The sequence below is a fragment of the Ornithorhynchus anatinus genome, chromosome 9, assembly GCF_004115215.2.
Source record: "Ornithorhynchus anatinus isolate Pmale09 chromosome 9, mOrnAna1.pri.v4, whole genome shotgun sequence".
Taxonomy (NCBI): domain Eukaryota; kingdom Metazoa; phylum Chordata; class Mammalia; order Monotremata; family Ornithorhynchidae; genus Ornithorhynchus; species Ornithorhynchus anatinus.
This window is the reverse complement of record NC_041736.1, coordinates 24,414,317-24,486,405: the sequence shown is the minus strand read 5'-3', so window position 1 is coordinate 24,486,405 and position 72,089 is coordinate 24,414,317. Positions and strand designations below refer to the sequence as shown.

Genomic DNA, 72,089 nt, shown 5'->3' with positions numbered 1-72,089 from the left:
ATTAGTTAGGATGGAAAAATGCCCCGGGAAACTCTCTATCAATTGGAATAGCTCAGGTGGGAAACAATGTTGAAAATAGAGGCCCTGGGTGAATGGAAGGCAGATATGTATTTTTGAAGGTGAAGGGAAAGTTAACACTAGACTCTGCAGGGCTGAAAGATGGAAACTCGAGAAAGTATAATTAAAATTCAGAGTTAGAGGATTTCAGAGCTCCCTGCTGACATGAAAGTCAAGATATGAAGGGAGGTCTGCCATTTTCCCCAGTGAGATTCTGGGAGGAAAATTTGATCTCTGTCTATTGACTGAGAAAAGGCACTTAGATCCCATTTTCTCAGCTCATGTTTGAACAAGGTCAGGAGACTAGAAATATGATCTACCTTATAAGACTGCCTTAAAAAAGCTTTCAACCCTAACTGTATCTCTTTTTCTTAATCCACATCCCATCAGAACATTGAGGGTGTCCGAGTCGGAATTTGTATTAGCAAAATTACATCAATTTTTTTCTATTGTCAGAATTTAGGCAAAAATACAGCTCATTTTCTGTACACCTGGTACCCCATGATTATCATCCTTACTTCCCTCCTGCCATCGAAGAATGTTCAAGTGTTTAAACATGAGAGCTTTTTTACGTGAAAATCTTAGCAACAAATACTTGAACATACCTGTAGTTTCTTTAAATGCATGTATATACAAATTAATATTTTCTGTCTAGAATCTTTAGAAAGCTTTGGCTTGTGCTTCTTTAAATCATAATCAAGTGGTTTCTTGATGGGTAAGGAGAATTATATCGAGAGTTAGTATCATTACTTAAATATGGTGTTTTCTCTATACAACAGGGCATAAAATTGGCAAGCTTACATGTCTTCAGATGTTAGAAATATCATCACACTGAGCTTTTCAGAAAGTTTGAATAATTCATATATGTTCAAAAGAGAATCAGGCTCCACAGGCTTCAGGTAATCAGCCCTCAGAAGAGGGAAATATGTACTTTTTTCCAACTTTGTCATTCCCACTCTGCCCTTTCTCTGCCCTTTCATGAGTTTCAGCCCTGTTAGGGAAAAAAAAGGCCAATTCCAGGAGGTACCGTGGGCACTTTTTGGACCATTGGACTTAACTGGGCTTGATAGTATGATGCTTCTTTTTGGAAGGATCTGAGGGCCCCAGAGGAAAAGCCCATGGCATAAGAGTAAAGCACGTTCCTGGGAGTCAGAATGTCATGGGTTCTAATCCCAGCTCTGCCACTTGTCTGTTGTGTGGCCTGGAGAACAGTGTAGGTATGGCAAAGGAGAGAAGAAAGATGAGAGAGGCAACAAAATGGTTGAAGTTGTTTTTTCGTTGTTTCTTTAAAGCATCTCTTCTGTCCATCCTGTTCATGATTTCCCCATTCCAGCTTGGTGGAGCAGCTTTTTGACAATATATTGCTCTCGTTCATTCTCCTCACACGTCCCACCCTATGACAGAGTACTGAGACTAGCATTCCTTTGACGCTGGTGCTCTTACTGTGTTCCAGGACCATATTGTCACTGAACCTCTGTCACCTTGCAATTAAAGGTGTTGCTGAACTAGAAATTCAAGTGTGCACTTAAATTCATTGTCACAGTCCTTTGACAAAATCCTCCCTGTATGCTCTGTGCCTTGTTTGTTTTGAAAAAGATGGTGGGCTCCTACATTCCAGTAGCTCTTCCAATTTCCTCAGATGAAGCATGTTTCTCCCAACTGGGAGGCTTCAATCAATCAAACTTATTTATTGAGCACTCACTGTGGACAGAGCACTGTAGTAAGTACAGTGAGAGTATGATATGGGGGAGTATGATAGTAGCCCGGTGGGAATGGCATCGGAGCCAGAGCTCTTTGAAACCAGAAGTTGACTACCTGAGTCACTTCTAATCCCGAAAGACTATCTATCACACTGGCTACAGGGTCAGAAAGAGTATGTCTCCACTGAACAAGCCTGTGCTCTCACTGGGCTATTCCCCATCCCAGACTCCAGAAGCCCAGTGCATAACAGCTAGACTTCCAGGAACCAACCACTGGGCTGGTTCACACCCAGCACCAATCACAGCACTAACCTGGCAGGCTCACAGTGCTGATTCTGTTTCCATGGTGACAGCATTCAGCAGTGAGAAAAGGAAGCTTAAACACAGCAGGGTACTATCCAAATGGATAGCGGAGGCTTCAACAAATCCCCAAAGAAGATGAAGATTTTATGTACAAATACTTTGTATTTGCAGGCTACTTTTTTCTCACAAATCAAATGCTTATTCGTCATCTCCTTTCATCATGACAACAGCCTAGGCGGTAGGGAAATCCATCATCAGTACCCCCATTTACAGGAGAGGAAAGTGAGGAACAGAGATGAAGTGATGAGCCCAGAGAGGCAGAGCTGGGACTAGACTCTAAGCCTTCTCCCCCATGGTCTTTCCCCTCTGCCAAACTGACAGTCCATTCATGGGAAATTGATCTTTAGACATCAAGAGTGGATATTGTCAATTGGTTTTAGCTCATCCACAAGTTCATTCATAAGCCACATCCCTAGCCTACATTGTTCTGCAAATTCTCCTTTAACTCTCTTAAATGTAGTTCCTCCTGCCAGTTCTCTCATCTTCACAGCCATCTCCTGCTTCCTTCCCTTCAGCATGTTCATTTTTCTTCTCCTTTCCCCAATACTGCTGGGCACTGAGGCCTTCATCCATAACAGCCTTCTCCACCCAACCACCCACAGTGGACCCCAAGCTCTTAGCTTCCCCCCACCCCTGCCTGCTGCTTTGTTGAGCACTTACTCTGTGGCAGGCACTTACTCTGTGACAGGCACTGTACTAAGCACTGGGGTGGATACAAGCAAATTGGGTTGGGCAAAGTCCCTGTACCACGTGAGGCTCACAGTCTCAATCCCCACTTTACAGATGAGGTAACTGAGGCATCGACAAGTGAAGTGACTTGTCCAAGGTCACGCAGCAGACAAGGGGCAGAGAGTCAGGATTAGAAATCATAAACCTCTGACTCCCAGGCCTGTGCTTTATCCACTACACCATGCTGGCTCTGGAGCCAATCAATCATTCATTCATTCATTCAATCATATTTATTGAGTGCTTACTGTGTGCAGAGCACTGTACTAAGCGCTTGAGAGACTACAATACAACATCGAGAGACACATTCTGTTCCCAAGAGGAGCCTACAGCCTAGAGTGGGGGAAGACTGGCATTAATATTAATAAATAAATTACAAATGCATACAAAAGTGCTGTGGGACTGGAAGTGGGGAAGAACTCCCACATGATGGCTAACATCCCCATGACTGCTACCAAGGTTATTAGGAGAGGATCAGTATTAAGTCTTCCTAACTTATATCAACTAGATTGGCATTATCAGAACTAGTAGAATGTCACATTATGAGAAGTATGTTTGTGAGGATCAGTCAATTAATTATTCAATCAATAACATTCATATGGATGCTTACTCCGTAGCAGGTATAGTGAAAAGCACTTGAATAATCCACCATAACTATTGATTGCTTACTGTGTGCAGAACTAAGCACCTTCCCTCACTGAACTTTCAATCTAGCAGGGGAGGTGGCCATGGGGAAAGCAGCGTGGGTCAGTGGAAAGAGCCTGGGCTTCGGAGTCAGAGGTCATGGGTTCAGCTCCTGGCTCTGCCACTTGTCAGCTGTGTGACTGTGGACAAGTCACTTAACTTCTCTGTGCCTCAGTTACCTCATCTGTAAAATGGGGATTAACTGTGAGCCTCACGTGGGACAATCTGATTACCCTGTATCTACTACGTGCTCTGCACATAGTAAGCGCTTAACAAATACCAACATTATCATTACTATTATTATTATTAAAATTTCCTATGAAATTCAGTGTCCTAAAACAAGCCAGTCATAATTTACAATTTGGCAGATGTTCACTAGTGAAAGGTAGTTTGGTAGTAACACATAGCTGGGGGTATTTAGAAACCCCACTTACAGGAAATCCATCAATCAATGAATCATAGTTATTGAGTGCTTACTGTGTGCACAGCACTTGGGAGACTACAATACAACACAGTTAGTAGATACTTTCCCTGCCCAAAATGAGATCACAGTCTAGAGGGGGAGAGAATCTAAATAAATAAATTACGGATATGTACATAAATGCTGAAGGAGGGGTGAATAAAGGGAGCAAATCAAGGTGACGCAGTAGGGAGTAGGAGAAGAGGAAATGAGGGCTTAGTCAGGGAAGGTCTCTTGAAGGAGATGTGCCATCAATAAGGATTTGAAGGAGGGGAGAGCAACTGTCAGTTATGAAGAAACTCCAGGAATATAAAGTTTTATTTCCACTTACAGCCCTCCAAGTGCTGTTATTTGCATAACTGTGTGCAGTTATGAAGAAGTTCCAGGCCAGAAACAGGATTTGGGCAAGAGTTCAGAGGTGAGATAGAGGTACAGTCAATAGGTTGACATTGGAAGAGTGAAGTGTGTGAAGTGTAAAACAAAGATCAGTATATTTTTATGAATTGTAAGTCATGTCTTTGCAAAGTTCTCTTAAGCTGTTCTATACCCAAGCCTGGAGTTGTTTCCAATTAATACTAATAATCTACTGTTCTTCTAACACTGCATAGCATTTTGTTTATCTCATGATCTTGATTGTAATGCCTTTGGAATTTTAAAAATGTTAAGAGTTTTGGTTTTGCTAAGGGAGGAAGTAGGGGGAATCAAGGGATAATTAAAAATGCTTCTTTCATTCACTGGAAAAGAACTAAAGGGGAAAAGGTGGAGTATCATTTAGAACTTTTAAAATAATGAAGGAGACTCCTTTCTACCTTCCCAAATATTTTGGAAACAGTGCCCTTGACTGATGAAAAGGGTTGGGTCTCAACACTCTTAGAAATAATAAACCAGACTATTTCCTACCCTCCCAAAATATAGGAAACTGTCAATAACTCGTGACTCTGTACAATGGAAAGTGATTACTGAATTCTGCCCTATTTTTGGCAAATACTTAAAAGAACCAAATTTTTTTCTCCATGCAAATATACTGAAGATTTAAAGTGGAAAAGGTCATGCTTAAAATGAATCTCTTGGGATAACATAAATGAAATCATTATCTGCTTTTGACTGGGGTTTGAAATGTGTCTCCGTAGACTTTTTCTATATTAAAGTTCATTAATTGGTAAAGAGTTATTAAGTATTTGGAATCTTCGTTTGCAAAGGTGAGAAGCAACTTGGCCTAGTGGAAAGAGCACAGGTCTCTAGTCAGAGGCCCTGGGTTCTAATCCTTATTCGGACACTTGCCTTTGGTGTGACCTTGGGCAAGCCACTTAACTTCTCTGTGCCTCAGTTACCTCATCTGTAAAATGGGGATTAAGGCCATCAGCCCCATATGGAACATGCACTGTGTTCAACTTGATTATTGTGTATCTACTCCAGTTCTCAGTACACTGCCTGGCACATAGCAAATGCTTGACAATTACCATTTGAAAAAAAGGTATTTTCCAAGACTCTTTAGATGACATTAGGTCTTTAGATGAATTTGGAACAGACTAGTAGAAACCTGGCCATTGTTTAATTCAAGATTGCTATTTGGTGCTCTAACAAAATGGAATACATTCCTAGGAACTGAACTGAGAGGAATGTGACTTTGACGTATAGACTTTAGGACACATTTAGAGCTACATGTAGATTTCAATTTATTTCTAGGAAAAGATTCGTAAATATAAAGCAGAGAACTTGTAAAAAATGCCCTTTAAATATCACGAAGTTCTCATATAAAGAATATATATGACTAGATTGTCTGGGAAATCAGGTAATGGAGGTTCTTCTTTGTAAACAGCATTTACATTTTTGAGACAGAAAAATAACCCATGTTAAAATGCAAGGCTTGAGAAGGTGAAAAATTGTGAATATATTTTCTTGTTTATGAATAATTCAAAATCATTTTCGAAGTCAAAGGACAGATTATGCCACTGGGTAGCGTTAAGATTTTGCTTGATCAATTCACAGGGTATACAAGTGCTTACTGTGTGCAGAGCACTCTGCCGGGCGCTTGAAAGGAAGCAATATGATAGAGTTGGCACTTAATGATTGCTACTCAGTCCAATACCATTCGGTGTAAAGTTGCCCGGCACGGTCACTATATGACTGTAGGAAACTCCAGGAATATAAAGTTATATTTCCACTTACAGCCCTCCGAGTGCTGTTATTTGCAGAGAGGCTGCCGAACAATACATTTTGAGTACTATAGTGACATAATGATGTCATTTACGATGAAAGAGTAACTTATTTGTCAGAAAGGTTGTTTAACTTTGATTATGTTCGTATATCTGCCGCAAGATCCAGATCTAGGCAGTGGGAGGGCAGCAAGCAAAGTAATCCATTTATCTTAATTTTAGCTTTATTTCTTTGACCAGCAAGAAACTCCCTTCGCTGGCTTGTTACAAGAAAGGGGTCCTCGAAGAAACATCCTCTAAATCACCCTACAAACTTCCCTCTTTTCTTTTTCATGCCAACATAATTTTTCCCTGGCACCACCACACCCAAAGCTTCGGGGCCTCCAATATTCTATTCAACAGAATTTATTTTCATATCAAATTTGCTTAGAGATAGCTCAAGCAAACAACTGGGGATTAGATCCCCTGCTTTCTTATCTGAAGGAACGCATCGGGGTCTTTTTCATTTTTTTTCACTTTGATTACAAAGTTTACTTCCTCAACATTTAGGGCTAAGATCACACCTTGACACTTTATCCCAAGTTTTCGACTCCTCTTTGGTGTTGGAAAGCGTATTTGAGAATGAACTACAGGGTTCTTGCCATCTTTGTAAGGTTCCCTCATTATCTGTGACAGGTGATGACAACTGAACTCTTCAACAGTGTCATAGTGATGGGTAGTATCCATTGAGATTCTGAAGGTTAAGTAAAAGTCTTTACCTCAGTGGCAATCAGCATATCTTTTGCCCTTATTATTATCATTTTTATGGTATTTGTTGAGCACTTAATATGTGCTGAGCACTATACTAAGCTCTGAGGTAGATAGAAAGTCACCATCTTGTCCGACGTAGGGCTCCCAGTTTTAATCCCCATTTTCCAGATGAGGTCACTGAGGCACAGAGAAGTGAAGTGACTAACCCAAGGTCATAAGCAGACAAGTGGCAGAGGGAGGATTAGAACCCACGACCTCTGACTCCCAAGCCCAGGCTCTTGCCACTAAGCCATGCTGCTTCTTCAGTTCCAGTTCCCTCTTCAGCTTAAGGATCCTCCAAATGGTGTCCTGTGTTTTTTTTTCTAGATCTGAATGTCCTGTTGCAACATTTTGTAAGCTCCTGGTTTATATTTTATTTATTTTTTTTACAGTCAGGAAAAGTTGGGAAGTTTGTGGGGTTGAATTTCCTACTTCGCGGCAAGTAGGTTTTAAAACTCTGTCTTTTTGTCAAATCGCAGTCTTGATGACAGCATCTCCGAGAAATGCTGGGTATTTTTCTTGGTCATTCATTCATTGTCGTATTTATTGAGCACCTACTGTGTGCAGAACACTGTACTAAGTGCTTGGAAAGTACAATCCAGCAACAAATAGAGATGATCCCTGCCCAACAGTGGGCTCATAGTCTAGAAGACGGGAGACAGACAAGGAGACAAGGAATAGCTAGGGCTCCTTGCTTCTGCACTGTCTCTAAGATACTATCAAACAATAGTTTGAAGATAGATGTTTTTATTATCAAGGAGCTTTACTCTAGACTGAAAACTCCTTGTGGGAAGGGAAAATGTTTACCACCTCTGTTGTATTATAATCTCCAAAGGGCTTAGTGGAGTGCTCTGCACACAGTAAGCACTCAAATACAACTGATGGATTGATGATATACAGCACTCTTATTAATGATATGGATGCCACTCTTCATAATAATAGTAATAGTATTTGTTATACACTTACTATGTGCCAGGTACTGTACTAATCGCTGGGGTGGAGAAACAGTGGGGTGTAATGGATAGAGCACAGACCTGAGAATCAGAAGGTCATGGATTCTAATTCCAGCTATGCCACTTGTCTGTTGGGTGACCTAGAGCAAGTCACTTCACTTCTCTGTGCCTCAGTTACCTCATTTGTCTAAAGGGGATTGAGACTATGAGCCCCACAAGGGACAGGGACTGGGTCCAAATGGATTTTTTGTATGCACTCCAGCACTTAGTACAGGGCCTGGCATATAGTAAGCGCTTAACAAATACCACAATTATTTATTATTATTTACAAGCAAACTGAGCTGGACACAGTCCCTGTCTCTTGTAGTATTCAAAGCCACAATCCCCGTTTTCCTAAGGAGGTAACTGAGGCACAGAGAAGTGAAGTGACTTGCCCCAGGTCAGACAGCAGACGAGTGGTGAAGCCGGAATTCTGACTCCCAGGCCTACGCTCTTTCCACTAGGTCACACTGCTTCTCTACCCTGGTTGTGCCTACTGGAACAGGGATATCTTTTATCTACTGAAATGCTTAGAACACTGCTTGCCACAAAATACTTAAATGCAGTCATTAACCATTATTAGTGAAACTTGAGACTGAAATCGGTCTCTTTACATAGATGCTATTCTCATCACAGTACACGTACACGGGGTGGGACGTGGGAGGAGAATAGATAACAGCAATATACCCAAGAATCTGCCGTCTGGGGAACTGGAATTGGGAATCGAAAGGAGGCCTGAGGAAATGATTTAAGGGTACAGTGAAGCAAAACCTCAGTCAAAGCAGCAACCCAGCTAAAAGCTCAGTCAGTTGCTACAGGAAGATCCACAGCACACACTGTGATCAGGAAAGGATCAGCTCTGATGGAGCAGAAGCTCTGGGAGGATCGAGAAATGAGGAGGCAGTGGTTTAAACAGCAACAGAAGCTTTAAGAGAAGCAGCGTGGCTCAGTGGAAAGAGCCCGGGCTTTGGAGTCAGAGGTCATGGGTTCGAATCCCGACTCTGCCACCTGTCAGCTGTGTGACTGTGGGCATGTCACTTCACTTCTCTGTGCCTCAGTTCCCTCATCTGTAAAATGGGGATGAAGACTGTGAGCCCCACGTCGGACAACCTGATTCCCCTGCGTCTACCCCAGCGCTTAGAACAGTGCTCTGCACATAGTGAGCGCTTAACAAATACCAACATCTTTATTATAGAGAAGCAGCGTGGCTCAGTGGAAAGAGCATGGGCTTTGGAGTCAGAGGTCATGAGTTCGAATCCCAGCTCCGCCACTTGTCAGCTGTGTGACTGTGGGCAAGTCACTTAACTTCTCTGTGCCTCAGTTACCTCATCTGAAAATGGGGATTAAGACTGTGAGCCCCACGTGGGACAACCTGATTCCCTTGTGTCTACCCCAGCGCTTAGAACGGTGCTCGGCACATAGTAAGCGCTTAACAAATACCAACATTATTAGCTTTAAGGAACAAATGTAATGACACAACATTGATCAGCTTTAGTTTGGGTTGACTGAAGCTGGGATTGTGGGCTCTGCGGTGACCTTCTCTGTCCCACATCTTTGGAGATGTCTTCTAATGTGTAGGACGGAGGGCACACGCTCGCTTTTAGCAGGGAAAGTGTCTGGTATACTGTAACACTCTACTCTCCCAAGCGCTTAGTGTAGAACAATGTTCAGCACAAAGTAAGCACTCAAAAAATAACATAATAATAATAATTATTATTGTTATAGTGCTTTGCATACAGTAAGGGCTTAATAAATATGATCGACACACATAAACGCAGTACACACACACATGCTCACACATATACCCATAAAAGTCTAGCAAAAATATGACCAAAACCAGATAATAATTTTCTAGTCAAGCAATTAATCACTCCATAAATCTTTTAATTTAAAAATAAACTCAAATTTGGATATACTCCCATGAGTTGTGATTTTCTGAAACCTAAATATAAGACTGTTCAATTTTGTTTGGTTTTCTTGCAATTTTCATTCACTCTAGGCTGCATTTTACCTTCTTCCATGTGGTTCTTCTTCCATATGTATTTAGCATAGAATAGAAAGATACAAAACAATATATTTTTCTCCACTTTTCCCGAGAATTGTTAGAGCACTTTGAATAACTTTCCAATACCTCCTTATCTTGTATCTTTTTCTCACTAAAAATAGACTTAAGGGATTCATAAATAGGACTGCAGAGAATGGTTTGCAGGAAACTAATCTTCAAGTCAGCAGCAAATGGCCAAATAGCATTCTCTGTGGTAGAATATTTGCCCACTGCACTAGTAAACTCTTCAATGCTTCGGATGAACCTGGCATTCAAAGATAAACTGTCATTTGAACGAGAGAAAATGCACCATATATGAAAAAAAACACTTCCAGACCAAGCTGCAGTGAGTAGATAAATCCACAGTACAAAGGAATAAAATCATTTTAGAGAAACTTTGGTGTGTTCTGTAGATCATTATTTTTACCCTATTTTATGTCATCAATTTTGTTTCATTTCATTCATTCAATCATATTTATTGAGTGCTTACTGTGTGTAGACCACTGTACTAAGGGCTTGGAAAGTGCAATTTGGGAACAGATAGGGACAATCCCTACCCAATAATGGGCTCACAATCTAGAAGAGGGGAGGCAGACAACAAAATAAGTAGACAGACATCAAAAAGTCTTTCTACAAAGGAAAGAAATGCTAGTCCATCTGAGCAAACAATGTGATTTGCTTGCATTGTTGAGGTGGTTGTGTCTCTTTGATGGGAAGATTGTCACTATATTTGAAAGCCTGGCACACTATCTACCTGCTGCATCATCAGTTTCATGATTAGTGCTGTGCTGGGAAGAGGATCTTAATATAAGGTAATAGAAAGAGGTTCCTAGTGAGCTGAAACTTTACCACTGAAATTTACTTGGCTTCCCCATGCTAGGCAGCAGGCCTTGGCTGATATGATGCTGGCAGAATACTTACCGTTGCCACTGAAACTCTGTCTTCAAAGATGACCTAGCAAATCTGGAGTTGAATGAAAACTGAGGTGTTTTTTAGATGCTTACCATCTGTCAATCTCTATTTCAGGGGCTGGAGTAGAACCAAGATAAACAACCTAAGCCCAGTTGCTGCCCTAAATGAGGTCCATAGTTTAATAGGTGGAAGAGCAGAATTGAATCCTCACTTTACAGATGAAGAAAAGGAGGTTCAGAGAAGCTAAATAATAATGACTTTGATATCTGAAGGCACTTATTTTGTGCTGAGCACCGGGGTAGATACAAAGTAATAAGATTTCCGATGGAGCTCACAATCTCAGCAGGAGGGAGAATGGGTATTGAATCCCCCTTTGCAGATGAGGGAACTGAGGCTCAGAGAAGTTAAAGGAAATGCCCAAGGTCACACAGTAGACAAGAGGCAGAGCCGGGATTAGAAGCCGGGTCCTCTGATTCCCAGGACTGTTCTCTTTCCACCGGGCCAAGTTTTAGATTTGAATCAAATAGGTATGGAATGAAGGTCATTATACTAAATAATTGGATCAACCAATTGATAGCTTTGTTTGAACCTTTTAAGCACACAGCCCTTTGACCATTCAGTTCTTTTCAGTTTCTTCATATTTAGGGAAGTTATAGACTCTTTGGAAATGGTAGTAGTTAGTCATGAATGAAAGAGTGAGATTTCCAGATTACAGAGGAATGTATCTATATTTGTTATTGTAAATTAACGCACACTAACATAACTTCTCTATATCCAAAAGAAAATCCTTACCTTTTGTTTTAAGGCTTTCAGTAAGCGCTCACCCTCCTACCTGACCTCACTCAATTCCCACTGAAACCCAGCTTGCACACTTTGCTCCTTTATTAGAGAAGCAGCCTGGCTCAGTGGAAAGAACACGGGCTTGGGAGTCAGAGGTCATGGGTTCGAATGCCGACTCTGCCACTTGTCAGCTGTGTGACTGTGAGCAAGTCACTTCACTTCTCTGTGCCTCAGTTACCTCACATGTAAAATGGGAATTAAGACTGTGAGTCTCACATGGGACAACCTGATTACCCTGTATCTACCCCAGTGCTTAGAACAGTGTTCTGCACATAGTAAGCGCTTAGCAAATACCAACATTATTATTATTATTGCCAACATACAGACTACACCTCAATCTCATCTCTCTTACTATCAGCACCTTGTTCACTCTCTCCCTCCTGCATGGAACTCCCTTTTCCTTCATATCATTATTATTGTTGTTATTATTATCATATATGTTGAACCCTATTGGCCAAAGAACTTCGCTAAGGACTGGGTTAGATAAAAAGTATTCAGGTCATTCACCTACATGGTGCACACAGCCTAAGGAGGAGGGAGAACAGCCACTGAATCTCCATTTTACAGATGAGGAAACTGAGGCAGGGTAAAAGAATATGTATATGTTGTGGGGTGTGGGATGGGATGAGTAACAAAGTTTTAAGGCATACAGGTCTGGGTGCATACATGATGCAGAAAGGAGAGTGAATAGGGAGTAAAAATTAGGATTTAGTCAGGGAAGGCCTCTTGGAGGAGTTATGATCTTAGTAGAGCTTTTGAGGATAAGGAAAATGGTGATTTGGAGCTGCGTGGTCCAGTGGAAAGAGCAAGGACCTAGGTGTCGAAAGACCTGAGTTCTAATCCAGACTCTGCCCGTTGTCTGCTGTGTGACCTTGGGGACGTCATTTAACTCTCTGCACCTCAGTCCCCTCATCTGTAAAATGGGGATTATGACTGTGAGTCCTTCATGGGATGTGAATTATGTCCATCCTAATTAGGTTGTAACCATCCCAAATCCTCATTTTTCTCCCATCTTTCCCAGCAATATCTCAAGAGGAGATTCCTGGCCTTCTCTCAAAATCCATCTCCTCCACTTGCACCTTCTACCTCACTCCTTCGCACCTTATCAAAGCACTTGTCCACTCCTTTCTTCCTTCCCTGATGGCCATTTCCAATTATTTGCTCTCCACTGGTTTTCTCCCCACTGCTGTCAAACCTTCTCATGTCTCCTCTATCCTAAAAAAACCCTCCCTTGACCCCACAACTTCCTCCAGTTAACACGCCATCTCCCTCCTACAATTCCTCTCCAAACTCCTTGAACTACACCTGTCTCCATTTCCTGTCCTCCATATTCTTTCCTTGACTTCCTTCAATCTCACTTCCACCCCTTTCACTCCTCAGAAACTGCCCTCTCAGACGTCACAAATGATCTCCTTCTTATTAAATCCAATGACCTTTACTCCATCCTGATCCTCCTCAATCTCTCAGCTGCCTTCAACACTGGTGACCTCTCCCTTCTGGAAACACTACCCAACCTTGACTTCACTGACTCTGTTCTTTCCTGGCTGTTCATTCAATCACTTTCGTGGGCTTGTCCTTTGCCTACAACCCCCAAACAGTGGGAGTCTCTCAAGGTTCAGTTCTGCGTCCCCCTTTTTCTCCATCTACACCCACTCCCTTGATGATCTCATTTTCTCTCATGGCTTCGACTACCATTTTTTAGCACACAATCCCCAAATCAACTCTTTCCTTCCCTGTACTTTCGCATTTCCTCCTGCCTTCAGAACATCTCTACTCTGTTATCCCGCCAGCACCCCAGAATAAGTATGTCTACCTGTCTACCTTCCCCTGTGTCTACCCCAGCGCTTAGAACAGTGCTCTGCACATAGTAAGCGCTTAACAAATACCAACATTTTTTTTTTATGTCCAAAACAGAACTCCTTAGCTTCCTATCCAAATTCTGTCCTTCCCCTGACTATTCCATCACTGCAGAGAGCACTGCCATCCTTTCTATCTCACAAGCCTGTAGCTGTGGTGTTATCCTCAATTCATCTTTCTCATTCAACCCACATATTCAACCTGTCACTAAATCCTGTCAGTTCAACCTTCATAACATTGCTAAAATCCATGCTTTCCTCTTGATCCAAAATGTGGCCACCTTAATCCAAGTACTTATTTTGTCCTGCCTTGATTACTCTATCTGCCTCCTTGTCTACCTCCCTGCCTCCTGTCTCTCCCCACTCCAACCCAATCTTCACTCTGCTGCTTGGATCTCTTTTTCTACAAAACTGTTCAGGCCATGTTTCCCCAATCCTCAAGAACCTCCAGTGGTTGCCCATCCACTTCTGCATCAAATAGGAAATCCTTTCTGCATCAAACAGGAAATCCTTACTATAGGCTTTAAAGCACTAGATCTCTTTGCCCCCTCCTAACTTACCTCCCTGATTTCCGAATACAGCCCAACCTACACACTTTGCTCCTTTAGTGTCAACCTGCTACATGTGCCTCGATATTATCTGTCTCACCACAGCCCTTTTACCCATATTCTGCCTCCGGTTTGGAATGCCTTCCCTCTTCATATCTGACAGAAGATCACTCTCCTCACCTTCAAAGCCTTATCAAAGGCACATCTCCTCCATGAAGCCTTCCCTGCCCAAGCTCTCATGTCCTCTTCTCCCTCTCCCTCTACATCACCTTGCACTTGGATCTGTTACCTTTTTCTTGCCTCCCTCAGCTCCATAGCACTTACGTACATGTCCATAATATACTAATTTTAATTAATCCCCCTCTAGACTGTAAGCTTGTTGCGGACAGGGAAAGTGCCTACCAACCCTGTTAAATTATACTCCCTCCAGTGCTTAATACAGAGCTATGTACCCAGTAATAGCTTGATAAATGTGAATGATTGATCTGTGCAAATACAGCCTCTTCCCCCCGCAGTCAATCCATCAACCAATCACTGGTATTTTTTGGGCAATAACTGGGGATCATTTTTCTGAAACATGATCTGCACATGACCACCCATACCGCAACTATCAATTAATCAGTGGTATTTATTGAACATTTAGTATTTGTAGATCACTGCACTGTTTGGGGAGTACCAATATTCTCCAGCAATTTCCCATATCCCCGTTGCATCAGTCGGAAACTTCTGACCATTGGTTTTAGCTCCTTCGACCATCTCTCCTCACTTCTCATCCTCACTCTTCTCTCCCTGCCTCTGAGCCCATAAGCCGCCCTCATTTAGAGTCGACCTGGTTCACTCTGCCTTCTTCTCATCTCTCTGTCACTTTGGAGTTCTTGCTCATGCTCTCCCTCCTGCCTGGAACTTCCTTGTTTTTCAGATTCAGCAGAACACTTCTCTCCTCAACTTCAAAGCCCTTTTAAAATTATATGGTCTCCAAGAGATCTTCCCTGATCAATCATTCATCTCTCCATCCTATTTCTCCCCCTAGTGTCACTTCAACACTTCTGTCACCTATTAGGTGAGTGACTTCTCACCCCCTACACACTTGGCAGTTAGCACTTATGCTGATTCCCTCTTCTTGAAATTTATTTTAGTTTCTGTTTCCACTGTTACACTGTAAGCTCCTTGAGGGCAGGGACTTGTCTGATCTGATTATCTGATAACCACCCCAGGGCTTTTAGTACAGCGCTTGGCACACATGAACCGCTTAACCAATATCACAGTTGTTAGGGATAATATCTGCTATCTCTCTTGCAGCTCTCAAATCCATAGTAGAGTGCTCTGGACAGAGTAAGCATTCAATAAATACCCTTAATTGATGGAACGTACAGTAATGGACCTCTGGAACTGCAAAGAAACAGACATATTTTACCATAATAATAATAATGGTATTTGTTAAGCTATTCCTATGTGCAAAGCATTGTTCAAAGTCCAGGGGTTGATACAAGGTAATCAGGTTGTCCCACATGGGGCTTAATTCCCATTTTACACAGATGAGGTAACTGAGGCACAGAGAAGTTAAGTGACTTGTCCAAAATCACACAGCTGGTAAGTGGCGGAGCCAGGATTAGAACCCGTGACCTCCGACTCCCAACCCATGCTTTTTCCACTAAACCACGCTGCTGCTCTTAGAGCCACTCCCCTCTTCTCTGCTTAAACTTCACTACACCTAGTTTAACTGAAAAATGACTTCCTGGTTTAAGTGAAAATTGCAATCCCAATCCCATGAACTATCTATAAGCCTCAGTTAGTATAGACCTATGAACATGCACACTATAAGTCATGCATAAACTTCACTTACTAGCAGCAAAGAGTTTCCTAAGGGGAAAAGAGCAGAATATAAGATATGTATCAGGTCATATTAAAAATAGGTTTGGAGACCTAAAATCTCCAGCAAGTGAAAATCATCTCATTTTCTTCATCTGTCCTTAATTCTGACAGTGGTCTCTTTGGCTTTGAGTGCAAGGAAGCTCAATTTTGTCCTTGCTAAATAAATGATTCCATTAACTCCATCCGATCGCCGCTTCTCAGGAGGAATGTTAAAGCATATGGCATCTCTATGAGGGCATTACTGTGAAGAGAATTTTCCATCAGAGAAGTGAATCCTACCTTCTCAGTCCTCAGAGAACAGAAGAGAAAGATTGAAAAACTTTTCAGATGTGACACAGCTGGAATCATCTTTAGGGACATGAATGATAATGAAAGAAGTGATTTTACTAACTCTATTGCCAGTAAATCTTGCAAGGCAAAGCTGCATTTTTTTTTTCCAGGAGCTGCTTGGCTGTAGAACATTATAGTCATCACACTCCAGTGATTCTTAAAACAGTCACCAACAGAGGGATTGACTTTAACAAGAAAAACTTGTTTTCTATTCCCAGAACAACAATGGAGAGCTAAGGTTTTCTCCTATAGCTTGCTGGAATTTTTGTAACTGTATTCTTCACTATGGGAAACATTAACCACTCAATCAATTAAGCTTTTAGTTAAGCTTTTACTATGTGCCAGGCACTGTACTAAGTGCTGTTCTAGATAATAGGTCAGACACAGTCCCTGCCCCACACAGGGCTCACAGTATAAATTCCCATTTTTCAGATGAGGTATATGAGGCACAGAGAGGCTAGATAACTTGCTCAAGATCACACAGCAGGACCATGGTGGAGCTGTTTTAGAATCCAGGTCCTGTCTCCCAGACCTGTGCTCTTTCCGCTAGGTTACATGTTTATTTTAATATTGCTAATTTTGAGGTGCTGCTTTTTAAAATACGTTCTTAGTGATTGCAATATATTTCAATGTTCTATGCAGCTGTCCCTCACGCACTTAGCCTGTGAGTCCCTCATGGGTGAGGCAGCATATTTGAATTGTTTATCCTGTATTTACCTTAGCATTTAGTACAGTGCTCACTATCACCTAATCAGTTAATCAAATATAATGATAATTTAAAATAGGATTATCTTTTAAAAATTTGGGAGAAAAATGGCATTAACTACAAAAATATTCTTCAAAAGTTACACACACCAGTAAATTACAACTTTAGTTATTTCAAAGATAATATGTTCAGGAAATGGTTTTGTCCCAGTGTTATTATTAAATAATTGGTGCTATTTCCTGACTTCTTTTGAAAGTGAAAAAATATGAAATTTATTAATAAAAATGAGAGTATTTGTTCAGCACTTACTATGTGTCAAGAACTGTTCTAAGCACTGGGGTAGATACAAGCTAATGTTAGACAAAGTCCATATCCCACGTCAGTTAATAATTCCAATGTGTTTTGAGAAAATTGAAAGGATCTTCAACTAGGGGGTGGTGCCCCTTCTTTAAAGCAACTTGACTTTGTGACAGAGAAATGAGAAAGATTTATGAGGTTTCCCTTTGAAAATGCTGTGGATGAAGCTTGGGAGGAAGCTCACTCATTCAAGGTTGGAGAATTTTCAGAGTCGTTGAGTCAGTAACTCTCAATTCTTAAGAGAACAACAGCTATCATTCTGAAGATTTGCCTTTTGAGAAACCGATGAATATAATCAATCCTGGTGGACAGAAAGTTGCCAGAAACCTGCAGATGGACAATATCTTTTCTTTAGTGGGTCTCCGTGGTGAGAAAAATATGCTGCTGAACTAAATAAATGCAGCATTTTGCTACAAGGTCAGACATGGCCCAGAGATGGGACCACGGCAGATCTTGCTTGGAATGTGGTGACATACAGTCTGATCTCTTGATGGCAATTGAAAATTGGCAGGGTAACTGTCATTTTTGCAAGGCAGGAATGAAATTCACAGGGAGTTAGACAAATGAGATAAGTCGCCCGAAAAGACAGAATGGAATTCAGTTGGGACAAGGGTGTAGGATACCTAGGGTGCAGGGATCTTACATCAGAGGTAGGAACCCTGTGCTGTTCTGTTCAGATTCTTGAAATATTATCTAACCTTGTCTTCACTGACACTGTCATCTCCTGGCAACTTCTCAGTCTCTTTAACGGGCTCTTCCTCTGCCTCCATCCCTTAACTGTGGGAGTCCCTCAAGGCCCAGTTCTAGATCTCCTTCTATTCTCCATCTACACCCAGTCCCTTGGAAAACTCATTCACTCCCACGGCTTCAGCTACCATCTCCGTGCAGGTGATTCCAGAATCTACATCTCCAACCCTCAACTCCTTCTTTCTCTGAATTTTTGCATTTCCTCCAGCCTTCAGCATATCTTTACTTGGGTGCCTGACAGACACCTTAAACTCCACCACAAAATTCCTCATCTTCCCACCCAAACCCTCTATTCCCCTGACTTTCCCATCACCGTGAACAACACAACAATTCTCCCTCTCTCATAAGCACTACTCCAACATTTAGGACAGTGTTTGATACATAGATAGCACTTCACTAATACCATTTTTTTTAAAAAAAGTTTTCTCCTTATTCTTAAATGAGCAATTAGTTCCCCAAGACTCTTAGATTGGGACCTCAGCTTGGGATAGGCATATGTGATTAGATGGCAGGAGTAAGCACCCCACTAAACTGTAAGATCTTTATTAATAATAATAATAATGGTACTTGTTAAGGGCTTACTACGTGCCAAGCACTGGGGTAGATACAGGTTTATTACTTTGTACAGAGTCCCTGTCCCACATTGGGCACACAGTCTAAATCCCCATTTTATAGATGAGGTAACTGAGGCACAGAGAAGTTTAATGACATGCCTAAGGTCATACAGAGGACAAATGGCAGAGCTGGAATTAGAACTCAGCTTCGTCTGCCTCTCAGGCCCCTGCTTTACCGACTAAGGGCTGCTGCTTCTCCAAGGGCAGGAATCATATCTACCAATTCTGTTGTATTATACTCTCCAAAGCATTTAGTATAGTGCTCTGCACTCAGTAAGAAGTCAGTGAATACCATCATTCATAGTGAATTTTTAATTCATTCATGGCTTTCTCACTCGGTAAAGGCAACCAGCATCTTCCAATATTGAAGCACATTTGATTGCCAAATGGCTTTCTCTAGACATGCGAGTCTCACTCAACCATAGTATACAAACGGGATCCAAACCATAGGAGGGCAGTAAGCCATTCCTCTATTTACGTGTCCTTTCACTGGTGGTTCCCAAAATGGGGGACTTCAGGAAATGTTAATAGCCTTGTTTTTGGTGTCTTGGTTGGTACAGTGCGTGGTGTGGGTTTTTCCAAATGTTTTCCGATGTTTAGAAAGTGAAGGAGCAGGATTGAAAAGTGTGGCTTCTATATTGTATCCTTTTTGAATGAACCATAGCCTGACAATGGGAATGCATTACCCAGAATGCTTCACATTGCTTGTAGCCCACGGATTGACAAGGGTTGGAACGGATACAGCAACACTGGGTGAAACCATGTAGTAAGGCATTTCCTTTTTAGCCTGGGAATGCACAGATCAGACAGAGGTCTCACTAAGTTCATGGGGATGATTTGTTGGTTCACCCTATCTGGGGGAGGTCTTCCCTAGATGTCATAGCTGATGGGTCACTGGCTTCACCATCAGACAGTTTTTGAGACAGGCTTTTCTACTGTGCCCAAAGTTAAGAAATGGCTAGTGATTTTTGTCAAGCTACCCTGTTCAAACTGATAACCTTGTCTGCATATGCACAGCACAGTAACTCCTTGCTATTTTCAGGATCAGGTCCATCCAGTTGTATGTAGAACACAACCACTTATCTATTGGTTACTGTTGTCCATTTGTTTTGGCTTCTGTTCTTTGCTTTTTGGACAAAGGACCAAAAAAGGTATGCTTTCATGACCCAAGTGTGCCAGTTATGCAAGAAGTGATCTCTCAAAGCATTCATGCTCATGGATGCAGTCTCTCTGTTGGCAACATTATTTTTGGACAGAAGGACAACTGCGTTAGAATTGTCCTCTGCCCCTAGCAGACATTCTACACTGTCCAATTGGGAAATGGTTCCTTGAAGCCAATAAAAGAGACTTTCCTAGGGAGAGATCACACCCCTTCCTCAATACAAGAGATCTTGTGAGATCTCCGTATTCCAGAAGGTAAAAAAGACACATTTATTTCTGCCAGAATGTGCTGGCTTTGGGCTAGAAAGTGACAGCAGAATTCAGGAATGTTCTTCCAATCCTGTGATCCTCTCTGGCTTCAGCTAGGCATGATGTCAGGGAGATGATCTCTGGTCCTGTGCTTGTGGACAGGGAAACACGTGCTGGACACAATGAGAGTTACAGTGGGATTTTTGCAAAGGTGAGGTTTGGCAAGAAAACAGCCCCCTTTTTTTTTCAAGTGGTATTTGTTAAGCACTTACTATGTGCCAGGCACTGTACTAACTGCTAAAGTAAATACAAAGCAAGTTGGACACAGTCCATGTCCCACATGGGGCTCCCAGTTTTCATCCCCATTTTACAGATGAGGTACAAAGAAGTGAACTGACTTGTCCAAGGTCACACAGAAGACAACTGGCAGAGACGGGATAAGAAACCAGTTCCTTCTGACTCCCAGTCCCAAGCTCTATCCACCAGTCCATGCTGCTTGTTGAGGTTTTGCTCCATTTCATTTAATAAGAAAAGGAGAGAAAAGCAAAGAGATATGTGGAAACCCACAATTTTTTTTTCATCTCAAAGCTTTGAACAGTGTTTGGCACATACTAAGTACTTAAAACAGTACCCCAGTGATCATGTGCTTTTATGCTAATTACTGCATCCACAGATTTGGAAAGAGATAGCATTGTAAGGAAAATATCCCTAAGGATAAATTAACCCATATAAAGTGTTTTGGACTCAATACTGTCCTGGTAGGTAGAAATAATGCCTGTAAAATACAGGAAAATTCACAGACATACAACTTAAGATGAACAAATACACAGGCATATTTAAAGTGAATCTTTGATAAAGAAATGGAAATTCACCCTGCTCCGAATAAAGGATTCACCATGGAAAACTAAAGCAGGCAAATGACATTCTTTTTGTTTCATTGCAAGTAAATGTTACTGATGGTCTGAATGGCATTCTAATAAAATTATTGAATAATGCAACAATTGTTGGCATTTTCTGTCCAAACCTTACAAAGCATGCCTCCAAACTAAAATGTATAACACATTCTTCTGGTGCTAAGCCCAAGGGCAAGAGAAGAAAGTCTGTTTTGAGCATATCAAGACAGAACACAGCAGGATCACCACAGGAAATGCTACAAAGCACATTTCATTGGAAGCAATGAACTTTAATAGGAATTTCATTTTCCACATGAACGTACTCAGTGTGATCATCTTTAGTCTGTTTGTTCATCATATGGAACTCCAAATATAGAATATGAAGGCGATCTGAGCATTAAAATCGATGTTCTTTTAGTTTAAGAAAAATCTATTTTGAACCTCGTAGGTTTTAGTTTTTAAGAATAGGGAATCACTTCTTACTAAGTTCATTTTATTTCATGAGGCATTTGAAAAAACTGATGAAATATTTAATCAAAAAAATACACTGAATAATAGTCATTTCGACTGAAATAGTGGAACCACGACCCAGTATTAGAGATGATTCTTAAAATGGCACAGGGAGTCCACAGTCAAAAGTGGCTCCAGACAAGGCTTCGTGGAGGGTGATGCAGACTGTGAGCTCTTTGAGGGCAGGGATTGTCACTCTTTATTGTTGTATTGTACTTTGCCAAGTGCTTACTACAGTGATCTGCACACAGAAAGCACTTAATAAATCTGATTGAGTGAATGAATGAATGAACGCATCGCCAGATATCCTTGGGCCAGCCAAATCAAGGTAAGTAGACTCAACCCTAGCCTGTACACTGCCCGCATTTCCTCCGTTTTCTTGCCCAGACTGAGAAAGCAGTTCCTGCCCACAATCATGGCTACTGAAAGCTGGATGATTCTGCACAGACTTTAGAGGGGGCATCTTAATGTTTAGTCTTTCTTCACGTCATTGCCTCCATGTCTTCCCCCTTCATTCTGAAGTTGTAAACCCCATGAGAGCCAGGGACTTGTCTTGTTTCCACTTGTGTTTCCTTTCCCAGCATTTTATACTGTGCTTTGCACACAGTAAGTGCTTAATAAATGTTATTACTTCTCCTCCTCCTCCTCCTGCTCTTCATCCCTCTCCTCCTCCTCCTTCTCCTGGAAGTAAGAATCCTTCCTCTGCTCCTTATTCCCCATTATCCTCAACTGATTTTTGAATTCACTCAATCAATCATATTTATTGAGTGTTTTCTGTGTACAGGGCACTGTATTTAGCACTTGGGGGAGTAAAATATAACAGAGTTAATAGGTTTCCTGCCCACAGTGAGCTGTCTGGGAAAGATAGACATTAATATAGATAAATCAATTATGGAGATACATATATATATATGCTGTGGGGGTGAGGGAAGGAGAATAAAGGACATAAATAAAAGTGCAGAAGGGAGTATGCAGAATCTGATTGATTTTAGTAGTCAGGGAAAACCTCTTTGCAGAGATATGCTTTTAAAGGTCGTGAAGGTGGGGAGAGTGATCTTTCCCCCCTTTCCCTCTGCTCCTCCCCCTCTCCCTTCCCCTCCCTCAGCACTGTACTCGTCCACTCAACTGTATATATTTTCATTACCCTATTTATTTTGTTAATGAGATGTACATCACCTTGATTCTATTTATTTGCTATTGTTTCAATGAGATGTTCATCCCCTTGATTCTATTTATTGCTATTGTTTTTGTCTGTCTGTCTCCCCCGATTAGACTGTAAGCCCGTCAAAGGGCAGGGACTGTCTCTATCAGTTGCCAATTTGTACATTCCAAGTGCTTAGTACAGTGCTCTGCACCTAGTAAGTGCTCAGTAAATACTATTGAATGAATGAATCTTTTGGTGAATATGAAGAGTAAGGGCATTCCAGGCCAGAGGCAGGATCTGGGCAAGAGGTTGGTGGTGAGAAAGATGAAATCACGGTACGGTGAGTAGGTTGGCATTAGAGGAGCAAAGTGTATGGGCTGAGTAGGAAATCAGAGAGAGAAGGTAGGAGGGGGCAAGGGGATTGAACGCTCTGAAGCCAATTGTAAGGAGTTTCTGTTTGATGTGGAGGCTGATGGGCAACCACTGGAAGTTTGTAAAAATATGGCCCAGGCAACAGAGTGAAGTAGTGACTGGAATGAGGAGAGACAGGAGGCAGGGAAGTCAGCAAGGAGGCTGATGTAGTCATCAAGGAGTGGTAGGATAAGTGGTTGGATTAACATGGTAACAGTTTAGATGGAGAGCAAAGGGCAGACTTTAGCAATGTTGAGGAGGTTGGAATGATAGGATTTGGTGACAGATTAAATACGTGGGTTGAATGAGATGGATTGAATGGGTTGAATGAGAAAGAAGGTAATGCCACTATACGCTTGTGAGACAGGGAGGATGGTGGTGTTGTCTACAGAGATGGGAAATTCAAGGGGAGGATAGGGTTTGGCTGGGAAGATAAGGAGTTCTATCTTGAAAATGTTAAGGTTGAGGTCTGAGTGGTACTTCCAGGGAGAAGTATCCTGGAGACAGGAGAAAATGCGAGACTACAGAGAAGGAGAGAGATCCGGGCTGGAGATGGAGATTTGCATCTACGCTTCCCTCCCATCTCTTTCTAAAATTCTGAGTCCAGTGGAATGAAACCGTTGTATGCTGTGAACTAATAATAATAATAATATTGGTATTTTTAAGCACTTACTATGTGCAGAGCACACTTACTATGTGCAGAGCACTGTTCTAAGCGCTGGGGTAGATACAGGGTAATCAGGTTGTCCCTCGTGAGGCTCACAGTCTTCATCCCCATTTTACAGATGAGGTAACTGAGGCCCAGAGAAGTGAAGTGACTTGCCCACAGTCACACAGCTGACAAGTGGCAGAGCTGGGATTCGAACCCATGACCTCTGGCTCCCAAGCCCATGCTCTTTCCACTGAGCCACGACTCTCAGCCCCATGCTCTATCCACTACGCCAAGAATACTAAAACGTACAGTTTCCCATAGGAAAAATGCATAATCCATGAATGCATTTGCCAAAATTGACAAAAAATACATATTAATAAACCGTCAATAAAAAACATTGGCTGAGTGCTTACTCTGTGCAGAATACTCAACTTCTTACTTGGGAGAGTACAATAGAGATAGCAAATATGATCTCTGTCCTATAGACCGTACGCTGAATGTGGGCAGGGGACATGCCTACCGACTCTGTCGTACTGTGCTCTCCCAAGTGCTTAATACAGTGCTCTGTGAACAGTAAGTGCTCAATAAATACCATTGCTGTATCCATTATTGTATCATTTCATTTATTTTATGGTGTTGGTTAAGCATTTACTATGAGTCAGGCACTGTACTATATGCTGGAGCGCATGCAAGCCAATCAGAATGGACATATGGGACTCACAGTCTTAATCCCCATTTTACAAAGGAGATAATTAAGGCACAGAGAAGTTAAGTGACTTTCCCAAGGTCACATGACAGACTAGTGGCTAAATTGGGATTAGAACCCAGTTCCTCTAACTTCCAGACCTAGGCTCTTCCCACTAGGCCATGTTTTTTCTCACACTACTCTAGGCTATTCCACTTGCTGCTGGGTTACCCTGGGTAAGGCATTTAACTTAGAGAAGCAGCATGGCTCAGTGGAAAGAGCACGGGCTTGGGAGGCAGAGGTCATGGGTTCTAATCCCGGCTCCACTGCTTGCCAGCTGTGTGACTTTGGGCAAGTCACTTAACTTCTCTGTGCCTCAGTTACCTCATCTGTAAAATGGGGATTAAGACTGTGAGCCCCATGTGGGACAACCTGATCACCTTGTATCCTCTCCAGTGCTTAGAACAGTGTTTTGCACATAGTAAGCACTTAACAAATGCCATTATTATCATTATTATTAACTTTTCTGGGCCTCAGTTTCCTCATCTGTGAAATGGGGACTCAAGACCCATTCTCCCTTCTACTTGGACTGTGAGCCCCTAGTGGAACAAGAAGTGCATCCAATTTGATCAATTTGTATCTACCCCAGCACTTAAAGCATAGTAGACCCTTAACAGAAAACATAAGTATAATCATTAATATTATTCAAGTGCTTAGGTGATAAGGATGTGTTGAAATGGATGTGCTGGGAGCTTCAGGTTCGGGAGATAAGTAATGATCAGGGAAGGCTTCTTGAAGGAGATTTGATTTCAAAAGGTTTTGAAGATAGGGAGTGCAGTGGTCTGCCAGATGGGAAGACAGAAGGATTTCCAGTTTGAAGGGAGGTCATGAGGGAGAGTTTGGTAGCAAGAGGGTTGAAAATGAGGCAGGTGAGAGCAGTGAAGCTGGAGTATAGTGGGGAGAGGGGCGAGGATAGGTGGAGGGAAAGATGATTAAGTGCCTTATAGCTAATGATCAAGAATTCCAGCTTGAATGAGCAGCTTTTGGAAGTCTTTGAGAAATAAGGAAGTAGAAGATATTAATGTTTTAGAAGAAGGATCCAGACAGCAGAGTGATCTATGGACTGAAGGCAAGGAAATCTGCCAGAAGGTTGATGAAGTAAGTCCAGTCAGGATATGACAAGTTCTTGGACCAGCATGGTGGAGGTGTGAATGGAGAGGAAAGGGGTGGATTATGCAGCGGTTTGAATGAAGTACTATCAAGATATAGTAATTTCCTGAATATAGAACTGAAAGAGGGAGAGTGAAATCAGGATAAAGCCAAGGTTGTAGGCTTGAGAAAGGCAGAATAGTGGTGTCCTCACTGTGATTGGAAAGTTAGAAGAAGGAGAGGATTTGGAAAAGAAGAAAAAATTCAGTTTTGGACAAGTTAAACTTGAATTACCAGAAGGACGTTCGGGACTAGCAGTGCTTCCATATTACACTTTCCCAAGAGGTTAGTACAGCGTTCTGCATAGAGTAAGTGCTTAATAAATACTATTGACAGTGAAGGAGATTTAAGATTACAGAGAAGGAGAGAGGTCAGGGTGGGGGAGGTAGATTTGGGAGTCATCCAAGATGAAGCTGTGGGAGCAGATGGAGTGACTTTAGACTTAAAATAGAAAGGGATCCAGAACTGAGCTTGGAGCCAGGACCAGCTTAACAGAGCTTCATCTCAGGGCCTTGGGATCACGGGGGGTTTCATCTGACCCAGACAGGTGTACCTCCTCTTGACTTTACCAATATAACTTCAGATTAGGTGGTTGTTTGTCAAAAGTCTGCCACAGTATAGTCTATGCCAAAGTGCCTGATAATTTCTCAAATCCTAATTGGTAAAACATTAAAAAGTGGAAAATATTTTCTAAACTAAGTTCTTACAGCAATCATTGGCAATTTCACGTTATGAAGGAATATGTCAGACATACAATTTGGGGGTGGCACAAAGATACATTGTAATTTCTCAGATAGTCCTCAGATCAAGCAGAAAACTGTCAGGAATGGATCAGAATGTATTTCTCTCTCTATTGAAAACTGATCACTTCCTGTCTAGTGCACATTTTACAACAACATCTTCTAATGGAAAGAGCACAGGCCTGGGAATCAGACGACCTGGGTTCTGATTCCAGCTCCACTACTCGGCTGCTGTGTGACCTTAGGTAAGTCACCTAACTTCTCTGGGCATAGGTTTCTTCAGCTGTAAAATGGGGACTCATTCCCTATTCTCCTTTCCCTTCTTAGGCTGTGAGCCCTGTGAGGGACAGAGGCTGTGTCCAATCTGATTTTCTAGTATTTTCTCTACAGCTTAGTAGAGTGCTTGGTACTTATCATCATTATTAGTAATATTAGTAATAGTAGCATTACTTGTAGTAGTGTAGTGGATAGAGCATGGGCCTCGGAGTCAGAAGGTCATGGGTTCTAATTCTGGCTCTGCCACTTGCCTGCTGTGTGACCTTGAGCAAGTCACTTCCCTTCTCTGTGTCTCAGTTCCCTCATCTGTAAAATGGGGATTGAGACTGTGAACCCCAGTTGGAACAAGGACTGTGTCCAACTCGATTTGCTTATATCCATGCCAGCGCTTATATGGGAGTACAGGGCCTGGTACATAGTAAGCATTTAACAAATATCTTTATTATTATCATTAGTAATGGTATTGATACTAATAATAAAAGCATGTGAAACATTGACCATTTGGAGAGAGATCTAAGGTTGAGGGGCATACTGTCAAAGAGGAAAGTTTAAAAGAATTGGTGTTAATTTGCTTTGAGAAGGTGGAGATGACCTAATAGCAATATCCCCCAAAATGAAAGCCTCTAACCGGGTGTTTTCCACCTTACGGTGATCCAAATAATGGGAAAGAGAATAAACCTCTAGCAGAAGGTTAAGGCTGATGAAAGATCTCTCCAAAAGGGTTGGCTAGCGGGAGCGTTTAAAACATTTTCTTTCCTCCAAGGCTTCACAATTTCCTAGCTGGCCCAGAGTCAGTTAACAGAGAAAAAGACCCTGGGAAGTCTAAAGTGATCTCAATAGAATGTTTTATTTTGAAGTCACACTTAGGTTAATGCATCATGAATGGAATAAACCTACGGGATTTGTAGGTCTAAAATGGCACTCTATCTGTGTTTAAGGATCAGAACAATGAACCTCTTTTCTCGTCTATTTTCTGCTGCAACCAAGTTGAATTCTGGTCCTAACAGAGATCTGTGGCTCAGCCAGGATTGGTCCCCCAGGCTGCTGCTTTGCGATGAATACTCATACCAGAAGGATTGCATCTCCCTTCACCCTGTAAGAGTTAAATTATATGTGTACTTTACATGATTCTTATTAGTATCAAAATAACGGTCAAGGAACTCAATCTAAATAGTACATGTACCTGAGATTTTCCCCTTGGCAACTTTGCTTGTACAGCCTGCCAAGCTAACTTTCTCAAATTCTTTTCTTATTCAAACTTTGTTCTTCATAATAAGATAAACTCTTTAGGGGAAAACCTCATTTGTTTTTTGAAACTTGTCAATTAAAGGCCCCCTGAAAATGCTTTGGCAAGGAGTTTGTCAGTGAATAATTTGTGTTCACACATCCTGGGTTCTAAAATATAACTTTTCTGAGTTGATTGGGGTCTTTTTCTACTATTTCACCAGATTGTAAAGGAACCTTAGGGGGATCTTAAAGACCCTCTCATCTTGAAAGAGTCTACGTCCCCATCGAAATATCAAAAATTCTCAGATCAAATATAGATGACATTTGAAGAAGGACACATTTGAACAGTCTGCTGGAAGATGCATTTTGGACGATACAGGTCGCTTGAGATGACTTAGACTTTTATGATACAGTCTTGGACCCAGTGGGTTTCTTTTCCTGGAATGAGAGTTCAGCAGTTAGCTGAGCCTCACATTTGAATGATTATGAGAGATGTCGGACTGCTTGGTTAAGCTGTTTCTATGTTTAAATAAGCATAAAGTTTGCTCTGTTAAGTAAGCGATGGTTAGGGAGAGAAGTGATTTGAAGCTGGTGGCTTGTGCGTATAGCAAAGCCATAATCTTAATTAACCACATTAACTGAGGTTTGATGATTCCAGTTGTTTGCAATCCCCAATCTTAATTAACCACAATAATAGATACTTGATGTTTCTTGTTATTTTCAATGTAAATGATTGTATATACCAGAGCTGTGCAGTGCCTTAATGGTTTTGCCAGGCTTTTTCTCTTAATTTCCAATGGGTGAGTGATTTCACCCATTTTAAGCATTTTAAGACTCGGTTCTTATTAACTACTTGCAAATATTGTTATTCTTGTGTCTCTGAGGCACTCTCCAGAGAGAAGTTGAAGAGCCTTTCACAGATAAGTATTCTGAGTTTTTTCATAATGCCCTCCAATGCTACTGAATGGAAACAAAAAACGCTAGATAGTTGGTTTTCCCATTAATCCTCTTGAAATACAATGATGAAAATAAGAACTTCACATTCGTCCTCTGTATTTTGACTTTGGGCCTACAAAGCTAGTGTTTATCCTGATAGAAGTAAAAATGGTCGTGAGAGGGAACAGGTGCTAACATGGGGGTAAATTGCATGAACTCATTGAGATTTCTTTTTTATAGAGAGTACCAGCCGGAGAGGACGGTAACAAGCAAAGCAGAGAAAATATTTAAAATGCTGACATGGAAACTCCAAAAGAGATACCATTTTACATTCATCAGTAGGTTTTCTGTTGACAGGAGCTAATACATTTGAAAAGTAGCCAAGGAAGGAACACAAATCCCTAATCTTTGTACTGTCATGCTTTTCCTCTGGAGATTTCAGGCTTCAGGGTTTGAAACCTCTTGTCTGTTCTTTCAACACTGAATACTAATGTTACATTTTTATTATTCAAACCAAGGTGTATAAAAATGAGAGCAAATTATGAGTGCAGAATAGCATCAGGACATTATGTCAAACTGTAGTTTAAGAAATATTTAAAAGTCTGACCATTTTAGAGAGAAAACATGATTTTGTAGTGTGATAGAATAAAGATGTAATAGAGATGATTTTGAAAGTGAATATAGAAAGAGTCAGAGAACTGGAAGGGATTTCAAAAGGTCAATTTGGCCAGCACCAGCCCCCAGATGGATGAGTGATAAACCTATCCAGGATAGTCAATATCACTTCTTTCCTTCGGCATCTCCAAGGATGCTTAAGCAGCATAACTTAAGGAAGCAGAATGGCATAGTGGAATGAGCAGTGACTGAGGAGTCAGATGACCTGGGTTCTAATTCTGGCTCTGCCCTATATCTGCTATATGACTCTGGGCAAGTCACTTAACTTTTCTGCACCTCAGTTCCTTCATCTGCAAAGTAACAATACCTGTGCTCCCTCCTACTTCAGTCAGTCTGATTTATGAAGCACTTCCTGGATATAGAGCACTGTACTAACTGCCTGGGAGAGTACAACATAACGGACACCTTCCCTGCCCCCAGTGAGCTTACAGTCTAGAGGGGGAAGACAGACGTTAATATAAATAGATAAATTACAGATACATACATAAATGCTGTGGGACTGGTAGGGGGGATGAATAAAGGGAGCGACACAGAAGGGAATGGGAGAAGAGGAAAGGGGGGCTTAGTCTGGGAAGGCCTCTTGGAAGAGATGTGCCTTCAGTAAGGATTTGCAGAGGAGGACAGAAATTATCCATTTGATATGAAGAGGGAGGGCATTCCAGGACAGAGAAGGATGTGGGAGAGAGGTCAGTGGTATACTATGTGCAGAGCACTGTACTAAGTGGACAGTGGACTGGATTATCCTGTATATAATAATATTAACTATGGTACTTGTTAAGCACTTACTATGTGCCAAACACTGTTTTAAGCGCTGGAGTAAATACAAATAAATCAGGTCAGACACACTTCCTTACCTACACGGGCTCACAGTCTCAATCCTCATTTTACAGATGAGGTAACTGAGGCACAGAGAAGTGAAGTGACTTCCCCAAAGTCACAAAACAGACAAAAGTGGAAGATCTGGGATTAGAATCCACGACCTCTGACTCCCAGGCCCAAGCTCTATCCACTATGTCCCAGCTCTTAGTACAGTGCTTGGCACGTAGTAAATGCTTAACAATTATTATTATTATATCCTCCCTTTGGTTGTCCCTGTCAGCTCCATGATACCCTCCCTGCTTTAGTTTAATTTTCTTTCTCTTATTTGATCATTGGTGAGCACACAGACCAATCAATATCCTCTCCATAAGATATGATCATCTGTTCATCTAAATGAAGACCATAATTTAGCCTTTTTTCTAAGCCACCTTAGTAAGTCCTTTAGTTTCTCCACAGGGGACCTCTTTTCCATCACTGTGGTTGCTTTTTTTTAGTACTGTGTTGGGTGAATAGTAAGCGCTTAAAGGCACTATTATGCTATTATCATTATTGTCACCATCATCATCATTATAATTATTGTATTAAGCATTATGCTCCATCCATCTTTCCTAACTTGTCAATACATTGCCAAAACAATAGAATGCAAGTCCCTTGTGTGCATCTCTCTTGTATTGTACTTTCCCACGTGCTTACTTCAGTGCTCTACACACAGTTAGCTCTCAATAAATAACACTGACTAATTGATAGGTATCATATAGAAAAGAAGCAAAAGTCCTCTAGATAATTTGTTCTACCACCTTCCATGAACCCTTTCAGGGTCGCATCTGGAGAGTTTCCAGTATTCTACCAGTCTCGGCTATGGGAGGGAGAGTCAAGCAGAGGCCTACCCATTCCAGTCCTAGTTTAGGCAGTGGCTAGCGAGTGGAAGGCAATCTCCTCAAGTCAAAACTCACCCGTGCTGGGCAGCAGCAGCATGGGAGAGTCAAGGGCAGAGACTCAGGTTTACTGTATGGAAGAAGGTGCTGGTAAACCATTTTTTTTTACCAGATTTTTACCAAGAAAGCTCTATGAGTATGCTGCCAGAATGACTGCAGATTGAAGTGAGGCGTTGTGGGAGAGATGTGTCCATGGAATCGCTATAGGTCAGAAATGATTTCACCGCATAAGACAAGAACTTCCATGATGTTAATGATAGGATAACCAATCTGGTTAGAGAAGCAACGTGGCTCAGTGGAAAGAGCACGGGCTGGGGAGTCAGAGGTCATGGATTCAAATCCCGGCTCTGCCGCTTTTCAGCTGGGTGACTTTGGGCAAGTCACTTAACTTCTCTGGGCCTCAGTTACCTCATCTGTAAAATGGGGATTAAGACTGTGAGTCCCACCTGGGACAACCTGATCACCTTGTATCCTCCCCAGCACTTAAAACAGTGCTTTGCACATAGTAAGCGCTTAACAAATGCCATCATCATCTGGAAATAGCAAGGTCTTCATCTTGCTCTCGGTTAACGGCGCTTCCCCTGCTGATAGAAATGGTCCTGTGTTCAAAAAGATCTCAAAAATTATGCTTAGAAGCTCTCCAGTAGGATTGACTAATGCTTTCTGTAGCCTCTTATGTATGTTCACAGAGCCCGCTGAATTCATTTCATCCAATTTTATTGTTTAGCTCCCCTTTATCTCTTTCTTCTCCTATTCTTGTTTGGCTTTCCACCCTTCTATAGCAAGTGTTCACTTCTGATCTTTTATGAAAAGATTGAAAACATTGAAAGTCTTTGCCTATTCACAGTAACTATTAACAGCTATCCCTCACTCGATTCTTTTCCCTATGTTTGAAGAATGTTGTTCTCTATCTTACTTAGTGCTAGTTACATCTTCTTCCAAATTCCATTTTTCTAATCATGTTCCTGTGGAATATTTTTGAGCTTTTAATGAGCTGGCCTCATTTCCACTTTCAGGTGCTTCTCCGTGTCCTTCCATCCCTTGAGGATTTCTTGTTTTAGACAACTTGGCACCCTAGTACCCTTCTTTTGCACTGGAGAGTGATCAGAAATGGGAGATGAAATGAACAAAGCTGAAATATCAGTGCCGAGAAAATGTAAACTTTAATTAAGATAAAAACAGGCAAACTTCAAGGAAGCTTGAAAAGGCTCAAAAATATCATGTTAGAGGCTCAGGTAAAATGTATGCCACAGAACCACAAAAACATCCCCAATCAAAATCCTGCATGGTTAACTGCCAAATAAGAGCTCATTAGAAGAAGGGTCTCCCCAAATTAATTCATGATTAATTCATGAATTGATTGGTTAATCTGATAATTAACTCTAAAATCATTAACTATGCAGATAACCTTAGTAAATGATTAATCAATATCATTATTGTAACAATCAATTAATCAATCACTAGTATTCAGTGATCATTTACTGTGCACAGAGCACTGGACTAAGCATTTAGGAGAGTACAATACAGTAGAGTTGGTCGACATGATTTTTGCCTGCAAGGATCATACAATTTAGTGGGAGAGACAGACATTAAAGTAAATTAAAGCTAGGGGAAAGCTGTAGAGTAAAAGGAATCCTCAAACCCCTCATTCCTCCTTGATGTTCTTAACACAGTGCTTGGTACAGTGCTCTGCATACAGTGCTCAATAAATACCAGTGATCAATTGATTTAACTGTTTGAGCAGGGCTCATAATTCAGTTCCTCATTCCCCATGTCTCAGCAAGAATCTCCCAGATTCAGAAAGCTGAGTCTAATAGATGGGAAAATTTTCAAATTTCAAGATGACAATATGTTTTTCAGGGCACTCTTAGGTCTAAGCTGCAGGAAGATATCATAGAGTGTACTAGGTAAAGAGGAAAATAGCACATAAACTTCAAATGGAGCAAATGTAAGGTAATGGAACAGGGGAAAATTCATCCAAGCTACAACTACATGATTACGGGTTCTGAACTATCAGTTGCAATTCATAAAGTGACCTTGGGCACTTCATGATTTCAAGGATTTTCGGCCCTTTTTGACTACTGCAGCACATGAGGATTTGAGGGAACTGTCAATGAAGGCCAGAAAAATGCTCAGATCACAAAGACTTTTCAAAAACACAATAGAAAGTAATGTTATTTATTCCATCATCACTGCATAGAGCAGGAAATTAGCTAAGCCAAAAAATGAATTTCAAAGGCACCTTGCAAAGTGTGCTATAGCTAGGAATAAAAGATTCATTCATTCAATCATATTTATTGAGCATTTACTGTATACAGAGCACTATACTAAGTGCTTGGGAAAGTACAATACAGTAATAAGGATTCTGAGAAGCACTGTGGCCTAGTGAAAAGAGCACAGTTCTGGGAGACAGAGGACCTGGTTTTTAATTCTACCTCTCCCACTTGTCTGCTCTGTGACCTTGGGTAATTCACTTAACATCTCTGTGCCTCAGTTCCCACATCTGCAAAATGGGGATTCAATATATGTTCTGCCTCTTACTTAGACTGTGAGCTCCATGTGGGACCTGATTATCTTGTAGGTACCCCAGCACATAGTACACTGCATCGTACATAATAAGTCCTAGATATATATCACAATTATTATCATTATTCTGAAAATAATGTCAGTGTAAATCAAGTATTTCCAGGGTGTCATCTGATGAAGGTGGGATAAACTTTATAATCAGGATATATCTGAGAGGCTCAACATGGATTAGTTTATCATAATATGATACTGAAGTTAGAGAAATTCCCTCAGTCAAATTTTTTTTTGTAGCTGGCAGGAAATTGTTCAACTGGGGTTAACAATTTTCACCAGTGTAGTAAACTAGATGTGAACATACCAAAACAAATCCAAGCAGGAATTGTGAAAGAACTCTGAAAAGTGGATAGAGCATGGGCCTGGGAGTCAGAAGGACCTACATTCAAGTCCCAGCTCAGCCACCTGTGTGCTGTGTGACCTTGGGCAAATCACTTCATTTCTCTGTTCCTCAGTATACCTCAGTTGTAAAATGAGGACTAAGACTGTGAGCCACATATGGGACATGGACTGTGCCCAAGCTGATTACCTTGTAACTACCTTGTATCTAACAAAGAGATATCCAATTCCTTCCAAGCTCCAGAGAGACTAAGGGTGGGGGGAATCTGCCTCTATTCAGGGATGATGACTTTTATTCTTTTGTTGTGTGGATATGTTTGTTGTTTACAGTTTCTGGCATTGTTTCCTTTTGGCCTCCTTATCTTGCAATATTGAAAGTGTTTCTGCTCAAAAAGAGCTGTAGTTTACATATGCAGTATGCCTGGATCCTCTTTCGGACTCCCTGATTTCACCAAGGAGGAGGCCTTGTAGGGGAGGATTTGTTTTATCATATCCTTGAAATGTTTCCTCTGGCCTTCTTCTGTCCACCACCAGGGCAGTGCTTTGGTGGTGAATACAGCTTCATTGCTAGGAGACCGACCTGGTTCCAGACCTTGGTTTTTTATGATCCCACTCTGTCATTTGATGTTGTGCCCTGCTTCTAAGAGACACTGATGAAGCTATTCAAGGAGTCAGCGTGAGGCTTGTGGGGAGTCCAGGCTATCACCAAATGGGAAACCAGAAAAAATGCCTTGCTGGAATGCCCATGGTGTCACACATACAGTGATGAGCATACAGTCCAGTGCTTAGAACAGTGCTTGACATGTAGTAAGCACTTAACAAATACCATCATCATTATTATTATCAGCTTACCATGATGGCATCATAGGCCAGTCGAGGCTCAGGTGCCCATGGCCCCCCATCCATACCTCCCCGCCGGCCTTCACCTGAGAGAAGGGGCTAGAGTCTTCCAGAAAGGGTGATGCTGTTTCACCTGACTCCTGCCTCCAAATGGAACTGTCCTCTCCTGGATATTTTCCCATCACTGCAGACTCCACCACCATCCTTCCTTTGTCACCAGCCGGCAACCTTGGGTTATCCTCAACTCCTCTCTTTCATTCAACTCACATATTCAATCCATCACTAAATCCTGTCAGTTTCACCTTCACAACATAGCTAAAATCTGCCCTTTCCTTTCCATCCAAACTGTTACCACGTTAATAAAATCACTCATCCTATCCCACCTGGATTACTGTATCAGCCTCTTTGCTTACCTCCTAGCCTCCTGTCTCTCCCCCCTCCAAACCATACTTCACTCTGCAGCCTGGATCATTTTTCTACAAAAACATTCAGGATGTGCTTCCCCATTGCTCAAGAAACTCCAGTGGTTGCCCATCCACCTTCATATCAAACAAAAATTCCTCACCATTGGCTTTAAATCAGTCAATCACTTTGCCCCCTCCTACCTCACCTCGCTACTCTCCTACTACAAGCCAGCCCACACATTTTGCTCCTCTAATGCTAACCTTCTCACTCTACCTCCATCTCATCTATCTCGCCTCCGACCTCTCTCCCACGTTCTGCCTCTGGCCTGGAATGGCCTCCCCTCTCAAATCTGACAATGACTCTCCCCATCTTCAAAGCCTTATTGAAAGTACATCTCCTCCAAGAGGCCTTCCCTAAGTTCCCCTTTCCTTTTCTCCCATTCCCTTCTGCATCACCCTGACTTGCTCCCTTTATTCATCCCCCGCCCAGTCCCACAGCACTTACGTACTTATCAGACAGTAGTAAAAATAAATAAATGACAGTTTCCTCCCTTGACTGCAAGCTCATTGTGGGCAGGGAAGGTGTCTGTTTATTTTTGTGCTTTACTCTCCCAAGTGTTTAGTACACACAGTAAGTACTCAATAAATATGACTGAATGAATAGCTGTTTCAGGTTCCTCTTGTTGGAAATGGCACTAGGCAACATCTTCTGTCCAGCTCTGCTCCTCACATTCTCCACGGTGGGAAAACTCTGGTCTGAATTGGACCAAGATCTGGGTTAGGTCCAGGATATGCAGTTCTGGGGCATAAAACAAATGTGTCTCAAGATTGTTTTGAACTCTAACTCCTAAAAGGGACTGCAAAGACAAAAAGAAACAGCTATTGACCTTAAACAGGATCCAAACATGAAAAGAATATCCTTGCGTTCATACTAATTGAGGGTTTTTTCAACTTTCCATTTAGCTATACCTAATTAACTCAACACAGCTGAAGTTAAGATAAGTTGGCTTAATGACTTTGCTGCTGCAGTATTCAGAGTTAAGCATTAATGATGTCGAATCTCTGGAATTTTTTTAGGGTTTACGGTTTATTCTTTGGGGAATTATACAGGATAAAGGTGTTTAGAAATACACAGGAATCATAACTGACTTGTACTTTTAAACACCTCTCACCCTATACTGTTTGTTGTGTGTGGCTGTCTGCATGCCTTTTAAAACACGGGAGATTAATTGGAATATATAGTACATAGTTTTGATAGTATCATGTTACATATGCATAATCATCATTCGACTATTTTGTCTGATCTGTAGGTCACGTGTTACCAAATTCATGTTCTTATTCCATTTCTGCACCATTAATTTGGAAGATAGTCTACACCATTAATGGCCATTAGGTGAAATATGCCCACACTTTATTAGAAACCTCTAAGCTCCACTACTTAGTTTAAACCTCTTATTTTGGGCTCCTTCTGCTAAACACATTCTGTAATAGTTTTCCCGCCTGCTACTCTGAGACCAAATGTCTTTCTGACTACGTATCTCCCTGGGCATCTCTCTCTCTTTCACCATCTCTCACTGCATCTGCCTCTACCCATTGTCCCATGGTCTCCAAGTCTGTCTCTGAGGCTTGTCTCTAAGTCTCCTCTCAATCGATCAATCCAAAATGTCTATTTAACCTTTTTTTGTGCGCCGATCACTGTACTAAACACTTGGGAAAGTACAATGCAACAGAGAAGCAGCATGGCCTAGTGGATAGAGTACAAGCCTATGGGTCAGAAGGTCATGGGTTCTAATCCCAGCTCTGCCACTTGTCTGCCATGTGACCTTGGGTAAATCACTTCGCTTCTCTGTGCCTCAGTTACCTCATCTGTAAAATGGGATGAAGACTGTGAGCACCATGTGGGACAGGGATAATGTTCAACCTGCTTAAATTGTATCTACCCTAGCGCTTAATAGTGCCTGGCATATAGTAAGCACTTAACAGATACCACGAAAAAATTGAATTAGTTGACATCTTTGATTGTTTCTAGTTTGTTGTCTGCTTCTCCTAACCTGTCTCTGCCTCTGTATCGGCTTATCTCTGTGTCCTTGGTTTCTATCTCTCGATCTGACTTTTTAAGTCTGCCTGAGTCTCCCCTCACTAAAATAATAATGACTGTGGTATTTATTAAGCACTTACTATGTGCCAGGCACTGTGTTAAGAGCTGGAGTGAATACAAGCAAATCAGGTTGGATACTGTCCCTGTCCCATATGGGGCTCACAGTCTCAATCCTCATTATATAGCTGGTCAACTGAGGCGCAGAGAAGTGAAATGACTTGCCCAAAGTCACACAGCAGACAAGTGGTGGATTGAGGATTAGAACCCATGACCTTCTGACTCTCAGGCCTGTGCTTTATCTACTATTCCATGCTACTTCTCATTAACTCTCTCTGTCTCTGGCTGGCCCTCTCAGGCTCTGGCTACAGCATACCTGCATCTACCCCAGTGCTTAGTACAGTGCCTGACACAAAGTAAATGCTTAATAAATGCTATTATTATCATTATTATTACTCCCTAGAAAGCAGGGCTTTTAACAAGACTATGAACTGTGAAAAGATGATGCTTTGTAACTCTGACACCCATCCTCCCTGCTTTACCAAATAAAAAATAACCGAGAATAAGTTTATGCTCTGTCTCCCTCTCTCCTTTTTATCCCTCTCTTTCCTTTTCACCTTTTATTTCTCTCTTGTGTCTCTCTTTTCTCCTCCCTTTTCCTTCTTTTGTCCCTTTAAATTATTAATTTTATTGTTTCACACTTGCACCTCCACAATGAAGTGAGCTATATTAATGTATATTTTATTTCTATTCATGGCTACTTTTACACCTGCTTCTGAAAAGTTTATTTTGTTTGGTTCTTCTGCACAAGGTATAGACAGGATCAGTCAAGATTTCTAGATTCCAGATCATCACTTGGATGATTTGAGTCTAAATGCCCTATTTCCAAAGGGTGGCTAAAGGCAGCGAGCTTAGTGGAAAGAGGCCCAGCTTGGGAGTCAGAGGTCAAGGGTTCGAATCCTGACTCCACCATTTATCAGCTGTGTGTCTTCGGACAAATCCCTTCATTTCTCTGTGCCTCAGTTTCCTCATATGTAAAATGGGGATTAAGTCTTTGATACCCACATGGAACAACCTGATTACCTAGTATCTACCCCAGTGCTTAGAACAGTGCTTGGTACATAGTAAGTGCTTAATAAATACCATTATTATTATTATTATTAACTGTGTTAGTTTTCACAGTACTCCCTCCCATTGGTAAAACCGTCAGGCTATCTAGCCCAAGAAAATGTGTCTACTTGCTATCAAAAACATATCTAGCTGAATAAGGAGCTGGCTGTGTTTCTGAAAAGTGGCCAATTCTGACTTCAAATTGCAGGTTTTCGTGAGCATTTACTGAAGCCAAAATGAGTGGTGGAAGATTTCTTCATCTATCTCAAACTCGCTCTGGTGAGGAAAAGATACATTTAAGTGATTGCACATTTTTGGATTCATTGCTTTCTGATTAAAATCAATTAATCAATGGACTTCATTCAGTTCTTACTCTTTGCAGAGCACTTCAGAGAATGCAATACAACAGAGTTGGTAGACACGGCCCTTGCTTACAGCGAGTGTTTCAGAATCCAGCATTCTGTCAGAATGTAGTCTCAACTTTAGAGAGTGTTTCCTATGCAAAGACTGATTCTTTACCTTTGCCTCATCTGAAACATTAACTTAAAGGGCTAGACTGATTCCATGACAGATGGAATACAGTAACTGCTAAAAGTAGCTACTCTCATCACCTCCTAGGCTGATTCTGATAATGGCTTTGTTTCAACCTCGCTGCTCAGTTCTTTCCAGCAGTAAAATGCAGCCATCGTTGATGATTTAAGAGCTCCCTGCCTGCTGGTTTCGTTTCTTTAGAGAAGTATCCACCTGCCAGAAAAAACGGTCCCACAAGCTGAAAGGGTAAAAGTGGTGAAAAAATATGTTTTTTCCATATTTACATTTTCTTTTCTATTAATGAAATGTGTCTCTGCTGTTGCAGACAAGAATTAGCTTTCCTTCTAAATGCAAGATGAGCTCCATTTTCAGGCACATAAATATCTTTCTGGTTTCCAAAGTTGAACCTGTCAAGAATTCAGGAGTAACAGAGACATTGCATTTTCTCTTGATTTTTTTCACCCAAACACACTGAGCTCAAGTAGCATGTTTTTTCATTAGCCCACTGATGGTTTGGGGATCTGCCCAACGATCATCACTAGCTTTCATGATTTGATCTCTGTAGACATAGGAAAGGTTATGCTATATCAGCCTGCCGACACATTGACAAACACGGCCCCGACTCAAACAGTTTTTTAATCAACAGCTTATTTGTTATTCAGCCAGCGTGACCATGCTGGCCACTGTAAGAAGGCAGGCTGTTCATTATAGCTAATTTGAGAATCGCTGCTCCGCACGTATAATATAGACCGCTGGAAGCAGTTCTTCGAATTTTGGAGATTTCTGGTTGAATCCGGATCCAGAATTGCTTGGAGTAATTTTCCTTTACAGGGGTGGTTTCATCTTTATTTTGAATGTCTATATAACTACCTGCTTCTCTGCTCAGCTACTGGGATCTGGAGTCAAGACAATAAAGTTGAACACATTACAAATGAGAGACGAGAATTATAATCCATTTGGACACTATCTTGTTTGAGGATGGTGGGGTGTCTCTGGGGGAGTTATGGGAAGAAATGAGGCCAGGTAGCTCATTCCTTTCCATTCATTGAGGATCAGAGTGGCCTAGTGGATAGAGCAGAGACCCAGTAGTCAGGAGACCTGAATTCTAATTCCAACTCTGCAACTTGTTTGTTGTGTGACCTTGTACAAGTCACAACTTCTCAGTGTCTTTATTTCCTCATCGGTCAAATGGGCATTCAGTACCTGTTGTCCTTCCCCTAATTACAGTGCTTTGCACTCAGAATGTGTGCCATAAATACCTGAGGATGATGAGGGCCAAGCACATCCTGCTCTGGGAAAGCCACAAATCCTGACACAGCAAGTCTTCTCCCTGGAATTACTTGCCTAATTGCAATTCCTCAGACCTTTTCTCTCAGGCATCATCTTTCCCCTCATAAGATCAAAGGGCCTGGAAGGGCAGGGATTTGGAGAGTAACATTGATTATGGAGAAGTTTAAATAGCATCTTTTCTTCTTTGTTAGACTATCCTTTTGCTGACCCTTTTAGTTAATTGTGTTTTCTCTTTACCTGAACATTGTCCCATCGTAAACATTAAGGAATTACTTTCTTACCCCAAAATCATTATCCTCAAATGAATTAGTGGTGACGCATGTCAAATTTATAGATTTTCCATCATCCGACACTTTTTCAGTTCCAGATCATGTACAGCTCTGGTTTGGTGCTGTTCAAGGCAAGTTGGATGATGATGATGAGGATGGTATCTGTTAAGTACTTGCTATGTGTCAAGCACTGTTCTAAGTGCTGGGGTAGATACAGTTCATCAGGTTGGATACTTTCCCACATGGGGCTCACAGTCTTAATCCCCAGTTTATAGATGAGGTAATAGAGGTGCAGAGAAGAGAAGTAACTTGCCCAGAGTCAGACAGCAGACAAGTGGCAGAGCCGGGATTAGAACTCACGTTCTGACTCCTAGGCCTGTGCTCCACAACACCAGGGCAACTCTTGTTGAACAACTCTGGTTTTTACCATCTTGGGTTGTTCAGGGCTCAAAGCCTCAGTCCTCGTCCCATGCTGGATGGGGTTCAAGAGGTTTGGGGGGAGACCAGTAGTACTCCCAGTTCATGGAGGGGGTTGAAGCAGCATGGCCTAGTGGCAAGTCAGAGGATCTAGGTTGTAATCCAGCTTTGCCACCTGTCCGCTGTGTGACCTTGGACACATCACATCACCTCTCAGTTACCTTATTTGTAAAATGGGGATTAAATCTCACTCCTTCCTCAGTCCCTGTCTCACATGGGGCTCACAGTCTAAGTAGGAAGGAGTAAAATTTAATCCCTATTTTGTAAAGAAGGTTAATCTCACCATTGGCTTCAAAGCAGTCAACCACCTTGCTCCCTCCTACCTCACAATAGACAGACACATTCCTTGCCTACCACAAGTTTACAGTCTAGAGGCAGACAGACATTAATATAAATGAATGAAATACAGATATGTACATAGGTGCAGTGGGCTGGGAGGGGGATGAATGAAGAGAGCAAGTCAGGGCGATGCAGAAGGGAGTGGAAGAAGAGGAAAGGGGGGCTTAGGGAAGGCCTCTTGGAGGAGATGGGCCTTCAGTAAGGCTTTCAAAGAGGGGAGAGGAATTGTCTGTCGGGTTTTGGGGGGTGGGGTTGGGGGGCGAGAGGTGGACGTGGCCTAGGCTGGACGTGGGCGAGAGGTGAGATAGATGAGATGGAGGTCCAGTGAGAAGGTTAGCATTAGAGGAGTGAAGTGTATGCGCTGGGTTGTGGTAGGAAATCAGAGAGGTGAGGCAGGAGCGGGCAAGGTGACTGACTGCTTTAAAGTGTTGGTAAGAGGTTTCTCTTGATGTGGAGGGGGATGGGTAACTTCTCTTGAGGAGTGGGGAAATATACCCTGAACATTTTTCATTATTCCCATATGTCTGACTCCCTGCCTGCTTCACCTTTAGTCATAGATAGTGAGCCCCTCAAGGATCAGGTTCATATCTAATTCCCACCTTCCCTATTCTTTCCCACCACTTAGTTTAATGTTCTGCACAGAGTAAGCCACAAATAAATATAATTACTACTACTTTTCTCTGTGAAATGAGCTTAAGATACCTGTTCTCACCTCTCAGCTGTTAACCCCATGCACAGATCAGGCGCTGTGTTTGATCTGATAATTCTGTATCTATCCTACTGCTGTGCACAGTGCTTTGACATATAAGAAATATGTCAAATATCCTAAAATTAACTAAACTTCAAACTGAAGGTGCTGAACTTGATTTTATAATAAGTTGTATGGGTGTAATTTATGTACCATGTTGATAACAAATGACAAGGCAGAATCCCAAATAATGAAATGCTGTCCCTCTACACCGTAAACTCATTATGGAAAGGGAACGTATCTACTAACTCTGTTGTATTGTCCTCTCCCAAGTACTGAATAGAGTGCTCTTCACATAATAAGTGCTCAATAAACACCATTGATTAACTGATTGATTGGAACCAGTCAGTTGTCGAGCATCGGACAGTGATCATCTAACATACACTCATTTCCTAGAATTCCTTAACTCCCATTCTCTTCTGGACCCCTTCCAATCTGGCTTCCGTCCCCTCCACTCTACCGAGACTGCTTTCTCTAAGGTCACCCATGACCTCCTTCTTGCCAAATCCAATGGCTCCTACTCCATTCTAATCCTCCTTGACCTCTCAGCTGCCTTTGACACTGTCGACCATCCCCTCCTCCTCCACACCTTATCTCACCTAGGCTTCACGGACTCTGTCCTCTCCTGGTTCTCCTCTTATCTCTCTGGCCGGTCATTCTCGGTCTCCTTCGCAGGTGCCTCCTCCCCCTCCCATCCTTTAACTGTTGGAGTTCCTCAGGGGTCAGTTCTTGGCCCTCTTCTGTTCTCCATTTACACTCACTCCCTTGGTGAATTCATTCGCTCTCACGGCTTTGACTACCATCTCTATGCAGATGACACGCAGATCTACATCTCTGCCCCTGTCCTCTCCCCCTCCCTTCAGGCTCGCATCTCCTCCTGCCTCCAGGACGTCTCCACCTGGATGTCGGCCCGCCATCTGAAACTCAACATGAGCAAGACTGAGCTCCTCATCTTCCCTCCCAAACCCGGTCCTCTCCCAGACTTCCCTATCATCGTGGATGGTACGACCAACCTTCCCGTCTCTCGGGCCCGCAACCTCGGTGTCATCTTTGACTAGGCTCTCTCGTTCACCCCACACATCCGATCCGTTACCAAGACCTGCCGGTCTCACCTTTACAATATCGCCAAAATCCGCCCTTTCCTCTCCACCCAAACGGCTACCTTACTGCTACGGGTTCTCGTTATATCCCGGCTAGACTACTGTGTCAGCCTGCTCTCTGATTTCCCTTCCTCCTCTCTCGCCCCGCTCCAGTCTATTCTTCACTCTGCTGCCCGGCTCATCTCCCTGCAGAAACGTTCTGGGCATGTCACTCCCCATCTTAAACACCTCCAGTGGTTGCCTATCAACTTCCGTTCAAAACAAAAACTCCTCACTCTAGACTTCAAGGCTCTCCGTCACCTTGCCCCTTCCTACCTCTCCTCCCTTCTCTCTTTCTACTGCCCACCCCGCACGCTCTGCTCCTCTGCCGCCCACCTCCTCACCGTCCCCCGGTCTCGCCTATCCCACCGTCGACCCCTGGGCCACGTCCTCCCGCGGCCCTGGAACGCCCTCCCTCCTCACCTCCATCAATCTAATTCTCTTCCACTCTTCAAATCCCTACTTAAAGCTCACCTCCCCCAAGAGGCCTTCCTAGACTGAGCTCCCCCCTTTTTCCCTCTGCTCCCTCTACCCCCGCCCTTCACCTCTCTGCAGCTAAACCCTCTTCTCCCCCTTTTCCCTCTCCTCCCTCTCCCGTCCCACCCCGTCAGCACTACACTCGTCCAGTCAACTGTATATATCTTCATCACCCTATTTATTTTGTTTATTTTGTTTAATGAGATGTACATCACCCTGATTCTATTTATTTGCCATTGTTTTTATGAGATATTCTTCCCCTTGACTCTATTTATTGCCAGTGTTCTTGTCTGCCTGTCTCCCCCGATTAGACTGTAAGCCCATCAAAGGGCGGGAACTGTCTCTATCTGTTGCCGACTTGTACATTCCAAGCGCTCAGTACAGTGCTCTGCACATAGTAAGTGCTCAATAAATACTATTGAAAGAATGAATATGCCCACTCCGGACAATTACAGCCGTGATCGATTCTTGCTTGTGACTATGATTGAGGAAGTCAAATCATGAGGACTTTTTGCAGACTAGATCTCTGAATAAAATATTGTTGCACACGTAATAAAGACACGTTTGTCTATCAGTTGTGATTTCCACTACCAAAGTTGTACCTTTAAGCTTTTCTCTTTCAAAACTGTCCTGGCTTCATCTGAATAGGCTAAACCTGAGGTTCTTATTCTCAAGGCATACTGAAGATGGGCCAGGGTGCCTCAAGTTTGACTTCAGTTCATCAAACTACAGAATACCACAAAGCCACACTCTGTCCTTACTTTTACAAAATTGGATTTTGCTCATGCATTTTTTATTGTATTTAAGTGCTTACTATATGTCAAACACTGTTCTAAGCAGTGGGGTAGATACAGTTTAATTAGATCAGTCACAGTCCCTGCCCCGCAAGGGGCTCACAATCTAAGCAGGATGGAAAGCAGACATTTAATGTCCATTTTGCAGTTGAGGAAACTGAAGCACAGAGAGGTTTAAGTGATTTGCTCGGGGTCACACAGCAAATCTTTGGCAGAATCAGGATTAAAATCCAGGTACTTCTGATTTCCAGGCCTGTGCTCTTCCCCTAAAGTTGTGCTGCATCCCTACTAAGCTGTGCTTTCTCACTTGTTTTATTGGGCTGTTGTGTGGAGCGGCTTAACTGAGCTTTTAATCAACACGTCCACCTATCTTTCTGCCTACGTGCTCAGATAATATGTAGATATTCCTTCTGATATGCAGTAAATATTGGACTCATGTGTTGTGCTGTATCTTAGAGATGTGACATTATGGGGGTCTTTGGCTAAATATCGTATCTGGGAATAGATCCGTCAACCATTTGTTATGGACCAATTAACGCAATGTCATCTGAATTGGGTGGCATAAATGTTTTTTCGCTTATTTCAGCAAATGTCCTAGGTGATAATTACATGTGAGTTTCTTTCCTTCAGTTGACTAAATAGCTTAATTAAACAACTTTGATGAAAATGTGTATTCTAATAATGAAATAAAAGAGTTCCCATTGCACATCAGCAGTGAACTCTTATTAGCCAAAAAAAAAAGTGACGAACCTATATCTATTGATCTTCTGAAGGTTTCAACATATCAAGACTGATTCAAAGCCACAAGCCATTTGCCGGCACTATCATAGCTCTGAGGAACCAGCCATTCCACTGAAGAAGCCAGTACTTAGATAATTAACACTCAGATTTTCTTCCCTAAGATCCTAAAAAAGAAACACCTTTCTAAGAAGTTCAAAAATCTTCATGAAATGTAAATATTTGATCTCAGAAAGATGATGATCTACATCAGCTTCTCCACTGGCCTCCTTGCCTCCAGTTTCTCTTTCCCATCCATTTTTCATTCAACTGCTTGGATTGTTGTTGTTTTTTTCTAAAATATCAGTCTGCATCTGTTTCTCCACTCCTCTAAAACCTTCAGTGGTTGTCCATTCATCTCCACATCAAGCTGTCAGGTTACGTCTTTCCAGGAGCTTTCAACTTTTTCTCCATCCACTCTCATCTCCTACTGTACACCAGTTCCCTGTCTTCGTTTATCTTCTCCAAGTTCCTTGTTCTCAAACCCCCTCGCCAATGCAATTCCACTTGTCGGGAACTTCCTCCGCCTTGGAATCAGGCACACTTCAGCTCTTCACATCTTCACAGGCCTTCTAATATACTACCTTCTCCAGGAAGAGTTCTCCAATTACATTTTTTTCTCCCAATGTTCCAAGCTCTCCACTATCCTATCAACACTTTTACATCACCTCAGGACCTTTACAATCACACCTTCTTCTAGCTCTTTAGTAATAGTACTACTATTACTATTACTACTACTACTACTAATAATGTGTTAAGCACTTACTATATGTCAAGTCCTGGGGTGGATGCGAAATGATGAGGTTAGGCAAAGCCTCCATCCCAAAGGCGCTCACAGTCCACGTAGGAAGGTGTAGAATTTAATCTCCATTTTGCAGATCAGGAAACTGAGGCAGAGAGAAGTTAAGTGATTTGCCCAATGTTACACAGCAGACCAGTGGAGGAGCTGAGGTTGAAACACAGGTCCTCTGACTCCCAGGCCTTGGTTCTTTCCACTAGACCACTGTTGCTTCTCCCATCAGTAAATTATCAGTTTATTCAACTCTTTAAGCAAATCTTCTTATTATCAGAAGAGTCATTTGTGTTTTCTTCTGTCATTAGATTGTAACCTCCTTTTGTTCAGAAATTATGTTATCTACTTCAGTGCCCGATACATAGTAAGCTCTTAACAAATAGCATAATTATCATTATTATTTTTATATATTTAAATTATTTACCATAAATTATTTATTCATAATAAAGTCTGCCTCCCCCTCTAGACTGCGAACTCATTATGGGCAGAGAATGTGTCTGCTAATTCTCTAGTATGATGCTCTCCCAAGCATTTAGAACAGTGCTCTGCCCATAAGTAAGTGCTGAATAAATACGATTGGTTGAATAATAATAATTGGGGCATTGGCACTTACTATATTCCAGACACTGTACTAAACCCTGGGTGGGTACAGGCAAATCTGGTTGAACACTGTCCCTGACCCACATGGCACTCACAGTTTTAATCCCTATTTTACAGATGAGGTAACTGAGGCACAGAGAAGTTAAGCGCCGTGCCTAAAGTCACACAGCAGACAAGTGGCAGAGCCGGGATTAGAACCCAGGTCCTTCTGATTCCCAGGGCCATGCTTTAGCCTCTAGGCCATGCTGTTTCAATAGTAGATGATTCGCAACCCAGAGATGTTGGGATTGAGAACCTAGTTTAAGGAATTGAGGCTAGTTATGGAGGTTTGCACTGCACCACTGGTATTAAGAGAAGCAGCATGGTTTAGTGGAAAGAGCCAGGGCTGGGGAGTCAGAGGTCGTGGGTTCTAATCCTGGCTACGCCACTTGTCTGCTGTGTGACCTTGGGCAAGTCACTTCACTTCTCTGAGCTTCAGTTCCCTCATCTGTAAAATGGGGATTAAAAGTGTGAGCCCCTCGTGGGACAACCTGATTACTTAATCTTCTCCAGTGCTTAGAACAGTGCATGGCACATAATAAGCACTTAACAAATGCCATAATTAGTATTATTGGTTTTAATTATTCTCTCATTCCTGTCAGCTGAGAATCAACATGGTGTAGTAGTATATAGAACACAGGCCTGGGAATCAGAAGGTCATGGGTTCTAATCCAGATTCTGCCATTTGTCTGCTGTCTGCTTGGGTAAGTCACGTCACTTTTCTGGGCCTCAGTTTCATCATCTGTAAAATGGGGTTTTAGACCATGAGCCCCACTTGGGACAGGGACTGTGGCTTACTCAATTTGCTTGTGTCCAGTGCTTAGTAGAGTACCTGGCACATAAGTGCCTAACGAATGTGATAAATATTATTATTAGTGGCCTGAAGTATGCAGAGGTCCTTTCCCAAATAGCCTCCTTGCATATAGCTGAACTAGACATTCAATCACAGTAATCACCAAAGTCAATGCTTAACTGGTAACACTGTTGGAAATAATATCAAAAGACAAAGAAAGGCTAAGGCTTTGTCCCTGTAGTTTTGATGTTGTGATTGCAAACTTTTGCCTGGTTGCAGAAGTCAGGTGCTTAGCCATGTGGATGCCATAAGCTAAAAAAGTGGGAAGGTCTATAAGTTGAAATATCCCCAAGTTAGTTCACCATGGTCTCCTTTCCCCCTGTTCTAGCTTTAAAGAAGGACAACAACCCCACCATATGGGAATATCTGAATATCTTTCTAGTAGGGTCTCAGCCAGAAAAGAACAGACCCAGAAAGAGGGGAGAAGCCTGCAAGGACCAAAAGCAACACAAAACTTCAGGTTTCCCCTGGGAATCATCCCTGAGGAGAGCTCAGCTCTCTTCTGAGAGCTGTAGAGCTTTATTATTTTCCATAGGGGAGGCAAACTCCTAGAATGTCCCAGCGGCTTCTGGGTGGCTTTGCTACCTGGATCCTGCAGTGGTTTTTGTTTGTTTGTTTTGGGATCTTTCCTTATGAGGATTTCTCTTGCCAACTTTCCACCAGCCCTGTCTGAAGAATCTTTATAGCATCCCACTTTGGCTGCCATCAATTTGTCTAGTAATATAGAGGTAGAACTAGAACCCAGGTCAATACTGACGAGTCATAAACACTCCTTCACCCACTGGCTCATTGATTCTGCTCTTGGTCCTGTGATTACTCAATGTAGGATTCCTCCTCTAGGTATATGTGACTGAGGGTAAGGTCATTAGATCATTTGCAGGTTCTTGGCTGGCAGCTTCAAATAAAATTTGACCTTTGGGTAATGACAGCAGCTGTTGCCTGTAGGTTCTAAGGCTGGCTGTGATCTTTATTCCCAGTTCTCTTTATTTCCCGATCGCATTGTTTTCCTTCCAACTAAGCCACAGAGCTCTTGACTGATCTCTCTCTCTCGCTCTATGGCTTCCTGTTTCTGTTTCAAGCTATTGATGTTGATGCTCAATGCTTCTGATTGTTCTCTGTGTAATCTTGAAACCTTTCTCCTTCCTTCTCCACAGAAGTCTGGCCTCTCTGGGTGTGTCAAACAGCACCTGCTCTGACACCCTGGCACCAACCATATTTTTTCACATGGACGGCCCTGGCAAGCTGAGCTGGAAAAAAAACAACTGCCATAGCTGTGGGCAAGTCAAAAGTCGATTGGAGCAATAAGAGGAAACAAGGACTAGTTTGATGTTAACAGATTATGTGCACAATATCTTGAAACCCTCACAGTTTGTCTGAAGTCTTACAACTCACTAATAATGTCCAAATGCAGTTCCTAAAATACAGCCTGCTTTGGCGAAAATAATTTTATTTGGGGTGGTTGTTATATAAGTTTTCAGCATACACAAAGCTCTGTGGGAGGAAATGAAACGATGTCTTTTTCAGGGGAGAAGGGGGATTAGGGAAACGGCATGATGGAGTAGATAGAACACAGGCCTTGGAATCACAAGGTCATGGGTGCTAATCCTGGCTCCACCACTTGTCAGTTGTGTGACCTTGGCCAAGTCACTTCACTTCTCTGGGCTTCCGTTCCCTCATCCAAAATGGAGATTGAGACTGTGAGCCCCGTCTGGGACAGAGACTATATCCTACCCAATTTGCTTGTATCCACCCGCACACTTAGTTCCATGCCTGGCATATAGTAAGCGCTTAGCAAATACAATTTTTATAAAGAATTAAAAAATGAGTCTGTCCATCGGTTGATTTGTTGAGGTCTTACTGTGTGTAGAGCACTGTGCTAAGCACTTTGGAGAGTACAGTATAACAAGAAACAGACACATTCCCCACCCACAATGAATTTACAGTCTAGAGAAAGAATGACAAGGTGGGCCAGAGGCTGAGAGCAGTTGTGAAGGGGGGATGTGAAAGAATGAAGAGGAAGGCTCTTAGTGACACTTAACCACTATAACCTGCAAGACCTGAACTAACATACCATGTGCCCCTGAGGCAGACCCGAGAAATGTGAGCCCCTCCATTCTAAAAATCCAGAAGGTCACTGATTCCGAAGGGGCTTGCAGTGAGAGATTCATTCATTGCTTCAGTAGGTCGTATTTATTGAGCGCTTATTGTGTGCAGAGCTCTGTACTTAGTGCTTGGAAAGTACAATTCGGTAACAGAGCCAATCCTTTCCCAACAATGGGTTTACAGTCTAGAAGGGGGAGACAGACAGCAGAACAAAACAATTAGACAGACATCACTACCATCAAAATGGATAAATAGAATTATAGATATCTACCCATAATTAATAAAATTAATAGAATAATAAATATGTACATATATACACAAATGCTATGGGGCAAGGGGGGAAGAACAGAGGGAGGCAGTCGGGGTGATGGGGAGGGGAGGAGGAGCAGAGGGAAAGAGGGGCTCTGTCTGGGAAGGTCTCCTGGAGGAGGTGAGCTTCCAGTGGGGCTTTGAAGGGGAGAAGGGTGTTAGTTTGGCAGATGAGGAGGGAGGGCTTCCAGACCAGAGGTAGGACGTGGGCCAGGGGTTGATGGCGGGACAGGCGAAAATGAGGCACAGAGAGGAGGTTAGTGGCAGAGGAGGGGAGTGTATGGGGTGGGCTGTACAAGGAGAGAAGGGAGGGGAGTTGGGAGGGGGCAAGGTGATGGACAGCTCTGAAGCTAAGAGTGAGGAGTTTTTGTTTAATGCGAAGGTGGATATGCAACCAGTGAGGACTTTTGAGGAGGGTAGTGACATACCCAGAGCGTTTCTGTAGAAAGGTCTCTCCCTCGGGGCCTAATAATCTAACTTGGGGTGGTGGGGAGGGTTAACTTTGTGTGTTCCTTAATAATAATAATGTCATTTGTTAAGTGCTTACTATGTGCCAGGCACTTTATTAAGTGCTGGGGTAGATACAAGCTAATCAGGTTGGACACAGTCCCTGTTCTACAAGAGGCTCACACTTTTAATCCCCATTTTACAGATGAGGTAACTGAGGCACAGAGAAGTGAAGTGACTTGCCCAAAGTCACACAGCCGACAAATGGAGGAGCCGGGATTTCAAACCCAAGTCCTCTGACTCCCAAGTCCATTCTCTTGCCACTAGGCCGCGCTGCTTGTCTGTTTCTGATGTGCTCTTCTAAATGCTCAGTACTTATATTTGCAAACAGCAGGTACTCAATAAATTCCACTGAATGATTGATTAACTAGTTAATTACCCCAGCCTCTTAACACAGCCTTTCTCATCACTTTAAAGTAGGAATTCAGATGTTCCATCCTGATTGGCTCTGTGGAAACTGGTTAACACACAACATCTTTTTCCCTGCAACACAAGATCAATTCTATTCTTACCATCCTCTGTCCACTTGTCCAAGTTGCTCATTTTAGGTGGATCTAGGTGAGCCTTCTCTCCATATTCCTGAGATGGCTCGAGTTTCAGAATAAAGACTTCCAAGTCTGCCATGAGAGCCCAGTTGTTGGTGCAAAATGAAATCTCCAAGGGGAGGATGTCATTTACATCAGCGATCAAGGTCAGCGAAGTCCAGCATGGAGAACTCTTCTTTTATGGCTTGAAACTTCAAACCAAACAAAATCAGCTTGTTCCTGCAGCTAATCAGTCCCTGTGATGAGCGATAAGGTCTTGAGGTGAGAGATAAGGAGTGGTGATTGATAAGGATTTGTGGTGAAAGATAAGGCCCTGTGGTGAGTGATAAGGCCTTCTGGTGAGCAATAAGAACTTGTGGTGAGTGATAAGGCCCTGTGGGGAGCAATTAAGCCCTGTTAATAAGCGTTAAGGCCCTGTGGTGTGTGATAAGTACCTTTGGTGAGTGATTAGGACTTGTGGGACCCTCGGTTCTGTACAGTGGTATTCCCAGAAAGAAAGCCAACTGCATTCTTGTACCAGGAGAAGAATGCCCAACTTCAGGAATGTAGTCCTTACCCTTTTTTTTAAATGGTATTTGTTAAGTGTTTACTATGTGCCAGCCACTGTTCTGAGCCCTGGGGTAGATAAAAGATATTCAGGTTGGACAGAGTTCATGTCCCACATGAGGCTCACAGTTTTAATCCCCAATTTAAAGATGAGGTAACTGAACGACAGAGAAGTAAAGTGACTCCCCCAAGGTCACAGCAGACAAATGACGGAGGTGGAATTAGAACGCAGCTCCTTCTGACTTCCAGGACCATGCTCTATCCACTAATCTGTGCTGCTTATCTCATAACTGCCGTATTTCCTTCATTCATTCAATCGTATTGATTGAGTGCTTACTATGTGCAGAACACTGTACTAAGCGCTTGGAATGTACAATTGGGCAACAGAAAGAGACAACCCCTGCCCAACAACGGGCTCACAGTCTAAATGGGGGAGGCAGACACCGCTAAGTGCTTACTATGTGCCAGGAACTGTACTAAACCCTGGAGTGGATACAAGTAAATCAGGTTAGATACAGTTCCTGTCCAATGTGGGGCTCACAGGCTCAATCCCCACTTTATAGATGAGGTAACTGAGGCACAGAGAAGTGAAGTGACTCGCCCAAGGTCACACAGCAAACAAATGGTGGAGAAGGGATTTGAACCCATGGTCTTCTGACTCCCTGGCCCATGCTCTATCCACTATGCCGTGCTGCTTGTCATGAAGACGCGGTGCAGTTAGACGAACCCAGATGTTCACTGTGGACAGGGAGTGTGTCTACTTATTGTTGTACTTTCCCAAGTGCTTAGTACAGTGCTCTGTCCACAGTAAGCGCTCAATAAATCTGATCGAATGAAGGAATGACCATGAGCAATACACGTATTGGTCAGTAGGATACTTGGCAAGGAGATAACATGCCAATGGTCCCTTCTTTGAACTGTTGTGCATAAAACTGGCAGAGTTTATAAAAAGTTGCTATTTAGCCCTTGCTATTGAGAGTCACCATGGGCAGGCACGTGGTCCTGGGCATTTCCTGCAATTTCCCCATGCAGCACCCAGGTTTCTCCACACTGTTTGGGGTGTGAATATCCCTTCCCTATTAAAATGCCTTATTAGAACTTGCTGGCTTGAATAAATGCCCGATTAGCACTTGCTGGCTCAGGGTGGTTCATTTGTATCACTGGAATCCCTCTTCGCTGCCTGCCTTGTGGACGTGTTTTTGTTTCCGCCGGAATGGCAGACAAAAACTCAGAGGGAATTATGGGCATGGCCTAGTAGTAGTAGCCAGGGACAGGGACTGTGGCCAACCTGATTATATTTACCCCAGTGCTTAGGACAGAGCCAGGCACATAGTGAACACAACAAATATCATTAAAAGAAAAAAGAGACCTGGGTTCTAATCCCCACTCTGCCACTTGCTGTGTGACATTGGGCAAGTCACTTCACTTCTTCATGCTTCTGTTTCCTCATCTGTAAAATAGAGATTTAATTACCTGTTCTCTCTCCCCCTTAGCCTCATATGGGACAGAGACTGTGTCTGACCTGATTGTCTTGAATCTACTCCAGTGTTTAGTGCAGTGCTGGGTAAATAGTAAGCTCTTAACAAATAGAAATATCATTATTATTATCTTTGGGGTGAAACAAATAGATTGCTAACCAAATGGGCAGCATCACCTTGATCACCTTCCAAAAACCAAGAAGGTCGCCATCATCAAGGAGTGTAAAGGACTGACTCTTGACAATGGAAAACAGTGATGTTCAAGATTCAGTCATTCATTCAGTAGTATTTATTGAGCGCTTACTATGTGCAGAGCACTGTACTAAGCACTTGGAATGAACAAGTCGGCAACAGATAGAGACAGTCCCTGCCGTTTGGCGGGCTTACAGTCTAATCGGGGGAGACGGACAGAAAAGAACAATGGCAATAAATAGAGTCAAGGGGAAGAACATCTCGTAAAAACAATGGCAACTAAATAGAATCAAGGCGATGTACATTTCATTAACAAAATGAAAAGGGTAACGAAAATATATACAGATGAGCGGATGAGTACAGTGATGAGGGGATGGGAAGGGAGAGGGGGAGGAGCAGAGGGAAATGGGGGGAAAAGAGGGTTAAGCTGCGGAGAGGTGAAGGGGGGGTGGTAGAGGGAGTAGAGGGAGAAGAGGAGCTCAGTCTGGGAAGGCCTCTTGGAGGAGGTGAGTTTTAAGTAGGGTTTTGAAGAGGGGAAGAGAATCAGTTTGGCGGAAGAGAGGAGGGAGGGCGTTCCGGGACCGCGGGAGGACGTGGCCCAGGGGTCGACGGCGGGATAGGCGAGACCGAGGGACGGGGAGGAGCGTAGCGTGCGGGGTGGGCAGTAGAAAGAGAGAAGGGAGGAGAGGTAGGAAGGGGCAAGGAGATGTAGAGCCTTGAAGCCTAGAGTGAGGAGTTTTGTTTGGAGCGGAGGTTGATAGGCAACCATTGGAGTTGTTTAAGAAGGGGAGTGACACGCCCAGATCATTTCTGCAGGAAGATGAGCCGGGCAGCGGAGTGAAGAATAGACTGGAGCGGGGTGAGAGAGGAGGAAGGGAGGTCAAAGAGAAGGCTGACACAGTAGTCTAGCCGGGATATAACGAGAGCCCGTAGCAGTAAGGTAGCCGTTTGGGTGGAGAGGAAAGGGCGGATCTTGGCCATATTGTAAAGGTGAAACCGGCAGGTCTTGGTAACGCATAGGATGCGTGGGGCGAACGAGAGAGACGAGTCAAGGATGACACCGAGATTGCAGGCCTGAGAGACGGGAAGGATGGTCGTGCCATCCACGGTGATAGGGAAGTCTGGGAGAGGACCGGGTTTTGGAAGGAAGATGAGGAGCTCAGTCTTGCTCATGTTGAGTTTTAGGTGGCGGGCCGACATCCAGGTGGAGACATCCTGGAGGCCGGAGGAGATGCGAGCCTGAAGGGAGGGGAAGAGGACAGGGGCGGAGATGTAGAGCTGCGTGTCATCTGCGTAGAGATGGTAGTCAAAGCCGTGAGAGCAAATGAGTTCTGCAGAAAGAAGAGAAGTCCCCCCCTCCCTGGATCCTTGGTTAAGGAGATCAAGCACTTAGTACAGTGCTTAGCACACAGTAACTGCTCAGTAAATACGATTGAATGAATGAGATTCTCTAAGTACAGAGGACTTGTTAGCAGAACTCATTCAATCATTTAATCATATTTATTGAGTGCTTACTGTGTGCAAAGCATTGTCCTAAGCTCTTGTTGAGAAATAACAAACTGACACATTCCCTGCCCACACTGAGGTCACAGTCTGGGGGGGTGGGAGGGGAACAGACATTAATCTACATAAATAAATGAATAAATAAATTACAGATCTATACACAGGTGCTGTGGAGATGGGAGGGAGGAGCCAGTGAGGGTGACGCAGAAATGATTTGTGAAGCATTAAAAGAGCAGCACAGAATCTATGCAGAGGGTGAAGGGAAAGGTGACGACATGACCAGTCCCCCTCTACATGTTACCCTTGCCCAGAAACATGCCAAAATATTCAGACGAACTCCACAGCACACAGAAATCCCCCAGACACCCAAGAAGCAATGTAGGAAATCGGGAGGCCTTCCTTTGAAGCAGCATGGCATAATGGATAGAGCATGGGCCCGGGAGTCAGAAGGTCATGGGTTCTAATCCTGCCAAATGGAGGCATTTGTCTGTTGTGTGACCATGGGCAAGTCGCTTCTCTTCTCTGAGCCTCGGTTCCTTCACCTGTAAAATGGGGAATAAGACTGTGAGTCCTATGAGGGTCAGGGACTGTGTCCAACCCGATTTGCTTGTATCCATCCCAGCGCTTAGTAGTGCCTGGCACATAGGAAGCACTTAACAGATATTATCATTATTTGGGGATGGAACTGGGGAGGAGTATAAGATGTTGTAATTACATTTGATGGGGGCCCAGAGACCACTGAACAGTGCCCTAGTTAGGACTGACTGTGCTCTAAGCCCACCTGTCTCCAGGAAAGGTCATTCCTTCAGATCCCTTGACTGTCACCTTGCTCTCTGGATAACTATGCTGGAATGCTGGGACAGGCTGATTTGGGAAGTGTTCTTTTACAGGGTATGTGGGACGCTGTCAACAGAGGGTGGTTTTTGGCAACACAATTGTCCAATTCTTTCCTAATTAGTGCAGGTTTAGCAGTATTCTGACAAGTTAGCAAGATTTTATTTTCAATTCTATGCTCTCACAAAAGGTTTTTGGCAAAATAAAACCTCACTTGTCTTTGAGCATATTGTCAACCTGCAGCGACCTTCAAAAATGTTAAAGTTTTTGTTGACAACGTGCTATTTTTACTTTTGTTTTCAGTCCTTCCTTTCCCAGTGGTAAACATCTTGAGGACAATATTCTCATTTTCTACCTTTTTCTGGTAATTTCAGAATGATTTGAGATTACTGTGGTGGACTCTCTGAGGAAGGAAACATTGCAGAAGCTTGATAACCTCATTATTAACTCTGCTGCTTCTGACCCTTCACTCACAATCTTCCCCCCGAAAAATCCCCTAGACTTCAGCTTTTCCTATCTTTAAAGACTTCCTAAAATTCCACTACTTCTATCAAGACTTCCCCCATTAATACAAAAAATCCCATCCTTGTCAACCCATAAAAAGGTATCCCTTATATGAAGGAGAATAAATAACAGCAAGGTAGAGTATTTTATGCATATTTTATATGGAGAAATGACTTACTTTCATATCTAAAGGTGACATTACTGACTGAGAACTCCTACCTCGATAAATCAAATGTGTCTAAAAATATCTACGTGGTTAACATAAGGCCTGCATTGTTTACAAGGAAGGTGAGATTCATTCATTCAGTTATATTTATTGAGCGCTTACTCTGTGCAGAGCACTGTGCAGAGAGTACAATCCTGGTTGAGCTAAGGCATCTTTTCCACACCATGTAGAGTCCTCTTTTTGAATCTACCTCATTTCATCCCCATCTTCACAAAGCCCTTCCTCTCAGAGACGGGCCCTTCGTTTGATTTTTCTGCCCATCGGGTTTATCCATCTAATCAGCTGGGCCAAGTTTTTGAGGCTATATCTTTCACATCTTTAAGGCATTTCGCTTGCTCCCTGGGATTCCAGGTGACCCTGCCCAGTTGCCCATAAAACAGCTGTTTGGGTTTCATTCTGTTATCCCATCACTTCACACGTTCCACCTTCCAGAACTGTATTGTTATGAGCAGTGATCCAATCCTGGTGAGCTGTCCGTGATTTAGGATCTAATGATGAGATATGTCCCCTCTCAGGGTCGCACCTGGAGAGTTTCCAGTCCTCTACCAGTCTCGGCTATGGGAGGGAGAGTCAAGCAGAGGCCTACCCATTCCATTCCTAACTTGGGCAGTGGCTAGCGAGTGGAAGGTCATCTGCTACCAGTCAAAACTCACCCATGCCGGACAGCAGCATCTCTACTTGGATGTCCTCCCATCACCTCGAGCTTAACATGTCCAAAACACAACTCTTTATCCTCCCCAACATACCTTGTCTTCCCCATGACTTTCCCATCACTGTATATGGCACCACCACTCTTCCTGCTTCATAAACCCCTAACCATGATGTAATCCTTGACTCCTCTCTGTCATTCAACACAGAAATTTAATCCATAGCTAAATGCTGTTGGTCCCACCTTCACAACATCACTACAATCTAACTGCTTCCACATTAATAAAATAACTCATCGTATCCCGCCTGGATTACTGCATCAGCCTCCTTGCTGACCTTCCAGCCTCCGGTCTCTCCACATTCCAGTCAATATTTCACTCTGTTGTCCAGATTATTTTTCTACAGAATCATTCAGGACACGTTTACTCACTCCTCAAAAACTCCAGTGGTCATCCATCCACCTCCACATCAATCAAAAACTCCTCACCATTGTCTTTAAAGCACTTAACCACCTAGCCCCCTCCTACGTTGCCTTGCTACTCTCCTACTCCAACCCAGATGACAAACTTCAGTCCTCTAATGCTACCCTACTCACGGTTCCTCGATCTCATTTATCTCACCACCAACGCCTTGCCCTCATCCTGCCTCTGGCCTGGAATGCCCGCCCTCCTCAAATCTGACAGACACATCTCCTCCAAGAGGCCTTCCCTGACGAAGCCCCTCTTTCCTCTTGTCTCACTTTCTTTTGCATCACTCTGACTTGTTCCCTTTATTCTTTCCCCCTTCCAGCCCCACAGCACTTATGTACGGATCTGCAATTTATTTAATGTCTGTCTCCCCCTCTCTAAACCGTGAGCTCATTGCAGGACAGTGACACTGGGTCTAACCTGAGAAACTTGTGTCCACCCTAGAGCAGTGCTTGACAAATAGTAAGCCCTTAACAAATGCTCTAAAAAGACACTGAAGTAAGCTAGTTTCAGATGAGTAAGGAACCACAGTTTCAAACTGTGAGTTTGATTTTTAATTGCTATTATTTTTCAAAGCCTCTTTAGCTGAAGTTGCAACGACTATAAAAGTGGCTCAGGCCTACCTTGTCTGCCTACTCAGGCTTCCAGAATTCATCATACATTTATCAGCACAAATTCAATTATTTAACAGTAATTTAAAAAGCGAACTCTCTATCTTCAGCCCTAATTCCTTATTTCCGTTCCACTTCTCAGTCGCAATCATCACCCTCCTTATTTCTCACGTTGTGTGTCTTTAAGTCATCTTTGATGCCTCTCTTTCTACAAGTAGTCAATGACCAAATCTTGTCTAAATGTGTACTCAGAAATAGTTCGCTGATCCGCCATTACCTCTCCATGCTGACGGCTATTCCTCTGTCTGGATGATCAGCACCTCATCACTGAATCAATAATACTAATAAGGATGGTATTTGTAAGCACTTACTCTGTGCCAAGCACTGTTCTAGGCTCTGGGGTAGATACTAAGTAATCAGGTTGACCTACGTGGGGCTCACAGTCTTAATCCCCATTTTATGGATGAGGTAACTGAGACACAGAGAAGTGAAGTGACTTGCCCAAAGGCACACAGCTGACCAATGGCAGGGTCAGGATTAGAACTTATGCCCTATGACTCTCCAGCCCATGCTCTTTCCACTAAGCCATGTTGCTTCTATTTCAAAAATTTAGCTGACAGGCTCCCAGACATAGTCTTCCCTAACCAGTCCACCCTACACCGGGGTAAGAATCCTCAAATGGCTTTCTGTGTCTATAATAATCATAATAATAATAATAATAATGGAATTTGTTAAGTGCTTATTATGTGCCAGGCACTGAATTAAGTGCTGGGCTAGACACAAGATAATTTAATTGGACACAGTCCCTGTCCCGCATAGAGCTCACAGTCTTAATCCCCATTTTAAAGATGAGGGAACCAAGGCATAGAGAAGTGAGGTACCTTGCCCAAGACCGCACTGCAGACAAGTGGTGGAGCTGGGATTAGAACCCATGACTTTCTGACTCTCAGGGCCGTGCTCTATCCACTAGGCCACTCTGCTTATCAAATCATTCATTGCCCCGAGCATCTGTGTGGGACAGTGTTAAATCCATTCCACGCCAACTGTCCCTGGAGAGCTGAAGTTACAGGATGTCTTTTCACTCTCCTGAAATCTACAGTGATACCTCAGCATTAAATATTGTGTTTTTTGTTAAGTAGCCACTATTTGCCAAGCATTGTCCTAACCACTGGGTTGGATTCAAGGTCAGTCTTATTCCCATCAAAGCAAAACTTCTGGCCAAAAGCATAAAACCTTGGCTAAGCATAGATTAGGCTGCCTCAGCCTGTCTTTTTGGACCTGAAACTGAATTCTTTCGCCTCTTGGCTGTTGTACAAGCCTCACTCATTTTAATCTGATCTCTGTTCTCCAAGCTTGGAATGCCAGAACACCTATGGTCCTTCCTTGTTTCTCCACATGTGACCGCGCCGTTCCAGGAAGTGTACTCAGGGCTCCCCCCGTCTGGAGTTGTCCCTGCCTTTGACCGCTGCTGGATTTGATATCTGGTCCTATATCACCCACTTAAAGGGATCGATTGACCGATGACGCTGTCGAGAAGCATGACCTCTTATTGGTTCCTGCAGATAAGAGCTGATTAGTTTGGTCCATCTGCTAATCTTCTAACACAGATAGGGGCTGCCTGGATCTGATCTCTCTCCCTCTCTGCAGTCTCACATTTCCTCCTGCCTTCAAGGCATCTCTACTTGGATGTCCTGCCAACTCCAGCTTAGGATGTCCAAAACAGAACTCCTTATCTCAATATTTTAACTCCTCATTCAACCCACATATTCAATCCGGCGCTAAATCCTGTCAGTTCCACCTTCACAGCAACCCACATATTCAATCCATCGCTGAATCCTGTCAGTTCCACCTTCACAACATCTCTAAAATGTGCCCTTTCCTCTCCATCAGACTGCTACCACGGTAATGCAATCACTTATCGTATGCTGCCTTGGTGACTCTATCAGCCTCCGTGCTGACCTCCAAGCTTTCGGTCTCTCCCCACTCCAGTCCATTCTTCACTCTGTTGTTCAGCTCATTTTTCTACAAAATCGTTCAGGACATTTCTCCACTTCTCAAGAAACTCCTCATCTAAAATAATAATAATAATATAAACCGTCACCATTGGCTTTAAAGCACTAAATGACTTTGCCCCTTTCTACCTTACTTCGCTACTCTCCTACTTCAATGCCAGCACACTTCACTTATCTAACACCAACCTTTTCGCTGTACCTCGATCTTATCTGTCTCGCCACCGACCCCTCTACCATATCCCATTTCTGGCCTGAAACTCCGTCCCTCCACAAATCCGACAAACAATTACTCTCCCACCTTCAAAGTCTTATTGAAGGCCCATATCCTCCAAGAAGCCTTCTCTGACTAAGCCCTCCTTTCCTCTTCTCTCACTCCCTTCAGCGTCACCCTGACTTGCTCCCTTTATTCATCCCCTCTCCCAGCCCCATAACACTCATGTACATATCTGTAATTTATTTATGTAAATTAATGTCCGTCTCCCTGCCTCTTGTGGGCGGGGAATGTGTCGGTTTATTGTTATATTGTACTCTCCCAAGGACTTAGTACAGTAACTCTAAATAATTACAATGTTGCCATCCTTATATCAACCTCCCTCGGCTTCAGGGGAGATTTAGGTGCTACCAGAGGTCATGAGCAGGGAAGAAGATCTACAATGCCCCGGTAGTCTTGCCCTGCCCTATGACCCAAGAAAGTCCATATCAGGTGATCAGTAATAGCGTCGAGGTTACCTCCTTTGTTTCACGATTAATGCCCAAGCACATTTCCTACATCTGCAGAAAGCTCATAGTTAATGAACTCTCCTTCCCTCCATTGTCATCTTGCATTGTAAAAACTCTCCAGTGTCTCTGCCACAATAAAAACACGCAACTGATTAATTCAAAGAAAGAACAATGAAGGCTCCATTTACAAAATTTGGAGACTCCAAATAGTAATTAGCACAAGTATCATTCAAATGCCTTATAGGGCTCTGCGGTGCTAATGAACTTAATTAAGAAGAGTGATCAGATCTACAGATTACACTACTTTATTATGCGATGTGGAATTATCAGATGGCTGACTTCACAATAGGTTATTTTTCAATGCTTTTCATCTTTAGAAGTTTCCTTTATCATAAACTCCTGTAGTCAACTATTGTTAATGAAAGTTAAGGGTAAAGAGGGGTAATTAATTACAACACTCCCTTCTGACTCCTGAGGAAATATAATAGATGCATATTGTGGGCTTTGTTGCAGTAAAGGGGAGAATAAAAGTTTTTCTGTTGTTTCTCTTTTCCAAAGCTTAATCAGATAATAGAATTTTATTTGTGGAGAAAGTAAATCCCCAGAGGTTTTGTTCTAATGAAATACTGCTTGTTGTTCTAATGAAATAATGTTTTTGTTGTTGATAAGTAGTCTGAAATTAGTATTTATTGGTCACCTACTCCATGCAGTTCCATTCTGCACAGCACAGTGTAGGATTAAAAGGTTGGGAATTCCTGTTTGATGTGGAGAACTAAGTAGTCATTGGAGGTTTTTGAGTTGGGGGTTTCAGAGGCACCTTAAATGGTAGTAAAGAGTAAGTACTTAACACATACCATTTTTTAAATAATGGTGTTTTAGAAAGATGATCCAGGTGGCTGAATGGAGAGTAGATTGCAGAGGAACAAGGTCACAGTCCAGGAGGGAGATTAATGGAGAGGGACAGATCCAGGGTATAAACCTATACAAAAATACGATTTCTGACTGCACTACATGATCAGAAACCTACATCAGACAATCAATCAGTGGTATTTATTGAGTCCTTTGCATATGCAGAGCACTGTACTAAGCACTTGGGAGAGTGATATATAACACAGTTTCTAGACATATTCCCTGCCCAAAGTGAGCTTACAGTCTACAGGGGTAACAGTTAATGTTCTCTTCATCAGGACTATTGTAAAAATTTTGAAAGCTGGCCACAAAGAGCTTATCGTCTAAGTGTTATGGAAAATCCAATATTTATCATGGAAGATTCAAGCCCATATGATGAGAACTCCCCTGGGTGCTCTAAGCATTTCATAACTATAGCTGATGACCCTGTATGTACCCCAGCGCTTAGAACAGTGCTCTGCACATAGTAAGCGCTTAACAAATACCAACATTATTACATTATTTTTTACCAGAAAGCAGTCGGCTGCCTGTTATAATTAATAATAATGATAATAACAATAATTCTAGTGGTATTTGTTAAGGGTCACTCTGTGTTAAGCCCTGTATTAAGCCCTAGAGTAACTACAAGAAAATCAGGTTGGACCGAATCCCTGTTACTGCCTACTCTAGACTGTAAGCTCACTGCGGGCAGTATTTATTGTTGTATTGTACTCTTCCAAGTGCTTAGTACAGTGCTCTGCACACGGTAAACACTCAATAAATATGAATGAATGAATGAATGAATGAATGAATGACTATCCCATATGGATCTCCCAGCCTAAGAGGAGAGAGAACCGGTATCTTGATTCTATTTAGTTGCCATTGTTTTTACGAGATGTTCTTCCCCTTGACTCTATTTATTGCCATTGTTCTTGTCTGTCCGTCTCCCCCGATTAGACTGTAAGCCCGTCAAACGGCAGGGACTGTCTCTATCTATTGCCGACTTGTTCATCCCAAGCGCTTAGTACAGTGCTCTGCACATAGTAAGCGCTCAAATAAATACTATTGAATATTGAATGAATGGGTATCGAATCTCCATCTTAAAGATGAGGAAACTGACCCACAGAGACGTTGTGACCTGCCCTTCGTCACCCAAAAGGCAACTGGCAGAGGCAAGATTAGAACGCAGATCCCCTGATTCCCACATTAGAGTTCTTTCTGCTTAGGCCATATCATTTCATTGTCATGGAACCTGAATCACTTCCACCAGTGAAGCTGAGGCCCTGCTGAAGATCAGTGAAGCTTTCAGTCTAACAGGGCTCATTTCTAGATGGTAAACACATAGACCCAGACAGCACCTGGTTTACTCCCATTACAACCAGAATGACCTCCTCCTCTGTTCCAATACCATTGTCTTGTTGAGGAAATTTGAAATTCTGAATTGGGCTCTGAGTCTACTTGTTCTTTGGAGAGAAACTGTTAGAAGACTTAGACACATTGAAAAGGTACTATACTAGGCATTTGGGAAGTACAGAGTTTAGAAATGGCATGTTCCTTAAGAAGCTTACTGTCTCATAGGGGAGTTGTGCATATCTTTCAATTATATAGAAATCACTCATTTATTCATACTAACGTCCATCTCCCCCTCTAGACTGTCAGCTCGTTATACAGGGAATATGTCTGTTGATTCCACTGTATTGTACTCTCCCGAGTGCTTAGCATAATATGTTCTCTGTAAGTACCATTGATGGATTGATTGAGATGAACATTGAAATATTGACAGCTAGCTTGGTCTCTTGGGCTGAATACAGGGATGGAGTTTTTTCAACATTTCACCTCTCTCCTACCTACACCTTCTTCCAAATTGGTTGCATTATCCCTGATGAAGATAATCTTAGATGTTTTCCCTCTTGACAACTGTAAGCTCATTGTGGGCGTGGAATACATTCACCATCTCTTGTGTATTATACTCTCCCAAGCATTAGTGCTTGATTTGGCAAACAGGAAGCACTCAATAAATGTCTTTGATAGATTGATGCAGCTAATATACTTTGAGAAATGTAAAATAAAATCATATTGGGATGACTTCATCCATTACTAGCATACTGGTGTATTCCAACTAAATGGATTTGATTTGTTTCTCCAAACCAATCTACTAAATCACTGGCTGAAGAAATCTGAGTATGGATCCAATCTATCTCCATACTTGGTTCTGTGATGTAAATAGAATTCAATTTCTTCTCAGTTACTAGGTAATCGATGTGGCAGGATTCTCATTTTGGATAAAATCTCCCAATAAGGAATGTCATCCTCAAATCAGAGCATAGAAATAGGTTGTGTCAATATTGCTGCATTTGTCCTTCATTCTCCTTCAAAGTTGTCTTCTTGAACTGTCTTGGAAAACAAGAATTATTTGTCGCCTCACCGTTTCACAATTGCGAAGGTTGTTTTGTTTTCTTTTTCTAAAGTTTTCTTTTTAATATCCTGTTGCAGTATCTCACGATGAAGTAGGAGCAATTTCTCTATTACCTGGTAATGACTTATAACCTATTTTGGTTTGCCCTGTAATGAAAGCTTGAGTGTGTAGGTGGACTTTGCATGTAAGAATATATTGACAAACATGGTGACAAAGAGCAAAAAGAATAATTAAGAAAGAGGTTACCTAATAGTGCCATCTGATGGTCAAATATATAAGAAACGCTGGAGGACTAAAAGCTGAAGAAATTTAGTTTTCAAATTATAAATACCTTTTGTTCTTTTAGAAAAATATTTCGTTGTATCTTATTCACACAGTACATCAACAAACCGACTGCTGAGAGAAACTTAGAAGACAACATGGCTCATTGTCAAAGCTAGACCCAAAACCTGCTCTGAGACTAAAACTTTAGCAGGAAGGAAGGAGATTTGAGGGTCTCCGTGGTATAGTGGCTAGAGCACGGGCCTGGGAGTCAGAAGGTCATGAGTTCTAATCCAGGTTCTGGCACTTGTCTGCTCTGTGACCTTGGGCAAGTCACTTCTCAGTGCCTCAGTTCCCTCATCTGTAAAAAGGAGATTGAGACTGTGAGCCCCATGTGGAACAGGGACTGTGTCCAGCCCGATTTGCTCGTATCCACCCCAAAGCATAGTACAGCACCTGGCATACAGTAAGAATTTAACAAATGCCGGAATTATTATTATTATAATGATCATGTAGTTTGTATTCAGAAAACATTCAATTGTGAACTGTAAAAGGGAAGGCCATCAAAAATGTAGACAAAAAAGGCTTAATTTGGGGATGGGGGAGTGTGGCTGATTTTTGGACAAAAAAGGGTGGTTTGTTTAGGGGGACGAGAAAACAATCACAGGTTGAGGGAAAGGAAGAAGAGTAGGCTAGAATAAAGGATGAAGCAGTGGAGGAGAAGGCAGGAAACACAATTGCTTAAAGAAAGGAATGGTATTACATGAAAAGCAGAGGGAAAAGTGATTTTAGCATGCATGTCTGGCTTGAATAGATTTCACATATACAGCTGTCTTTTGGATTAGAATGAAGCTATTGACAATGAAGCTTTTTACACTGATGTGTTGCTGTTGCCATGAGTGGATAAAGATGTATTTCTCCCTGTACTGTAAACCAAACTCCAGGCCTCAGATTGCTTAGACTGCCCAACCTTCAGATGGCCTTCGGATCACGACACCATGTCATAACTGACTTTTCGAGGAGTCACATCAGCATCATCAAGCTCCCTCTAGGCTGTAAACCCAATAATAATAATAATAGTAATAATAATAATATTTATCAAGTGTTCACTTTGTGCTAAACACTGTACTGTCTAGTGCACACTCCGCACCAGCATGGCCCCTTGGAAAGAGCATGGGCCGGGAGTCAGAAGACCTGGGTTCTAATCCTGGTTCCACCAGTTGTTTGCTGTGTGACCTTGGGCAAGTCAGTTAAAGAATCAGGGTGGCTTAGTGGAAAGAGCACAGGCTTGGGAGTCAGAGATCGTGGGTTCTAATCCCAGATCCACCACTTGCCTGCTGTGTAACTTTGGGCAAGTCACTTAACCTCTCTGTGCCTCAGTTACCTCATCTGTAAACTGGGGATTAAGACTGTGAGCCCTACATGGGACAACCTGATTACCTCGTATCTACCCCAGCACTTACAGCACTGATTGGCACATAGTAAGTGCTTAACAAATACCATTATCATCATTATTATTTTATCCTCTGGGCCTCAGTTTCCTCATTTGTATAATGGGAATTCAATGCCTCTTTTCCCTCCTACTTAAACTGTGAGCCCCATGTGGGACAGGGACTGATGAATTTGTGTCTACCCCAGCACTTAATAAAGTATCTGACACAAGGGAGTGCTTAACAAATGCTATAATAATAATGATGATGATGATGATGATGAAGACCGCCCATGTGATTATTGATATTTGCAGTGCAGTTGTATTTGCGATTTGATGCACCTGGCACAGAAAGTGATTTCCAAATGTTTCCCCTCTTCTTCCCAAAGGAAGCAGCCTCATTCCTCGTGCCCTTGGGTCTCTCACATTAGGCAGCAGGCACAGCAGCTCTCCTGACATTCGATTACCCCAGTACCCAGCCAAGCTTTGCTGTGGCTAGTGTTCTGACCCGTCAGTTGTCAGTGGAAGGCAATCAATCCAGCCCTGTGTGCAGAGCACTGTACTAAGTGTTTGGGAAAGTATCCTGCCTATGCCGCTTGTCTGCTGTGTGGCCTTGGGTAAGTCACTTTACTGCTCCGTGCCTCAGTTGCCTCATCAGTAAAATGGGGAAGAAGACAGTAAACCCCTTGTGGGACAGGGCTGTGTCCATCCTGATTTGTTTGTATTCACCCCAGTGCTTAGTACAGTGCCTGGCACAGAGTAAGCACTTAACCAGTACCATTATTATTATTACAATACAAGAGAGTTGGTAGACACTTTCCTGCCCACAAGGAAGCACAGAAGCAGTGGGGCCTAGTGGAAAGAGCACGGGTCTGGAAGTCAAAGGCCCTGGGTTCTAATCCCTGCTCTACCACTTGTCTGCTATGTGTCTTTGGAAAAATCACCTAATTTCTCTGTGCCTCAGTTCTGTCAACTGCAAAATGGGGATTCAATACCTGTTCTCCCTCCTACTTACAAATAGAGCCCTATGTGGGACCTGATTATATTGTATCTTACCCCAGCACTTAGTATTATGCTTGAAACACAGTAAACATTTAACAAATAATTATTATTATTTCCCCTCTCAGGATCGCACCTGGAGAGTTTCCAGTACTTTACCTGTCTTGGCTAGGGAAGGGAGAGTTAAGGAGAAGCCTACCCATTCCATTCCCAATTTGGGCAGTGGCTAGTGAGTGGAAGGCAATCTGCTCAAACCTCACCCATGCTGGGCAACAGTGATCTCGTTGTGGGCAGGGATTGTCTCTCTTTATTGCCGCATTGTATTTTCCCAAACGCTTACTACAGTGCTCTGCACACAGTAAGTGCTCAATTAATATGATTGAATGAATAAATTAATGAATGAACAGTGGCATGGGAGAGAGTTGAGGGTAGAGACTCAGGTTTACTGCGTGGAAGGAGGCAACCATAAACCGCTTCCATATTTTAACCAAGAAAACTCCATGGATCCACTACCAGAACGATTGCAGATGGAAGTGGGGCGTTCTGGGAGAGATGTGTCCATGGAGTCACTAAGGGTCAGAAGCAACTCTACAGCATAAGACAAGATTATTATTATTGTTATTATTGTCATTATTATGGGGCTTACCGCCTTCAGAGAACCTGATGTTGCCGATGTGACTGCTCAAAAAGTCAGTTATGAAATGGGATTGTGATCCCCTGGCCTCTTGAAGGTTAATAATAATAATGTTGGTATTTGTTAAGCGCTTACTATGTGCCGCACACTGTTCTAAGCGCTGGGGTAGACATAGGGGAATCAGGTTGTCCCACGTGGGGCTCACAGTCTTAATCCTCATTTTACAGATGAGGGAACTGAGACACAGAGAAGTGAAGTGACTTGCCCACAGTCACACAGCCGACAAGTGGCAGAGCTGGGATTCGAACTCATGAGCCCTGACTCCAAAGCCCGTGCTCTTTCCACTGCGCCACGCTGCTTCTCTATTTGGACAGCCTAAGCAAGCTGAGGCCTGGAGTTTGGCCTGACATTAATGCCTCCATCCGCCTCCCAGCCTTCTTCAAGATATATTCACCTCATTTGGTTTCCAACGTCTCCGTCTATCCATTGCTGTTTAAAAAAGTAGCAAAATTCAATGGCAGTATTACATTGGTGGATGGCACAGTGGACAGAGAATGGGCCTGGATGTCAGAAGGTCATGGATTCTAATCCTGGCTCCTCCACTTGTCGGCTTTGTGACCTTGAGCAAGTCACTTAACTATTCTGTGCCTCAGTTACCTCGTCACTAATTTATACTTCATTCTGCTGCCTGGATCATTTTTTTCAAAAGATTGCTCTGCAAGTTCATTCATTCAATTGTACTTATTGAGAGCTTACTGTGTGCAGAGCACTGTACTAGGCACTTGGAAAGTACAATTTGGCAACAAATGAAGAAAATCCCTACCCAACAAGAGGCTCACAGTCTAGAAGGGGGAGACAGACAACAAAACAAAACAAATATACGGGTATCAATAGCATCGATACAAATACATAGAATTATAGTTATATACACATCATTAATAAAATAAATAGAATAATAAATATGTTCATATATACACAAGTGCTGTAGGGCGGGGTGGGGTTGGAGTGGAGGGAGGGAGTCGGAGTGATGGGGAGGGGAAGAGGAGCAGAGGAAAAGGGGGATCGTTCTGGGAAGGCCTCCTGGAGGAGGTGAGCTTTCAGTAGGACTTTGATATGTGCCAGTTTGGCAGATGTGAGGAGGGAGGGCATTCCAGGCCCTCCTGGACTGCCCCCATGCCTCAAATACCTGTTCTCAAATACCTCCAGAAACCAGAAACTCCTCACCATTGGTTTTAAGTCTTTGTCAGCTTTCAGCTTCCTATCCTTATTACTCTCCCACTACAACCCAGCCCACATTCCTCCAGTATCAACCCTCACATCACTCTTATATCACCTAATGCAGACCCTTTGTTTAATCCCTCCTTCTGGGCTGGAACTCCCTGTCCTTTCAGAGCTGACATACCAACACTCTCCCAATTATCAGAGCCCTACTGAAATCATTTCTTCTCCAGGAAGCCTTCCCTGATTGAAATTTCATCCCCTTCACTCTATTTTTGCTTCCTACTACCTCTCCCATGCACTTAACCCCAGCCTTTTATCAGTTAGTTACCCCACCCTCAAACCCACAGCAATTAAATCTTTCTTTTTAATGTTATTGTTGAGTGCTTATTAGATGTCAGGCACTGTACTAAATACTGGGATAGATACAAGCTAATCAGGTTGGACACAGTCCATGTTCTACATGGGACTCACAGTCTTAGTCCCTATTTGACAGATGAGGGAAGTGAGACACAGAGAAGTGAAGTGACTTGCCCAAGGTCAAACAAGCAGTGGTGGAGTCAGAATTAGAACGCAGGTCCTCTCACTCCCAGGTCCTTGCTCTTTCCACTAGGCCATGCTGCTTCTCATACTTATCTTACATCTATATTTGTCCATATACTCAGGCGTTTTCCTTATTTATTATTTATTTTAATTATTTTAGTGTCTGCCTCCACCAATACACTAGAATAACCTTGTGGGCAGGGTCGGTGTCCACCAATTGTATTATACTCTCCCCAGAATTGACTCCAGGGCTCTGCACAGAGTTAGCGCCCTATAAATACCATTAATTGATTGACTGAGAGTGCCTGTTGACTAAGTTTAGCCTGTTATTTTGAAACTTGGTTACCACTTCCCACCAGGTCTGTCTATCCACCTTTTGACTATTAGTTACTTGTGGACCAGGAACCCTGGCTCAAACAAATCCCTTTCAGTAGTCCAAGGTCTCATTACAGTGCTGGGGTCCCTGGAAGAATCAAATACACAAACTTGAGTAAAGCATGACCAAACGTCTTTCTCTTTTGTGATAAGTGGAAGTGTGAGCTAAGGATTACCAGCTGTTATTTAGCGTATTTGTTGAGCAGGAATTGGGGAAGGTTATTAAGCTTTCCAATCTTGTGTAGTTTGTGACCTATTTTTTCAAATTTCTATATCACTTGCATCCAGGGATACATATTTCCAACAGCAATCTCCTTGCCAGATAGTAACCAGGAAGCACTGATTCTTTCTAAATCTTTTAGAGTCTTTCTTCATCACTGACGTTAATTGTCATGGAGAGATTCGTTCTGATAATTGCGGGATAGCACCTCTGTCTCACAGGTAAATTTCAGGGCAGTTTAGGAAGGCTTTGTGTTTGTAAACCACAAACAAATATTGGTTAAGAACGTGTATCACAGGTTACATCTAGAATAAAAATGCAACTATTTTTCAAAATCCCCAGCCCTACAAAATTTCTGCTTAGCCTTGTCAGATTTGCATCCATCTCAACCTGGAAGCAGTGTGGCCTAATGTAAAGAGTCCAGGCCTGGGAGTCAGAGGACGTGAATTCTAATCCCGACTCTGCTCATTCATCGACTGTGTGGCCTTGGGCAAGTCATTTCCCCCCCTCACTTCCTCACCTTCTCCAGGAGGCCTTCCCAGATTGATCCCCCCTTTTCCTCTGCTCCTGCTCCCCTCCCCATCGCTCCAACTCCCTCCCTCCACTCTACTCCCCTCCCTGCCCTACAGCACTTGTGCATGTATGAACATATTTATTATTCTATTTATTTTATTAATGATGTGTATATAACTATAATCCTATTTCTTTATATTGATGCTATTTATGCCTGTCTACTTGTTTTGTTGTCTGTCTCCCCCTTCTAGACTGTAAGCCTGTTGTTGGGTAGGGATTTTCTCTATTTGTTGCCAAATTGTACTTTCCAAGTGCTTTGTACAGTGCTGTGCACACAGTAAGCGCTCAATAAATACGATTGAATGAACTGCAGAGCAAACCTTTTGAAAAAGGTTGAGAAGCAACGTGGCTCAGTGGAAAGAGCATGGTCTTGGGAGTCAGAGGTCATGGGTTCAAATTCCGGCTCAGCTACTTGTCAGCTGTGTGACTTCGGGCAAGTCACTTAACTTCTCTTTGCCTCAGTTACCCCATCTGTAAAATGGAGATTAAGACTGTGAGCCCCACGTGGGACAACCTCATTACCTTTTATCCTCCCCAGCACTTAGAACAGTGCTTTGCACATAGTAAGTGCTTAACAAAGGCCATCATTATTATTATTATTTCACTTCTCTGTGCCTCAGTTACCTCATCTGTGACATGAGGATTAAGACTGTAAACTCACTGTGGGACATGGACTATGTCTAACCATGTATCTTCACCAGTGCTTAAGACAGTGCCTGGAATTTGGTAAGCATTGAAGTGCTTACTTAGTGCTGATTACCTGTGAGACAGAAGTGTTATTCTACAATTATCAGTCCAAATGTCTCCATGACAATTAACACCATTGTTGGCCATAGTAACCATTTAAAAAGTAATCTTGGTAATATTACCCTTTCTTTCTCCTAATAGCTGCACTTCCTTTACCTACTCTTGGGTTCATGAGCAGAAAATGTAGCCAAGGTTTGCCCCAAGGTCCAGATTATCATAAAAAACCAAACCAAAAAAAGTAAGACAAGATCAAGAGATTTTATGAAAATGTCTCCTCAGAGCATTTTGGTTTCTCTTCATCCCTCTCTGGCTATAAACTGTGTTTCGTTTATTGGTGATTATAAGGATAAGGGTCAGAATCAGCACACCACTGAAGGCATTTTAAAATCTCAGGCACGGACACTCACGTGACAGAAGCAGTGTGGCTTAGTGGAAAGAGCATGGGCTTGGGAGTCAGAGGTCATGGGTTCTAATCCTGGCTCCACCACCTGTCAGTTGTGTGACTTTGGGCAAGTGACTTAGCTTCTCTGTGCCTCAGTTACTTCATCTGTGAAATGGGGATTAAGTCTGTGAGCCCTTCGTGGGACAACCTGATTACCTTATATCCCCCCCCTCCAGCACTTAGAACAGTGCTTGGCACATAGTAAGCGCTTAACAAATACCATTATCATTTACTAGAACCCGGGACTCCTGATTCATTCATTCAATAGTATTTATTGAGCACTCACTATGTGCAGAGCACTGTACTAATCGCTTGGAATGTACAATTCGGCAACACAGAGAGACAATCCCTGCCCACTGACGGGCTTACA

General features: G+C 42.6%; 2 non-coding genes across 2 annotated transcripts; both read left to right on the top strand.

The window, feature by feature from the left end:
* Positions 1-31,146: 31,146 nt before the first annotated feature.
* On the top strand, positions 31,147-31,284 carry LOC114814386. Its single transcript, XR_003762184.1, has one exon. It is a non-coding gene; the product is annotated as a small nucleolar RNA SNORA7 (small nucleolar RNA).
* A 25,737-nt stretch (positions 31,285-57,021) lies between these two features.
* LOC114814481 lies at positions 57,022-57,159 on the top strand. Its single transcript, XR_003762274.1, has one exon. It is a non-coding gene; the product is annotated as a small nucleolar RNA SNORA7 (small nucleolar RNA).
* Positions 57,160-72,089: the final 14,930 nt, after the last annotated feature.